Consider the following 72,089-nt stretch of genomic DNA (forward strand, 5'->3'; position numbering starts at 1 on the left):
TCCCCAGTGCAGTGTTTCCCCAGTACAGTGTTTCCCCAGCACTGTGTTTCCCCAGCACTGTGTTTCCCTCGTACTGTGTTTCCCATGTACTGTGTTTCCCTGTACAGTGTTTCCCCAGCACTGTATTTCCCCAGTACAGTGTTTCCGCAGTACTGTGTTTCCCCAATGTGGTGTTTCACCTATACTGTGTTTCCCCAGCACTGTATTTCCCTTGTACTGTGTTTCCCCAGTACAGTGTTTCCCCAGCACTGTGTTTCCCCTGTACTGTGTTTCCCCTGTACTGTGTTTCCCTTGTACTGTGTTTCCCTTGTACTGTGTTTCCCCAGTACAGTGTTTCCCCAGTACAGTGTTTCCCCAGCACTGTGTTTCCCTTGTACTGTGTTTCCCCAGTACAGTGTTTCCCCAGTTCAGTGTTTCCCCAGTACAGTGTTTCCCCAGCACTGTGTTTCCCCAGCACTGTGTTTCCCTTGTACTGTGTTTCCCATGTACTGTGTTTCCCCTGTACAGTGTTTCCCCAGCACTGTATTTCCCCAGTACAGTGTTTCCCCAGTACTGTGTTTCCCATGTACTGTGTTTCCCCTGTACAGTGTTTCCCCAGCACTGTATTTCCCCAGTACAGTGTTTCCGCAGTACTGTGTTTCCCCAATGTGGTGTTTCACCTATACTGTGTTTCCCCAGCACTGTATTTCCCTTGTACTGTGTTTCCCCAGTACAGTGTTTCCCCAGCACTGTGTTTCCCCTGTACTGTGTTTCCACTGTACTGTGTTTCCCTTGTACTGTGTTTCTCCAGCACTGTGTTTCCCCGTACCGTGTTTCCCTTGTACTGTGTTTCCCCTGTACTGTGTTTCCCTTGTACTGTGTTCCTCCAAGCACTGTGTTTCCCCTGTACTGTGTTTCTCCAGTACAGTGTTTCCGCAGTACAGTGTTTCCCCAGCACTGTGTTTCCCCAGTACTGTGTTTCCCCAGTACTGTGTTTGCTCAGTACTGTGTTTCCCCGTACTGTGTTTCCCCAGCATTGTGTTTCCCCAGCATTGTGTTTCCCCTGTACTGTGTTTCCCCAGGACTGTGTTTCTCTTGTAATGTGGTTCCCCTGTACTGTGTTTCCCTAGTACTGTGTTTCCCCAGTACTGTGCATCCCCTGTACTGTGTTTTCCCTGTACTGTGTTTCCCCAGCACTGAGTTTCCCCTGTACTGTGTTTCCCCATACGGTATTTCCCCAGTACTGTGTTTCCCCTGTACTGTGTTTCCCCAGCACTGTATTTCCCCTGTACTGTGTTTCCCCAGTACTGTTTTCCTGTACTGTGTTTCCACTGTACTGATTCCCCAGTACTGTGTTTCCCCTGTACTGTGTTTCTCCAGTACTGTGTTCTGCAGTACTGTGTTTCCCAATACTGTGTTTCCCATGTACTGTGTTTCTCCAGTACAGTGTTTCCGCAGTACAGTGTTTCGCCAGCACTGTGTTTCCCCAGTACTGTGTTTCCCATGTACTGTGTTTCCCCTGTACAGTGTTTCCCCAGCACTGTATTTCCCCAGTACAGTGTTTCCGCAGTACTGTGTTTCCCCAATGTGGTGTTTCACCTATACTGTGTTTCCCCAGCACTGTATTTCCCTTGTACTGTGTTTCCCCAGTACAGTGTTTCCCCAGCACTGTGTTTCCCCTGTACTGTGTTTCCACTGTACTGTGTTTCCCTTGTACTGTGTTTCTCCAGCACTGTGTTTCCCCAGCACTGTGTTTCCCCGTACCGTGTTTCCCTTGTACTGTGTTTCCCCTGTACTGTGTTTCCCTTGTACTGTGTTCCTCCAAGCACTGTGTTTCCCCTGTACTGTGTTTCTCCAGTACAGTGTTTCCGCAGTACAGTGTTTCCCCAGCACTGTGTTTCCCCAGTACTGTGTTTCCCCAGTACTGTGTTTCCTCAGTACTGTGTTTCCCCGTACTGTGTTTCCCCAGCATTGTGTTTCCCCAGCATTGTGTTTCCCCTGTACTGTGTTTCCCCAGGACTGTGTTTCTCTTGTAATGTGGTTCCCCTGTACTGTGTTTCCCCAGGACTGTGTTTCTCTTGTAATGTGGTTCCCCTGTACTGTGTTTCCCTAGTACTGTGTTTCCCCAGTACTGTGCATCCCTTGTACTGTGTTTTCCCTGTACTGTGTTTCCCCAGCACTGAGTTTCCCCTGTACTGTGTTTCCCCATACGGTATTTCCCCAGTACTGTGTTTCCCCTGTACTGTGTTTCCCCAGTACTGTTTTCCTGTACTGTGTTTCCACTGTACTGATTCCCCAGTACTGTGTTTCCCCTGTACTGTGTTTCTCCAGTACTGTGTTCTGCAGTACTGTGTTTCCCAATACTGTGTTTCCCCTGTACTGTGTTTCTCCAGTACTGTGTTCTGCAGTACTGTGTTTCCCAATACTGTGTTTCCCCTGTACTGTGTTTCCCCAGTACTGTGTTTCCCCTGTACTGTATTTCCCCTGTAGTGTGTTTCCCCAGTACTGTTTGTCCCCTGGACTGTGTTTCCCTCGTACTGTGTCCCCCCTGTACTGTGTTTCCCCAGTACTGTGTTTCCCCAGTACTGTCTTTCCCCTGTACTGATTCCCCAGTACTGTGTTACCCCAGTACTGTGTTTCCCCTGTACTGTGTTTCTCCAGTACTGTGTTCTGCAGTACTGTGTTTCCCAATACTGTGTTTCCCCTGTACTGTTTGTCCCCTGGACTGTGTTTCCCTGGTACTGTGTGTCCCCTATACTGTGGTTCCCCAGTACTATGTTTCCCCAGTACTGTGTTTCCCCAGTACTGTGTTTCCCCTGTACTGTATTTCCCCTGTACTGTGTTTCCCCAGCACTGTATTTCCCTTGTACTGTGTTTCCCCTGTACTGTGTTTCCCTTGTACTGTGTTTCCCCTGTACAGTGTTTCCCCAGTACAGTGTTTCCCCAGTACTGTGTTTCCCTTGTACTGTGTTTCCCCAGTACAGTGTTTCCCCAGTACAGTGTTTCCCCAGCACTGTGTTTCCCTTGTACTGTGTTTCCCCAGTACAGTGTTTCCCCAGTGCAGTGTTTCCCCAGTACAGTGTTTCCCCAGTATTGTGTTTCCCATGTACTGTGTTTCCCCTGTACAGTGTTTCCCCAGCACTGTATTTCCCCAGTACAGTGTTTCCGCAGTACTGTGTTTCCCCAATGTGGTGTTTCACCTATACTGTGTTTCCCCAGCACTGTGTTTCCCATGTACTGTGTTTCCCCAGTACAGTGTTTCCCCAGCACTGTGTTTCCCCTGTACTGTGTTTCCACTGTACTGTGTTTCCCTTGTACTGTGTTTCTCCAGCACTGTGTTTCCCCAGCACTGTGTTTCCCCGTACCGTGTTTCCCTTGTACTGTGTTTCCCCTGTACTGTGTTTCCCTTGTACTGTGTTCCTCCAAGCACTGTGTTTCCCCTGTACTGTGTTTCTCCAGTACAGTGTTTCCGCAGTACAGTGTTTCCCCAGCACTGTGTTTCCCCAGTACTGTGTTTCCCCAGTACTGTGTTTCCTCAGTACTGTGTTTCCCCGTACTGTGTTTCCCCAGCATTGTGTTTCCCCAGCATTGTGTTTCCCCTGTACTGTGTTTCCCCAGGACTGTGTTTCTCTTGTAATGTGGTTCCCCTGTACTGTGTTTCCCTAGTACTGTGTTTCCCCAGTACTGTGCATCCCCTGTACTGTGTTTTCCCTGTACTGTGTTTCCCCAGCACTGAGTTTCCCCTGTACTGTGTTTCCCCATACGGTATTTCCCCAGTACTGTGTTTCCCCTGTACTGTGTTTCCCCAGCACTGTATTTCCCCTGTACTGTGTTTCCCCAGTACTGTTTTCCTGTACTGTGTTTCCACTGTCCTGATTCCCCAGTACTGTGTTTCCCCTGTACTGTGTTTCTCCAGTACTGTGTTCTGCAGTACTGTGTTTCCCAATACTGTGTTTCCCCTGTACTGTGTTTCTCCAGTACTGTGTTCTGCAGTACTGTGTTTCCCAATACTGTGTTTCCCCTGTACTGTGTTTCCCCAGTACTGTGTTTCCCCTGTACTGTATTTCCCCTGTAGTGTGTTTCCCCAGTACTGTTTGTCCCCTGGACTGTGTTTCCCTGGTACTGTGTGTCCCCTGTACTGTGTTTCCCCGTACTATGTTTCCCCTGTACTGTGTTTCCCCAGTACTGTGTTTCCCCAGTACTGTGTTTCCCCTGTACTGATTCCCCAGTACTGTGTTTCCCCAGTACTGTGTTTCCCCTGTACTGTGTTTCTCCAGTACTGTGTTCTGCAGTACTGTGTTTCCCAATACTGTGTTTCCCCTGTACTGTTTGTCCCCTGGACTGTGTTTCCCTGGTACTGCGTGTCCCCTATACTGTGTTTCCCCAGTACTATGTTTCCCCAGTACTGTGTTTCCCCAGTACTGTGTTTCCCCTGTACTGTGTTTCTCCTGTACTGTGTTCCCCAGTCCTGTGTTTTCCCAGCACTGTGTTTCCCCTGTACCGTGTTTCCCCTGTACTGTGTTTCCCCGGTACTGTGTTTCCCTGGTACTGTGCATCCCCTGTACTGTGTTTTCCGTGTACTGTGTTTCCCCTCTACTGTGTTTCCCCTGTACAGTATTTCCCCTGTACAGTGTTTTCCCCAGTACTGTGCTTCCCCAGTACTGTGTTTCCCCAGTACTGTGTTTCCCCTGTACTGTGTTTCCCTTGTACTGTGTTTCCCCTGTACCGTGTTTCCCCTGTACTGTGTTTCCCTAGTACTGTGTTTCCCCGGTACTGTGTTTCCCTGGTACTGTGCATCCCCTGTACTGTGTTTTCCCTGTACTATGTTTCCCCTGTACTGTGTTTCCCTTGTACTGTGTTTCCCCTGTACCGTGTTTCCCCTGTACTGTGTTTCCCTAGTACTGTGTGTCCCGGTACTGTGTTTCCCTGGTACTGTGCATCCCCTGTACTGTGTTTTCCCTGTACTGTGTTTCCCCAGTACTGTATTTCCCCAGTACTGTCTTTCCCATGTACTGTGTTTCCCCAGTACTGTATTTCCCCAGTACTGTGTTTCCCATGTACTGTGTTTCCCCTGTACCGTGTTTCCCCTGTACTGTGTTTCCCCTGTACTGTGTTTCCCAATACTGTGTTTCACTGCTCATTGTGTGTATGTTTGAAGTGTTGAAGCCAGCATTGACAAGGTGCCTGGGGACAAGTTGCTTCTAACTGGGCCTGAGGCCTGGACTAAAGGGCTCTTGTTTCATTGAGTGACTCCTCCAGCAGATGGATGAGGTGAATTGTTCCTGCCCCCGCAGGGGTTTGTAACTTTGGAACCACTTCAGATGATGGTTGGGTCAGGGTCATTGACTATTTTGAAGATGGAGGTGGATTGGTTCTTGCCCAGTCGGGAAACAGGGAATTGTGGATTATTCAGCTAATTGGGGGCGTGGATTGTTGGGCTAGTTGGGAAAGTGCAGTTTGACACACAAACAGATCAGCCACAAATTCTGCTGACCAGCAGCATTTGGAGATAAGTGTTCCATTGCTCTGGTCTCCCTCAGACGAGGGAACATTGTCCAGTATCCTCCCTGGCCACTCTCTCCACCCCACTCCCTGTCCACTTCCCTCTGGATTTTATTTCTTTGAATGAGACCATCCCTCAGAGAACCAACCTTTCCTCATGAAATAAATCCTTCTCTGGTTCTATTCTTGATGGAGTTTAGAAGGATGACTGGGAATCTGACCGGGAAGCGTACAGAATACTGAATGGCCTGGACAGAGTGGACACTGGGAAGATGTTTCCATTGATAGGAGAGACGAGGACCCAAGGACATAGCCTTAGAGTAAAGGGAAGACCTTTCACAAAGGAGAGAAGGAAAAACCGTCTTCAGCCAGAGAGTGGGGAATCGATGGAATTCACTGCCACAGGAGGCTGTGGAGGCCAGGTCATTCAGAATATTTAAGACTGAGATAGAAGGGTTGTTGATTGTCAAGGGGATCAAGGGTTATGGGGACAAAATAGGAGAATGGGGTTGAGAAACTTCTCAGCCATGATTGAATAGTGGAGTAGACTCAATGGGCTGAATGGCCTCATTTCTGATCCGATGTCTTATGGTCTGTTATGGTCTACCCAAGACTGAGCGCAGTGAGGCTTCTCTGAATTGGAGCTGAATGAACTTTGAATTGTTCGAGGCTGAGGGGATGATGAGAGGGATGTAGGGAGGCAGTCACACCTAAGTTACAGGATAAAGGGAGCTGGGTGACCACCAGGAGAGGAAATGGGAAGAGGTAGACTGTGTAGGGACCCCCTGTGGCCATTCCCCTCAATAATAAGTATACCGTTTGGGATATTGTTGGGTGGGGGTGGGGGGGAGCCTACCAGGGGAAAGCCTCAGCGGCCAGGTCTCCGGCACTGAGCCTGGCTCTGTGCCTCAGAAGGGAAGGGGGGAGAATAGGCGAGCGATAGTGGTAGGGGATTCAATGGTTAGAGGAACAGACAGGAGATTCAGTGGTCACAAACAAGACTCCCAGATGGTATGTTGCCTCCAGGGTGTCAGGGTCAGGGATGTTTCTGATAGAGTCTATAGGATTCCTAAGGGGGAGAGAAGGTAGCCAGAAGTTGTGGTACACATCGGTACCAATGACATAGCTAGGGAAAGGGAGGAGGACACGAAAAGAGAATATAGGGAGTCAGGTTGGAAGCTAAAAAGAAGGACCTCAAGGACAGTAACCTCTGGGTCTCTGCCTGTGCCATGGGCTAGTGAGGGCTAGACTCGGAGGATATGGCAGCCAGATGTGTGGCTGAAGAGTTGGTACAGGGAGCAGGGTTTCAGATTTGTGGATCATTGGGTTCTCTTCTGAGGAAGGTAGGACCTGTACAAAAGGGATGGGTTAAACTCAAGGGGGACCAATGTCCTTGTGAACAGGTTTGCTGGAGCTGTTGGGGAAGCTTTAAACGAGGTGGGCCAGGGGTGGGTGGGATGGGAACCAAAGCATCAGGTCAGAAGGTGCAGCAGTTGGTGTAAAGGGAGATGCAGTGAGTAGAGAGACTGTGAGGAAGGGGAGGCTAAAATGGTGGGAGGGTGGGAGTCCAGGCAGAAAGGCAGGACGAAGCAACACAGAGACCAGAGCAAATGTTAGAAAAGAAGAAAGTAACATTGGGCAACACAATCATTTGCAGAAAAACAGGGAGATTACTCGATTCTAAATGGACAATGAGTGTAAGGGCACTTTATCTGACTGCCTGAAATATTAAAACAAATATTAACACAATCCAAAGATTTGCAGGTCAGATGAAATGTCCATGCTCAATTGTTCATAGTGTTCAGGGAATGTGTAGATTACGTGCATTAGTCAGGGGGAAATGTAGAGTACCAAGGTAAGGGAATAGGTCAGGGTGGGTTACTTTTCAGAGGGTCAGTGTGGACTTGTTGGGCCAAAGGGCCTGTTTTCACACTGTAGGGATTCTATGATTCTTCTATGAGAACTCATCCATGATAACTTTCTTGAACAACATGTCACTGAATCAACAAGGGAATGTGCAATTTTAGACCTGGCCCCGTGTAATGAGACCGGTAAAATTAATGACCTCGTCGTTAAGGATCCTTTCGGAAAGAGTGATCTCAGTGTGATCGAATTTCGGATACAGATGGAGAGTGGAATACTGTCATCTAAACCAGGGTGTTACACTTAGACAAGGGAGACGATAATGGGGATGAGGGAGGAGTTGGCTAAATTAAACTGGGAACACAAGTTATATGGTGGAACGGTCGAGGAACAGTGGAGGACTTTCAAAGAGATTTTTCACAGTGCTCAAAGGAACTGTATTCCAGTCAAAAACAAGGATAGCGAGGGTGGGAAGGGTCAGCCACGGATAACCGAGGAAATAAAGGAAAACATCCAGTTAAAAGCTCAGGCTGACAAAGTAGCCGAGAGTTGTGGGAAACAAGAAGATTGGGAAAAGTTTAAAAAGCAACAACGAACCACAAAGCAAACAATAAAGAAGGGAAAGATAGATTATGAATGTAAACGAGTGCAGAATATAAAAACGGGCAGGAAAGGGTTTTATACATTTATAAAATGGAAAAGGGTGGCTAAAGTAGATGTAGGGTGTCCTGCAGGATGAGAAAGGGGAATTAATTTTGGGAAATGACGAACTGGCCGAGACCTTGAGTAACTATTTGGTGTCAGTCTTCACAGTGGAAGGTGTGTCTAACACACCAACGAATGATGTTAGGGATGCAATGGGAGATGGAGACCTCAGTACAATTGTTATCACTAAAGGGACAGTGCTGAACAAACTTGAGGGTCTAGAGGTAGATAAGTCCCCTGGTCCTGATGGAATGCATCCCACGGTGCTGAAAGAAATGGCAGAAGTTACAGTAGATGTGTTAGTGGTAATTTACCAAAATTCACTGGAGTCCAGCAGGTCCCAGCGGACTAGAGGACAGCAAATGTTATATTGCTGTTTAAAAAAGGATGTAGACAAAAGGTAGGTAACTCTAGGCCAGTTCGCTTAATGTCTGACATCGGGAAAATGCTGGAGGCTATTGTTAAAGAAGAAATAATGAGCCATCTGGATGGAAATGGTTCCATCAGGCAGATGGAGCATGGAGTCAGGAAGGGAGGGTCATGTTTGACAAACTTCCTGCAGTTCTTTGAGGATGTGACAAGCGCGGTGGGTGGAGGGGAACAGGTGGATCTTGTGTACTGGGAGTTCCAGAAGGCATTCAATAAGGTTCCGCATACAAGACTCATCCGTAAGATAAGAAAGTGTGGAGTTGTGGGGAAGGTACTAGCATGGACAGAGGACTGGTTAACCAATAGAAAGCAGAGAGTTGGGGTAAATGGGTGTTTCTCTGGTCGGAGATCAGTGGTGAGTGGGGTGCTGCAGGGCTCGATGGTGGGCCAACAACTGTTTGTGATATATATAAATGATTTGGAAGAGGAGACCGAGTATAACGTATCCAAGTTTGCTGCTGACACTAAACTGAAGGGCAAGGTAAACTGTGCAGAGGATGTGGAGGGTCTGCAGAGAGATTCAGATCGGTTAGTGACTGGGCAAGGGTCTGGCAGATGGAAGACAATGTTGGTAAGTGTGAAGTTATCCTCTTTGGAAGTAAAAATACTAGGTCAGGATATTATATAAATGGTGAAAGATTGCAGCTGTTGTGCAGAGGGACTTAGGAATGCTCGTATATGAATCACTAAAAGTCGATTTGCAGACGCAAGAGGTAATCAGAAAGGCAAACAGAATATTGGCTTTAATTGCGAGTGGGATTGCATTTAGGAGCAGGGAGGTTCTGCTGTAATTGTAGAAGGTACTGGTGAGGCCGCACCTGGAGTATTGGGTACAAGCTCCTTATGGAGGTCATCTTGTGGCTGTACAGGATATTGGTTAGGCCACTGTTGGAATATTTCGTGCAATTCTGGTCTCCTTCCTATTGGAAAGATGTTGTGAAACTTGAAAGGGTTCAGAAAAGATTTACAAGGATGTTGCTACAGGGAGAGGCTGAACAGGCTGGGGCTGTTTTCCCTGGAGCGTCGGAGGCTGAGGGGTGACCTTATAGATGTTTACAAAATTATGAGGGGCATGAATAGAATAAATAGACAAAATCTTTTCCCTGGGGTCGAGCAGTCCAGAACTAGAGGGTATAGGTTTAGGGTGAGAGGGGAAAGATATAAAAGAGACCGAAGGGGCAACTTTTTCACCCAGAGGGTGGTACGTGTATGGAATGAGCTGCCAGAGGAAGTGGTGGAGGCTGGTACAATTGCAATATTTAAGAGGCATTTGGATGGGTATATGAATAGGAAGGGTTTGGAGGGATATGGGCCGGGTGCTGGCAGGTGGGACTAGATTGGGTTGGGATATCTGGTCGGCATGGACGGGTTGGACCGAAGGGTCTGTTTCCATGCTGTACATCTCTATGATTCTATGACTTGAGGAAGGATATATTGGCTTTGGAGGTGGTGCAGAGGAGGTTCACCAGGTTGATGAGGGGATGACCCTGTGAGGAGACGTTGAGCCGCCTGGGATTTTATTCACTAGAATTTAGAAGAATGAGAGGGGATCTTATAGAAACCTATAAAATTATGAAAGGGATCAATAAAATAGAGGCAGGCAAGTTGTTTCTGCTGGTGGGTGAGACTAGGGGACGTGGCTGTAAGATTAGGGGGAGCAGATTTAGGACAGGATGAGGAGGAACAGCTTTTCCCAGAGAGTAGTGATCCTTTGGAATTCTCTGCCCAAGGAAGCAGTAGAGGCAGCTTCATTAAATATATTGAAGACCCAGTTGGCTGGGTTTTTGCCTGGTCGGGGAATGAAGGGTCATGGGGATAATTCAGGTAGGAGGAGCTGAGATGATGGATGGATCAACCATGATCCTAATGAATGGGGTGGTAGGCTCGATGGACCAAATGGCCTACTCCTGCTTCTATTACTATGAAACAATGAAATAAGGAGAACACAGTGTTCCTGATGTGGATTCCCTGGATCCTGCTGTCAAATATTCCAACTTTCCTATTCCCCATTTCCCTTATAACAAACGACAGCATTCCTTTTGACTTTGTAATCACTTGCTGCAGACTACCGTTCTGTGATTCATGTCCCGGGACCCCCAGATCCCTCTGTATCTCAGACAGCTACAATCTCTCTCCATGGAAGCAATGTACTGCTTTTCCATTCTGCCGACCAATGTCAACAATTCACATTCTCCCACATTATACACCATTATTTTGTCCACTCACTTAACCTGCTCAAATCTCTTTACAGACTCTCTACCTCCTCTTGACATTTTACCTACCTACCTGAAGCAAAAACAAAATTGCTGGAAAAGCTCAGCAAGTCTGGCGGTGCCTATGGAGAGAAATCAAAGTTAACATTTTGGGTCGAGTGACCCTTTTTCAGAACAGAAAACCTTTCTTAGATCACGGCTCCATCACCTGAAAATGACTCGTGTCCATGGGATATGGGCCAGATGCAGGCAAGAGGGAGTATTCAGCTCAGGAAACTTGGTTGGCAGGGATGGGTTGGACTGAAGGATCTGTTTCTGTGCAATGTGGACCCAATGACTGTATGGTGCTGGAAGTTTAATGGATTTCTAAGCACCTTTTCCCTGAAAATGGTTTAAAACTCCACCTTTTGGTTCATCTCCCTTTGAAGTATCTTTGGGAAATTTTCTAAGTCTAAATCAAAAACAAAATATTGACTAACACCTCTGTCATTTCCTTGTTTTCCAGTCCCCCAGATGTACCCACCATGGGACTAACACCAGTTACACTTTTCCATTTAAATCCTTGACCAATGCTCGGACCTCTCACTGATCTCCTTGAACAGGACATCCTGAGACTCAATCTCACAGAAACATCTTACTGCTCTGTGCCACAGTGTTCAATTGTTTAAGATTCTGATTCTCCCAGATGTTCTGGATCAAAAAATAATTTTTTTATTTTAATTTTTCCTGCCTTTCCAAAACTCAGGAAAGTCCTCCTACCACAGCACTGTCTGTTGTGAGATCAGGATGTTGCCGTGACGATAGGAACACTGTGACCAGACTCTGGCCTTGGCAGCATGAAAGCAGGGACCTGAAAGCTCGGGATGATCCCACTCGAGGTCACCGATAATCAGGGAAAAGGACCACTGTCAGAGTCAGCTGGGAAGGATAGCCCTGAGGATGGACTGCACAATGGCACAGCGGTTAGCACTGCTACCTCACAGCACCAGGCTCCCAGGTTCAATTCCAGCCTCGGGCAACTGTCTGCAGGGAGTATACACATTCTCCCCGTGTCTGTGTGGGTTAGGGTGAATTGGCCATGCTAAATCACACATTGTGTTAAGTGTGTTATTCAAGGGTAAATGTAGGGGATGGGTTGTTCGTTGTTGTTGGGCCGAAGGGTCTGTTTCTACACTGTAGGGAATCTAATCATCTTTGAAATGCAGATGGAGCAAATATAAAATAGCTTTTCTTGAGTAAGTTTGTAAATTAAATGTTTTTAATTGATATTTAAATTTAAGCATCTGGTGAACAGCATTCCTAAAGAATTCTCATAAAGTGATGTTAAGACTGGAAACAGTTCCAGAGTTGCATATTGTTATGAACTAGGACCAAACTCCTCAAAATATATTCAGAACATCGTCTAGACCCTAATTTTTCCATATTTTAAAGGTCAGTGTAGGCTGTTGCGTTCCAGATGCAATTCAACTCATTAAGCAAAACACACTTTCTATTTACACTAAAGTTAAATTACAGGCAAAATAAAAAGAAAAGAATAGACTTAACTGTGACTCGATCAAAATGCTTAACAACATAATATATATATTATCTACTCATTAACTGTTCCAATATAGTAACATCCCATGAATACACCCTCGGCAAAGGCAAATTCAGTGAAAAAGACCATAAGACATAGGAGTGGAAGTAAGGCCATTTGGCCCATCGATTCCACTCCGTCATTCAATCATGGCTGATGGGCATTTCAATTCCACTTACCCGCATTCTCCCTGTAGCCCTTAATTCCTTGCGACATCAAGAATTTATCAATCTCGGCCTTGAAGACATTTAGCGTCCCGGCCTCCACTGCACTCTGCGGCAATGAATTCCACAGGCTCACCACTCTCTGGCTGAAGAAATGTCTCTGCATTTCTGTTCTGAATTGACCCCCTCTAATTCTAAGGCTGTGTCCACGGGTCCTAGTCTCCTCGCCTAACGGAAACAATTTCCTAGCTTCCACCCTTTCCAAGCCATGTATTATCTTGTAAGTTTCTATTAGATCTCCCCCTTAATCTTCTAAACGCCAATGAATACAATCCAAGGATCCTCAGCCGTTCCTCGTATGTTAGACCAACCATTCCAGGGATCATCCGTGTGAATCTCCGCTGGACACGTTCCAGTGCCAGTATGTCCTTCCTGAGGTGTGGGGACCAAAACTGGACACAGTACTCCAAATGGGGCCTAACCAGAGCATTTTTAAAGTCTCAGTAGCACAACGGTGCTTTTATATTCCAACCCTCTTGAGATAAATGACAACATTGCATTCGCTTTCTTAGTCACGGCACTCAACCTGCATGTTTACCTTTAGAGAATCCTCAACCAGCACCCCCAGATCCCTTTGTACTTTGGCTTTACTAATTTTCTCACCATTTAGAAAGTAGTCCATGCTTGTATTCTTTTTTCCAAAATAGATTGTCTCACCTATAATTCTAGCAGCAGGAGGGAAACCCAGCTTTTAGCTGTAACAGAGAGAGGAATAAGAGCTTCCACATCCAGCTTCAAGACCCCAGCAACTGCAGAAAGCTAAATCTAAACATCCTGCTCTGTGGGAGTGAGACCCCACCCATTCAGGCTGCTTCTACTGTTCTAACTAAAAGTTCCAAGGCCTCACAAGCTGTTTTTTTTGATTTTGAGCAGACTATCCGATACCTCTGTCTCAATCTTCCTTCACAAAAAAAAGGACCAAATGCACCTCTTAAAGCCACAGGTTCATCACAATGTTAGGCCAGATCACATTAAGCATAATATTCCCATGTCACTGATATAGCCAGTTTCAGATATAAAAACAAACTGCCACTAACCATCAACTGGTTAGTAAATGATCAACTAGTTAATAACAATCTATTGTCAAGTAAGAATTAATTTCTTAATCAGTGATCGACTCGTTAACTAATGATTAACATAATACTCTTTGTGAGATGTGGGTGTCACTGTCTGGGTCAGCATTTATTGACCGTCCCTAGTTGCCCCTTGAGAAGGTGGGGGTGAGCTGCCTTCCTGAATCATTGCAGTCCGTGCGCTGAGGGAGGGAATTCCAGGATTTTGACCCAGTGACACTGATGGAACGGTTATATAATTCCAAGTCAGGATGCTGAGCGGATTGGAGGGGAACTTGCAGGGGGTGGTGTTCTCATGTATCTGCTGCCCCTGATATTCTAGATGGAAGTGGTTATAGGTTTGGAAGGTGCTGCCTGAGGGTCTTTGCTGAGTTTCTGCAGAGTATCTTGTAGATGGTACACACTGCTGTTACTGAGTGTGGGTGGGGGAGGGAGGGGATGTTTGTGGATGTGGTGCCAATCAAGCGGCTGCTTTGTCCTGGATGGTGTCAAGCTCCTTGATATTGTTGGAGCTGTCCCCATCCAGGGCAAGTGGGGAATATTCCATCACACTCCTGACTTATGTCTTAGAGATAGTGGACAGGCTTTGGGGAGAGAGTGAAAAAATAGAACATTTCAGCCCAGTACAGGCCCTTCGGCCCTCGATGTTGCACCGACCTGTGGAACCAATCAACTGTCTGTCCTACACTATTCCATTTTCATCCATATGTTTATCCAATGATCATTTAAATTCCCTTAAAGTTGGCGAGTCTACTACTGTTGCAGGCAGGGCGTTCCATACCCCTACTACTCTCTGAGTAAAGAAATTACCTCTGACATCTGTCCTATATCTATGACCCCTCAATTTAAAGCTATGCCCCCTCGTGCTCGCCGTCCCCATACTTGGAAAAAGGCTCTCCCTGTCCACCCTATCAAACCCTCTGATTATCTTGTATGTCTCTATTAAGTCACTTCTCAACCTTCTTCTCTCTAACGAGAACAGCCTCAAGTCCCTCAGTCTTTCCTCGTAAGACCTTCCCTCCAGACCAGACAACATCCTTATAAATCCCCTCTGCACCCTTTCCAAAGCTTCCACATCCTTGCTATAATGCGGTGACCAGAACTGAACACAATACTCCAAGTGCGGCCGCACCAGAGTTTTGTACAGCTGCAACATGACCTCATGGCTCCGAAACTCAGTCTCTATACCAATAAAAGCTAACATACCATATGCCTTCTTAACAACCCTATCAACCTGGGTGGCAACTTTCAGGGATCTATGCACATGGACACCGGGATCTCTCTGCTCATCTCCACGACCTAGAATCTTACCATTAGCCAGTACTCTTTATTCCTGTTTCTCCTTCCAAAGTGAATCACCTCACACTTTTCCACATTAAACTCCATTTGCCACCTCTCAGCCCAGCTCTGCAGCTTATCTATGTCCCTCTGTAACCTACAACATCCTTCGTCACTATCCACAACTCCACCGACCTTCGTGTCATTTGCAAATTTACTAACCCACCCTTCTACACCCTCATCCAGGTCATTTATAAAAATGACAAACAGCAGTGGCCCCAAAACAGATCCTTGCGGCACACCACTAGTAACTGAACTTCAGGATGAACATTTCCCATCAACCACCACCCTGAGTCTTCTTTCAACTCGCCAATTTCTAACTGAAACTGCTAAATCACCCTCAATCCCACACCTCCATATCTTGTGCAGTGGCCTACCGTGGGGAACCTTATCAAATACCTTTTACTGAAATAAGATGGCAGATGCTGGTGAGTCAGAGTCAAAAAGGGTGTTGCTGGAAATAGCACAGCAGCTCAGGCAACATCTGAGGGGCAGGAGAGTCGATGTTTCGGTCATAAGCTCTCTGGGGTGTCAGGAGGTGAGTTACTCGCTGCAATCCTCCTGGCTTCTGCCCTCCTCTTGTAACCACTGTGTTTATATGGTGAGTCCAGTTGAGTTTCTGGTCAATGATAACCCCAGGATGTTGATAGTGGGGGATTCAGTGATGGGAACAATATTGAATGTCAAGGGGCAGTGGTTAGATTCTCAATGTGAGGCCAGGATTTCATCTCTACAAGGGCTGTGCAGGGGCCACTCTTACCAGTATTGACATTGAGGGATGCACCTACAGCTGACAGATTGGTAAGGATCAGGTCAAGTGTATTTTTCCATCATCATCTTGGTTCGCTCCCCACCTGCCACAGGCCCAGTCTAACATCTATGTCCTTTAGGACCCAACCAGCTCGATCAGTGATGCTGCTGCCGAGCCCCTCTTGGTGATGGACAGTAAAATGCCCCAACCAGAAATCGCTCTAGGCCCCTGCCATCCTCAGTGCTTCCTTCAAGAGCTATTCAACATGGAGGACTGACGATTCATCAGCTGAGGGAGGATGGTATGTGGTAATCAGCAGGGGGCTGCCTGCCCATGTTTAACTGGACACTGGAGACTCACAGCAAGGCAGGCAGCATCAGGAGGGACAGGCAGGAGGCTGGGGGCATACAGCAAGGCAGGCAGCCTGCCCCTCCTGATGCTGCCTGCCTTGCTGTGTTCCCCCAGCCTCCTGCCTGCCCCTCCTGATGCTGCCTGACTTGCTGTGTTCCTCCAGCCTCCTGCCTGTCCCTTCTGATGCTGCCTGGCTTGCTGTGTTCCCTCAGCCTCCTGCCTGTCCCTCCTGATGCTGCCTGCCTTGCTGTGTTCCCCCAGCCTCCTGCCTGTCCCTCCTGATGCTGCCTGCCTTGCTGTGTTCCCCCAGCCTCCTGCCTGTCCCTCCTGATGCTGCCTGCCTTGCTGTGTTCCCCCAGCTTCCTGCCTGTCCCTCCTGATGCTGCCTGCCTTGCTGTGTTCCAGCAGCCTCCTGCCTGTCCCTCCTGATGCTGCCTGCCTTGCTGTGTTCCAGCAGCCTCCTTCCTGTCCCTCCTGATGCTGCCTGCCTTGCTGTGTTCCTCCAGCCTCCTGCCTGCCCCTCCTGATGCTGCCTGCCTTGCTGTGTTCCTCCAGCCTCCTGCCTGTCCCTCCTGATGCTGCCTGCCTTGCTGTGTTCCCCCAGCCTCCTGCCTGTCCCTCCTGATGCTGCCTGCCTTGCTGTGTTCCAGCAGCCTCCTTCCTGTCCCTCCTGATGCAGCCTGCCTTGCTGTGTTCCTCCAGCTTCCTGCCTGCCCCTCCTGATGCTGCCTGCCTTGCTGTGTTCTCTCAGCCTCCTGCCTGTCCCTCCTGATGCTGCCTGCGTTGCTGTGTTCCCCCAGCCTCCTGCCTGTCCCTCCTGATGCTGCCTGCCTTGCTGTGTTCCCCCAGCCTCCTGCCTGTCCCTCCTGATGCTGCCTGCCTTGCTGTGTTCCAGCAGCCTCCTTCCTGTCCCTCCTGATGCAGCCTGCCTTGCTGTGTTCCCCCAGCCTCCTGCCTGTCCCTCCTGATGCTGCCTGCCTTGCTGTGTTCCCCCAGCCTCCTGCCAGTCCCTCCTGATGCTGCCTGCCTTGCTGTGTTCCCCCAGCCTCCTGCCTGTCTACCTTGGATTCCAGCATCTGCAGTTTTTTTGTCTTTAACTATGTTTAATCTGAAGCCATGAGACTTCATGGGGTCTAGAGTAACTGTTGAGGCCTCCCAGGGCAACTCCCTCCCAACTGTATCCCATTGTGCCGCCACTCTGCTGCGTCTGTCCTGTCGGTGAGACAGGTCATACCTGGGGATAGTGATGGTGGTGTCTAGGACATTGCCTGTGGAGTATGGGTATGAGTGTGTCAGGCTGCTGCTTCACTCGTCTGTGGGACAGCCCTCCCAATATTGACACTAGCCCCCAGATGTTTGCAGTGTTGACAGGGTTGTTTCTGGCACCATCCCTCAGATGTTATGAGGTGTATGACAGGAGTCTTTCATCCTGATTGGACAATGTTCTTAAATTGAGGGGCTCTCGCTTTAACCTGTGAGCTTTTGAATCATTGTTAGAGGAATACTGGGTCATGTAAATGATACCAAATGTGAGTTAAGGACTTTGTTTTCCAGAACACTGAGGATTTATTGGATTTTTTCTGTAAAAATATGAAGGAAAACTTAGCTCATCGACAGAGAAGCCAAGAAACCTAATGTAGTTACACTTTATTTGGAATTACAATTGACCTCAAATATTGGAGGCAATTCAGAAAATCTCTTGCTGTGTTTGGTGTAAAATACACAAGCTGTAAAATATGTTTAATTTCCTTTTTGAGTTGTTTGGAAACAGACTTGGATCACACTGGGCTCTGAACAATGATGCAATGAGACTGAAATTCATTCTCATTCTCAGCTCAGAGCAGAGAGTGACAACATCTCCTTCCATCGTCACTCAGCTCACGGTAATCCATCTCACTTCACCATCAGTTTCCAACCCTCAACAGAACAAAGGAAAACTCGTGTGTTACCCTGAGTCACATGACCCTGAACCACCTCAGGACAATAACTAAAAGCTCAGTCACACTGACAGATTTTAGTGAAGACAGAGAGGGAGGAAATGCCAGAGCTCAGGAATCAGACAGTGAAAGGCATGGCCACCAATGGTGGAGATATTGTGCTTGTACAGGAAAGCTAGAGGGATGCAGTCTGGTTGGGGAGTTCCCATAACTTCAGTCTCATCATGTCACCTCCTCATGAGAGAGAGTGAAATCTTGTGTACTAACTGCTTGTATGATGTAGACTGGGATGTTTGGTGCTCTCAATGGAACTACATAAACATCAGTTGTTGTTGTACTATTATTTCGACAGCTATCCCTCTTCTGTCGCACCACTAGCAGGTCACTGTCTCTCACTCATCATTGCCTTCGTTAGGTTCCCCATCACCAATTCTCTGCTGGAAATATTCACTTTCTGAAACAAGATTGTTACATCTGCCAATTCCCAATCTGCTGGGACCCTCCCTGACTCCAGTGAATCCTGAAACATCACCATCGATGTACCTACAACCTTCTTCAGAATTCTGGGGTGGAGTCCATCTGGCTCAGGTGACTTATCCACCGTCAGATCTTTCAGCACTTACTCCTCAATGAGGGACACTCACCTCTGTCCCCTGAGGGACACTACACTCACCTCTGCCTCCTGAGGGACACTACACTCACCTCTGCCCCCTGACTCGCTTGATGTTCTGGTCTCCCACTGATGAACAGTGCCGATTCAGTTCCTCTGCCATTTCTTTGTTCCCCATTACTATGTCTCCAACCTCAGTTGCCAGTAGCCCCATGTCCACTCTTGACTCTTACCTTTTTAGGTATGTAAATGACTCTTGCAATCTTTGATATGATGTTAAAAATCAAACAACACCAGGTTATAGTCCAACAGGTTTAATTGGAAGCACACTAGCTTTCAGAGTGACGCTCCTTCATCAGGTGATAGTGGAGGGCTCGATCGTAACACAGAATTTATAGCAAACATTTACAGTGTGATGTAACTGAAATTATACATTGAAAATTAGCTTGATTGTCTGCTGAGTCTTTCATCTGTTCATGTAAAACTCTGTTATCTCACTTTTTAGATTAGAATCAATCTAAACATCAGGTCATAGACAGAGAACACAGGGGGCTAACACCTTCAACATATTGTCCAGCTATCACCATTGTTAGCAGCTAACCTGAGAATGCAACTTTTAATTAAGAAAAGGTTTTGTGATTTACACATGAAAGAAGTGAAACTATCACTGTATTCTAACAGATGAAAGACTCAACAGACCATCGAGGTAATTTTCAATGTATAATTTCAGTTACATCACACTGCTATAAATTCTTTGCTCTAAATTCTGTGCCTTAGAATTGTGTCCCCCACTATCACCTGGTGAAGGAATGATGCTCCGAAAGCTAATGTGCTTCCAATTAAACCTGTTGGACTATAACCTGGTGTTGTGTGACTTTTAACTTTGTACACCCCAGTCCAACACCGGCATCTCCAAATTGTAATATGATGAGCTAACTTACTCTCATATTTCATCTCCTCTCGCCTCCCCCTCCCCACCCCCCCCCCCCCCCCCCCATTCCTGCCTTATTGCTTCTTTAGTTATCCTCTGCTGGTTTTTAAAGATTTCCCAATCCTCTAGCTTCCCACTGATCTACACCAGTGTATGATTTTCCTTTTTACTTCCATGCTGGCCCTGCATTCCCTTGTCAGCCTGGTCCACCTCTCCGTATGTTTCTGCTCCTGGTGCTGATGTCCAGCACAATGCTCTTGTCTGAATACAGAGTTGGACTATACTCACACAGCCCCAACTGTGTCTGCCCCAATCACACCTCCCCTCCTCTGTCACTTGTCAAACAATGATAAAAAGTTTAAAGAAGTTACAAGTTCATAATTAAAACAGGAGAAAGCTACAAGAGATTCCTGTATCAAGGTCAGTGACAATGACAGCAGGAATTTCCGTTAGAGTCTCTGACAATCAGCTATGATGTTAATGACTCTTTGTGTTACAAAACGAAATGGAAAGCTCTGAATGAACGGTTAATCTTTCAGAATAGTGAAGCGGTCTATCTTCCCCACCCCTCCCTGCTGTTCTCGCTGCTCACAATGTGCTCTGCTCTACACTGGAAAACAACACACACTGGGTGACCACTTTGCAGAACATCTACGTTCTCTCCACAAAAGTGAACTTGAGCTTCCTGTTGCTCACCACCTGAAAACACAACCATGTTCCCTGGCCAACATGGCTGTCACTGAGGTGGCACGGTGGCTCAGTGGTTAGCACTGCTGTCTCACAGCACCAAGGACACAGGTTCAATCCCAGCCTTGGGTGACTGAGTGGAGTTTGCACATTCTCCCCGTGTCTGTGTGGGTTTGGTGTGGTGCTCTGGTTTCCTCCCTCGGTCCAAAGACATGCAGGTTAGGCGGATTAGCCACAGGAAACACAGGGCTACACAGATAGAGTATGTGGGTGCTATGTTGGTTGAAGGGCTAGTGTGAAATTGATGGGCTGAATGGCATGCTTCCACACTGTTGGGATTCTGTATATCGCAGGCTTACTGCAGAGCTCCAATAGCACAAGCTGGAAGAACAACCCCTCATTCCCCCTTTGACACCCTGCTACCTCAGGACTCTATATTGAGGTCAGTAATTTTCGGGCCTGACCACCTTCGCCCCTGTCCTTTACCCAGGCCCTGTCATACCATATGCTGCTTTCAGCACAGCCAGCCCACTCTCACCTACTCACTGTCCCCATTAGCAGCTCATCTCCATCCCTGGCTCACCATCAGCCATCCCTTGGTCTAATTCTTGTTTTCTCTCTCTGCCTGTCCTTTTTCCAATTCACCCGATATATACCACCTTTTCTGAGGAAGGGTCACTACACCTGAAATGTTAACTCTTTCTCATTTTACAGATGCGATGAAACCTGTTTAGTTTCTCCAGCAGTTTCTGTTCCTATCCCACCTATAACTGTGTTTGTTTACTCTTTTTGCAATAATCCCAGCTGTCTATATTTACTCTCTTAAGCCACGGGAGGTTGGCAGGGAATTACAATGAAATTCCTGGCAGTTATAGTCATGTATCCCTTTTAGTGAATGCCTCTTGGATCAGTGACCAGCAGCAGGAATGTGAACTGCAGTCTGATCCAAGCCTCTGCCTTTCCTACTGAAATACCTAAAATGGTAAAGTGTGTGGAATGGGATTAGAGAGGCTGGGATGGGTTTGTCCAGTTCCTGTATTAATAGCTGCTTTGGCAAGTGGGAGACAATGAGGTAATTCAATGAGTGCCGAGAGTACTCTCATCTCGTCTCGGAGGCAAGAGGGAAGGCTTTGCTGAGAGAATGACTTTCCACAGAAGCCCAGGTAGTCTCCTGTTCAATTCGATACAGCGACTGTTCCAGTGGATTTTGTAACAGCTGGATGTAAATGTGTGGAATTGAGTGTGAAGAATGCTTGTCTGTGGGTTTATTTTGTTGATGTGGAGGTATTGGACTGGGGTGTACAAAGTTAAAACTCACACAACACCAGGTTATAGTCCAACAGGTTTATTTGGAAGCACTAGCTTTCGGAGCGACGCTCCTTCATCAGGTGGTTGTTAATGAAACTACCTGAAACCTAGTGCTTCCAAATAAACCTGTCGGACTATAACCTGGTGTTGTGTGATTTTTAAGTCTTTTTGTATTGGGTTCACTCGGTATTATGGGATATTCAGATCATTCCAAACACTCTGCACATTTGAACAGTCATTTGCATTGTTTCTGTGAGGGACCGTTTTTTCTGATGAAGTGGGTTGTGGGGTTTCAAGTCCGTTGTCTGACAATGTGGGAGAGATAAATTTAACTGAGACTTTCATGAGGGGAACTGGATCAATCTCTGAGGAGAAAATATTGACAGGTAAAGATGAGGTAGTGGGAGTGTTTGAATTGCAGGGAGTTACTGTGGGTACAGTGTGCATTGAATTACCTGTATCAATTCTGGAACCATTCTCTACATTAATAACTCCGTGTCATGAACTGACCAAGTTAGTGGTGCCAACAAGCATTTGACTCCTTCACCCAACATTCCTAAGAATCTAGTTTGACAGTGTTAACCTGTCAGTGTCAGCCAGGCTCGTGTCAGAGCAGCTGAGGGATCTTGCTGGTTTGTTTAATCCAGCAGTCTGTGCCTGAACACACTGTAGCTCCATTAAACATTGCTATAGTTTGGGTAAAGCAGCAAAATTCTAAATGAAAGAAACTCTCTGCATAACACCCAGGATCGAAGTTATACTGTCGGCTACACCTTCTCCAGTGAGCAGAGAGAGTCCCACAGTAACCAGCTAGTTTCTCAGAGTGCCAACAGAGCTCTGTATTTTGTATGAATATCAAAGTAATTCCCGGGGAAAACTGAGACAGGAATGTAATGTTTCACCCAGCTCTTAAACTTGAATTACTATGAAAAGCAGACAGTAAATTTCTTTTTAAAACAGTCAAAGCTTCTGTCAGCAGTGAATGCTTGGTCCATTTGCAGCTTCCTGCTGCAAGACCCTCCTACATTCTCCTGCACTCAAACACACATGGGGGGGATAGTGGAGCTGTAAACTGCGAATATTTATCATGTGAGTATTTTAGACTAACAGTGAAACCTTACCACACCCCCATCTGTCCCAGTGAGAGTGTGTCTGTTTGTACATCTATCTGCGTGTGCCTGAATGTTAGTCTATACCTGGTGTCTGTGTGTGCGCTGTGTGTTCATGTCTGTTTGTCTATATCTGTGTGTGTCTGTGTGCGTGAGTGTATGAGGCTGCATGAGTGTGTGTACGTGCATCTGTGTTTGTATCTGGGTAAAAACAATGACTGCAGATGCTGGAAACCAGATTCTGGATCAGTGGTGCTGGAAGAGCACAGCAGTTCAGGCAGCATCCAACGAGCAGCGAAATCGACGTTTCGGGCAAAAGCCCTTCATCAGGAATGAACTGCTGTGCTCTTCCAGCACCACTGATCCAGAATGTATATGTGTCTGTGTGTGTGCATGTGCCTGTGTCTGTGTACAGAAGGCTGTGCCTGTGTCTGCCTGCATGTGTGTATTTCTGTGTGGCTGTCTGTTATATGTCTTAGTGTGCCTGTTAGGATGTGCATATGAGAGAGAGTGTGTCCGTATGTGTGTGAGTATGTTTGAGTGCATGCATGTAAGTGAGTGTGTCTATGAGAGAGTGTGAGACAGTGTGAGAGTGAGTGTGTATGAGACAGTGTGTGTATGAGACAGTGTGTGTGTGAGAGACAGTGTGTCTATGAGACTGTGTGTGTGAGAGACAGTGTGTGTATGAGACTGTGTGAGTGAGACTGTGTGCGGGTGTGTGTGAGAGAGTGTGAGATGGTGTGTGTGAGACAGTATGTGTATGTGCGTATGAGACAGTGAGAGTGTGGGATGGTGTGTGTGAGTGTGAGAGGGTGTGTGTGCATGTGTGAGTGTGTGACGGTGTATGTGAGTGTAAGATGGTGTGTGTGAGACTGTGTGTGAGAGTGGGTGTGTGTGAGACTGTGCATGTGTGAGAGACTGTGTGAGTGTGAGATGGTGTGTGTACGTGTGTGAGATTGTGTGTGTGAGTGTGTGAGTGTGAGACTGCGTGTGTGCATGTGAGACTGTGAGAGTGAGTGAATCTGTATGTGTGTGTGAGACTGTGTGTGTGTGAGAGACTCTGTGTGTGAGTGTGAGTGTGAGCCTTCGTGTGAGAGACTGTGTGTGTGAGACTGTGCGTGTGTATGTATGTGGGTGTGTGAATGGGTGAGAATGTGTGTGTGTGTGTGTGAGAGTGTGTGTGTATGTGTGTGTGAACGTGTGTGTATGTGTGTGTGTGTGTGTGCATGTGAACATGTGGTTAGTGTTATGGAGCTGAATAAACCCAGAGGCCAAGTTTAATCTGAGAAGTCTTGAGGATAAACACTTTGGGTGGCTCAGTGTTTGTTTAATCTCCAAATAAACTCCGATTTTAATCCAGACTAAACAGGAAATGCTTCTTGTTAAGATTCCGGCAAATGATAGTGGTTTGGGACCTGAGAACTGAATAAAAAAGTAACTTCTTTAATGTCAAACTCTAGAAATCACCTCGTGTTGCCCCAATCCCGTTTCTGGGAGTGCTAGGAGTCACATCAAGGAAGAAGCTGGGAATGTGTTGGATCGCCCAGGGACTGGATTATTAAAGTTGTTATCTTCTGTTGTCACGTTGCATCACAAAATATTTTACATTTAGATGTTTTCGCTTCAGTCTGCGTCTTTTATTGTCACATTCAAACCACCAGCTTCAACTTTAGAAAGAGCAGAGAGCCGTCTGCCTGGCCAGGAGCAGCATCGGGACCTCCCTCGCCCTACCCCCTCCCTCCCCTCCCCTCTCCCTCCGCCCTACCTCTCCCTTGCCCTACTCCCTCCCTCTGCCCTTACCCCTCCTCTGTCCTACACCCTACCCCTCCCTCTGGCAGCTCATTCCATACACGTACCACCCTCTGTGTGAAATAGTTGCCCCTTAGGTCTCTTTTATATCTTTCCCCTCTCACCCTAAACCTATGCCCTCTAGTTCTGGACTCCCCCACCCCAGGGAAGAGACCTGGTCTATTTACCCGACCCATGCCCCTCACTGTCCATTTCAGAAATAATTGCCCTTCTCTCCAGCATCACTTCAAAAATGTCCATTTCTTCAGTCCCTTGTTCATCCAAGTGATGTCAGAGTATTGTCAGTGTCTGCCCGTGTGTCAGTCTGCGCGTGTGTCAGTCTATGCGTGTGTCAGTCTCTGCCCGTGTGACAGTCTCTGTGTGTCAGTCTCTGCATGTGTCAGTCTCTGTGTGTGTCAGTCTCTGTGTGTGACAGTCTCTGTGTGTGACAGTCTCTGTGTGTGTCAGTCTCTGCGTGTCTCAGTCTCTGTGTGTGTCAGTCTCTGTGTGTGACAGTCTCTGTGTGTGTCAGTCTCTGTGTGTGACAGTCTCTGCGTGTCTCAGTCTCTGTGTGTCAGTCTCTGCGTGTCTCAGTCTCTGTGTGTGTCAGTCTCTGTGTGTGACAGTCTCTGTGTGTGTCAGTCTCTGTGTGTGACAGTCTCTGCGTGTCTCAGTCTCTGTGTGTCAGTCTCTGCGTGTCTCAGTCTCTGTGTGTCAGTCTCTGCGTGTCTCAGTCTCTGTGTGTGTCAGTCTCTGTGTGTGACAGTCTCTGTGTGTGTCAGTCTCTGCCCGTGTGACAGTCTGTGTGTCAGTCTCTGCATGTGTCAGTCTCTGTGTGTGTCAGTCTCTGTGTGTGACAGTCTCTGTGTGTCAGTCTCTGCGTGTCTCAGTCTCTGTGTGTGTCAGTCTCTGTGTGTGACAGTCTCTGTGTGTTAGTCTCTGCGTGTCTCAGTCTCTGCGTGTCTCAGTCTCTGTGTGTCAGTCTCTGCGTGTCTCAGTCTCTGTGTGTGTCAGTCTCTGTGTGTGACAGTCTCTGTGTGTGTCAGTCTCTGCCCGTGTGACAGTCTGTGTGTCAGTCTCTGCATGTGTCAGTCTCTGTGTGTGTCACTCTCTGTGTGTGACAGTCTGTGTGTGACAGTCTGTGTGTGTGTCAGTCTCTGTGTGTATGTCAGTCTCTGTGTGACAGTCTCTGTGTGTATCAGTCTCTGTGTGTATCAGTCTCTGTGTGACAGTCTCTGGTAATACTGTACTCCAATAGGGAGGTTAATTTTGTCTTTTTCAGAAACCCTTCAGGATGTAAAAGAACTAACTGCTAAAAATCAAACTGGAGTGAACACTTCCTTCATTTATAAAGTCTCAACTTTATCAAAGAAACAAAAGTTGTCCAGTATGGAAACGGACCCTTCGGCCCAACCAGTCCCATGTCGAACATAGTCCCAAACTAATCTCGTCCCCCCTGCCTGCTCCAGGCCCATATCCCTCCAAACCCTTTCCTCTTCATGTATCCACCCAAATGTTGTGTCAATGTTATAGCTGCACCCACAGCCACCACTCCCTCAGAAAGTTCATTCCACACGTGAGCCACCCTCTGGGTAAGAAAAGTAGCTCCTCATGTCTTTTCAAAATATCTCTCCTTAAAAATGTGCCCCCAGTCTTAAAATCCCCCAGCCCAGGGAAAAGACACCTCCCACAACTGACGGAGCCATCGACAGGGACAACAACACGACCCCCAGCTCTAAAGGACATTTCTCTTTGTTTTAAATCAATGAGCAGATAGTTTCCAAACTCAGAAAAACCAAAAACCTCCAGGTTCCAACATATTCATTGTTCCCAGAAGTTGGAACATTTTGGGGGATTTGCTGTTTCAGGATTAGCCTTCCCCGAGGATGACTCATCTCCAAATTCCACCAAATGCAACTTTTTATAGTTCGGTGGATCGTGATCAACTCGAGAGAAATCCAAACCACACTCGCTGCCACCACCCCCCACACACCCACCCCACACACCCCCCCACCCCCACACACCCACACACCCCCTCACCCCCCACACACCCCCACACCCACCCCACCTCCCACACACCCACACACACCCACCCACCACACCCCCCCCCCCACCCACCCACCACACCCACACACCCCCCCACCCCCCACACACCCACCCCCCCCCACCACCCCCCCACACCCCCGCACGCACCCCCCCACCCACACACCCACACACACCCACCCACACCCACCCACCACACACCCACCCACACACCCACCCACACCCACACACCCCCCACACACCCCCACACCCACCCCACACCCCCACACACCCCCACACCCCCCACACACACCCCACCCCCCACACACCCACCCCACACACCCACCCCCCCCCCCCCTCCCTCACACACCCACCCACACCCACCCCACCCCCCACACCCCCCCACACCCACCCCACCTCCCACACACCCTCACACACCCACCCACACCCACCCCACGCCCCACACACCCACCCACACACCCACCCACACCCACTCCACACACTCACACCCCCCACACACCCCCACACCCACCCCACCCCCCACACACCCACACACCACCCCCCCACACACCCACCCCACCCCCCACACACCCACCCACACCCACCCCACTCCCCACACACCCACACACCCACACCCCCACCCACCCCCCCCCCCCCCCACAGTCCCTCCCTCCTTGTCTGGTCAGAAAGCCTCTCACTGCCAGGGATGTGCCCACCCTCTCAGTCTGTTTCCCTACACACTCCCCCTCCCCCACAACCCCTACCCTCAAACACAACCCCCTCTGCCATTACGCCCCAAGCGGTCTCTCTCTCTCTCTCTCTCTCTCTTTCTCTCTGTGTCTGTCCCAGTGCTAACTGCTCCTGGCCCATGTTTCTGACAGATGCCTATTACCGCTTCCCCGAGCGTACGATGAATGAGCGGTTGGACTGTCATTATTGTAAGGAGTCACTGCATGGCAGCAAATACATTGAGAAGGACAAACTGCACTGCTGTATCAAATGTTACGACAAGTTCATCGCCAACACGTGCTTTGTCTGCAGGAAACCAATAAGCTTTGATTCCAAGGTATGGACCAATCAGGGCCTGGGGATCTGCTGAGGTGGGTGATCGAGTGAACTCCCTATCTCGTCTTCCGCTAATTCCGAGAATCCACTCAAAAATCTTTCATTCAATCTCACTCGCCCAAAACTGCAAACTTCAATTACCTCTCTCCCGTGTGGATCCCAAGATCCCATGGGATTACTGGGAGATGTTCAAGGTTGTGGTTCTCACTTGACCAACATCACCAGGTGGACGATCTGGTGATTACCCTATTACTCGGGGTTAGATCTTCCACATTGGCTGGGACACCCTTTGGGGTTTTCAGTCTCTTGTTGTGAAATTCCCAAACCCCACTTTCTCTGTCCTCCCTCCAGCAGGACCATCAGGAATGGGTTTGGGAAATAGACCCCAATAATTAACATCAGCTTTTAATCTGAATTGTGTTTCCCGTGACCGGGATGGTGTTAATTTCCTCACTCTCCTTTTTACCTCTTGCTTGTCTATTGTCCAAAAGCTCAGTCACTCGGTCACTTCCCCAAAAACCTGATGTTAAATTTAGGATTTGGGAGTTTTCCTCTTTTAGGTTTTTGTTAAATAATCAAGAGTCCCTGGTGATTTTCTGATCGAGGTGGAGTGGGCGGCACTTCCTGGGTGGAGATAGTTTAGCGTTAGAGTGGGGGTTAGAGGTTAAGGGTTAGGGTCAGGGTAAGGGTGAGGGTGAGGGCTAAGGTGAGGGTTTATGCTTAGGGTTAGTATTTAGGGTTAGGGTTTAGGGGTCAGTTTTATCGTTCAGGTTTAGATTTAGGGTTAGGGTTATGGCTCAGGTTTAGATTTAGGATGACAGTTTAGGTTTAGGGGTTCGGGTTTAGGGTTCAAGTGAAGATTTAGGATTCAGGTTAGGGTTTAGGTTTAGGGTGAGGGTTTAGGCTGAGGGTTGAAGGTGAGCATTCAGATTTAGGGTGAGGGTTAGGATTAGGGTTTATGGGTCGGGTTTAGGGTTCTGGGTTAAGGTGTGGGTTTAAAGTTAAGTTGAGGGTTCAGGTTTCGGGTTCAGTTTATGGTTAGGATTATGATTTAGGGTTTAGGGTTAAGGGTTTGGAATTGGGTGAGGGTTTAAATTTAGGGTTAAGGGTTAGGAATTGGGTTAGGGTTAGGGTGAAGGTTTAGTGTGAGGGTTAGGGTTTGGGTTAGGGTGAAGGTTTAGGATTAGATTAGATTACTTACAGTGTGGAAACAGGCCCTTTGGCCCAACAAGTCCAAGGGTTAGGTTGAAGATTTAGGTTTAGGGTTAAGCTGAGGGTTTTGGGTTTCGGGTTAGGGTTAGGGTGAGGGTTGAGGGTGAGGGTTCGAGTTTGGGGTTAGGGTTATTGTGAGGATTTAGGGTTAGAGTCTGGGTTTAGAGTTTGGGTGAGAGTTTAGGTTTAGGGTTGGGGTTAGGGTTAGGGTGAGGGTGAGGGTTAGGGTTAAGCAATAGGGTTAGGGTTAGCAAGAGGGTTTAGGTTTAGGGTTTGGGTCTAGGGTTCGGGTGAGGGTAAGGGTTCCAGTTCAGGTTTAGGGTAAGGGTTGGGGTGAGGGTTTAGGGTTAGGGTTTAGGGGTAGGAAGATGATTCCAGCGACAATTCCCTGTGAGGATTCTGAGAGAGGTTGGGAAGTCCCTGCCTATTACTGTGGTTTGGGGACAGTTCCTGCTGTGTTCTTTCTGTAGCTCCTGACTTGGTAACGATGGTTCCTTGCTTTAGGAACTGCACCACGACGATCGCTACTGGCACGAGTCGTGTTTCCGCTGTTTCCACTGCAGCCGCTCCCTCGCCAACGATTCCTTCTGCATCAAGAACGAGCGCATCACTTGTACCAACTGCCTGCCCCGCACTGACGCCTCGACCTGTCACAGCTGCCGGAGAGCCATCAAACCAGGTCACTGCCACATCCTCCACTCACTTCACAACGTTACTCACTGACTCACCCTCGTTACTAACACTCCCTTGTTACTCACTGACTCACCCTCGTTACTTACTAACTCTCCCCCGTTACTAACTAACTTGCCCCTGGTTACTAACTCTCTACTCATTACTCACCATTAATCTCCCCTGGTTACTCAGTAACTCACTGTTTTTACTCAGTGTATGGGTGGGTATGGGATTTGGGGTAGGGTGAGGGAGTTGATGTGTGTGTGGGGGGTTTGGGGTGGGGTGGGTGTATGTTTGGGTGGGTGTGGGGTTCGGGGTGGGATGGGGCGTGGGGGAGTTGGTTGTGTGTGTGTGTGTGGAGGGGGTTTGGGGAGGGGTGGGGTGTGTGTGCGTGGGTGTGGGGTGAGGGGTGGGATGGGGGAGTTGGTGTGTGGGGGGGGTTTGGGTGGGATGGGGTGTGTGGGGGGGGGGTTGGGGAGGGGTGGAGGTGTGAGGTTGTTGAGGATGTGCTCAGGAATTGGAGGCCATTCAGGGAGTGCCACAGTCCATCGGGGAGCAGGAGACTCAGTCTGGACAGGGACGGTGTCCACACTCTGAGGCTGCACTGACTCTGCTGCCCAGCCCCTTCACCCCCATGCCCCAAGACCCACTGATGTTTGTAGGAAATGTGTGGATCAATCTACATCATAATCAAAGGCTCATGCTCCCAGAATCTTACCACAAGGCCATTCAGCCTCCAAAACTGTTGCTGGCCCTTTTGAATGATTTATCCAAATAACCGCCCTCCCCTCCTCCAGCTGTGCAGCCTTCCCAGTTTGAGAATTTCCTCGTTTGAAAGTTATTGTTGAATGTGTTCCTTCTCAGGCAGCACCACTTACTGCTCAGCTCCACTCCTGCGGATTATCACTGGGGCCATTCCCAGATAGGCTCCCAATCCAGGATGGGAATTCCCTGGGGATCACTTGGACTCTCTGTGGGACACTTGGTGGGAGTTGTGCTGCCAACTCGGTTACAGATGTACCTGGACCTTTTGATGACAATCTGACTGTGACAGCTGACCATGTGATCCGCTGCCCACATTGGGATCTGCCATCCTCACCCTCACCCTGTCTGGCCTACATGTGACTCCAGACCTACAGCAATGGGGCTGACTCTCCCTGAATACCTTCTGAAATGGTGGAGGGAATTTCTCAGGGATAGCGGAGGGAAACTACTAACAGAAAATAAATGTTGCTGCAATTAGTCACACCCTCCGCGCCCCCCAAGTGATGAGATAAAATAAAAGCCTGGCATGTGTGGGGGATGTGTGGCGGATGTGTTGAGGGAGATGTGGGGGATTTGTGGGTGCATGTGTTGAGGGAGATGTGGGCGATTGCAGGCTGAGGGGCAGTGGACAGTTATAATCTCTCCCCCCCCCCCCTCTCTCTGTGTAGGGACAAAGAGTTTTGAGTATGGGGGCTCACACTGGCACGAGCGCTGCTTCACCTGCAGCCGCTGCCTGAAGGAGATTGGCACCGCCAGATTTGTCCCAAAGGGAGACGAGATTTACTGCATCTCCTGCAACGAGAAGAAGTTTTCCAAGCACTGCGTCCACTGCCGAAAGGTGAGAGAAAGAGAGGGGTCTGGTCTGAGTGAATCACAGGCCATGTGCAGACTGTGACCAGGCAGCGTTCCCATTGTTATAGCATGACAGACACTGGGTACTGTGTTCACATTTCATGTTTTCACAACGCCTGGTGAGTTATTGAGTAACAATGTATGGTGTTACTGAGCTTTGTCAGGTACAGCACTAAATGCCAACAGGGAGAAAGTGACATTGACTGTTGGTGTAAATTGGAAGAGATGCAAACCCAACAAATCTCAAAATACCACATTTATACAACTGTTCCTTCCTGAGTTACACAATGGTCACTGGACCGGATAAAGAATCTGACAATAACAGAGAGATGGCACTGGCTGTTGTCAACTCCTACGTACACACTGAGCCTGCAAGGCTGACATGAGCTGAAAATGTGTTGCTGGAAAAGCACAGCAGGTCAGGCAGCAACCAAGGAGCAGGAGATTCGACGTTTCGGGCATGAGCCCTTCTTCAGGAATCAAGCTCTGATTCATTTTCAGCTCTGATCTCCAGCATCTGCAGTCCTCACTTTCCCCTCAAGGCTGACATGGCCTGGGATAGATTTCAGAAGCCACTGGGCAGGACCAGGAGGAGAGAATGGTTCATGTTGTACAGGTCTGGAAGGGGTTCATGTTGCATTGCATTTGTGGGCAGAGACAGAGTTTAACATTAGACTTTGGAAGGAGTAGGTCTGTGCTATGCAGCTTCTAAGAGTTAAAAATTGTGAAAAGGACGCTAAATGTTAGAGCGGTTCTTTCTTGTTGTCATCAGCAACAGGACACAAGGAACAGAGGAACAAAGGGACATTATTCCTTACAGCATGATAAGATGGTGCTGATGCAGCAAGAACAGTTCATTGTCAACTTTTAATTGCAGACACAGCAGTTAGATTCTGATTGGTCAGGGCATTGCCTTTCTGAAAAGTGTGTGATGTGTGCCACACAAAACCAGATTCTTGGTTTTATGTTTGTAGCTTCTATCACACACAAATACATCATATTACAGGGGGATGGTATTAAATTGGTTTCCAGTATAACTCATCACAGTCTGGATTATTTAGTAAATGTTGTCTAATAAGCAGTATCTATCGAATGATGGACGTACTTTTCTGAGGTTTGCAAATATGATCTGTCAGTCAGTCGTTGGACGAGATGGCCCATGTATTTGGCATCACACAGGCACTGAAACTCACAGATCACACTTCTATTTGTGCGAAAGGCAAAACATCTCTATGACTAGACAGCAGCAGTGGGAGTTAAAGTACAGAGAGACTGAGTTGATCTCTGTTGTCAGGGTGAGGGAGTGAATTGGTCACGAGAGATCAGAGCTGGAGCCAGTTGGCTGCTCCCTTACACATTTCAGAAACCTCTACAATGTTTGAGAGAAATGATGTCCATCCTACAGGCCGCAACAATCCATGACCACTAATGGCCCCTTTGGACAGAAGCTAGAATTCTGCTTCCCCCTGGTGGGCACCTGTGGAAGTGTTTGAATCTATTAGCTCTTCAACAACATACTGAAAGCTAGTGCTTCCAAATAAACCTGTTGGATTATAACCTGGTGTTGTGTGATTTTTAACTTTGTCCACCCCAGTCCAACACCAGCACCTCCTCATCTTACTGAAAACCAGAAGCCATATGTTAATCTGAAGCAAACCGTAACACATTTAATTTCATAATTTCAATGGTATGTAATGTCTCATCTCCTTTGCCTGACTAGGTGAGAGATGCATTTGCTGATTTCTGTTTCCCCTCCAAACATCCAAAGGTGTGAATCGACTTTCTTGTCTCTGCCAGGAATTTGTGATTACCCCGTGTAGTGTCTGTTTGGAGATACACAAACACCTTGTGTTTGCACCATCATCATCTTTACCCAGGTTCCTTCACAGGAGCATCAGTAAAATCTGACACTGAAGCAGAGCAGGATGTTCACACTGATTTACCCAAGAAAGAAAGGAGGCAGAAAAGTTTAGAACAGAATTAGGCCATTCGGCCCCTCAAGCCTGCTCCACACGATCCTGGCTGATCTTTAACCTCAATGCCTTCTTCCCACATCTTCTGTCCAATCACAGATTTCATTAGTGTTCAGAAATATACTGCATCTGCCTCGAATCCACCCAGTTTCTGGGATAGAGGATTCCAAAGATTCATCACCAAGGGAAGATGTCACTCCTGGGGATTCTGAAGTGGTGACACTCCTTTCCAGACTCTGAAACCATCAGACCAGCACCCACCCTCACAATTAACAATGTTGCTTTTGAAACAGATCACACCACTTTGATTGTAATAAATTTAAAAAGCATTACACACACAGCATCAACGTTTTCCGTTGGAGTGTCAATGTATTTTCACAATGGGAGGGGTTGATGTTTACAGTTTGAAGCAGGCTGTTGGAGGTACAAACACTAATAGAAGGTGACGTTAGGCCCATCGAGACAATGATGGGATGATGGAATGATTGAAACAGAGATGTTGAAGAGGTTAGGAGCAGCAGTGATCCTGGGTAAAGGGGGTGGGGGGGAGATTTGGAGTTAGGGATGAGCAAGGCCATAACAGACTGAACCTACCTGTGAATCTGTTCCGATCGGATTTACCTATGGGCTGTTGTGGGGCTCCTTTGACTGATGCTGTGACCTGTCTGATGTGTTTCAGGCAATCACCAGTGGAGGACTGACCTATCGGGATGAGCCTTGGCATTCGGAATGCTTTGTGTGCAAGACATGTCGCAAACAGCTGGGTGGACAGCGTTTCACCGCCCATGAGAACTTTCTCTACTGTGTTGACTGCTACAGTAACTTCATTGCCAAGAAGTGTGGTGTTTGTCACAAGCCTGTGACTGGTGAGTTACTGCATCTTGCCACTACTTTTCAAGCCACATTATAAAATAAGAGATGGATTTGTCGAATGGTGCCAAGACTCACCTTAATGACTCCATCCCTGACCTGGCCAGCCTTCATACCTTGTGCATCCTCACAATCCACTGCTAGCCCCCAGCCTTTCCTGTGATTGGGTCATCGATATTATTCATCCCCCATTGCACCGAAAACAAACATCCTCCAACACTGGAAACACTCAGCGGGTCAGGCAATGGAACACTGAAGAGTAATACTGGACTTGAAGCATTAACTCTCAAGTTCTTACAAGTAGTAACAAAATCATAGGCAGAGGTCTTCAGCACTGAAACAGGTCCTTCATCTGTGCCACCCAATTTCCACAACTAATCTAGTCCCATTTCCCTGTGCTTGGTCCATATCCTTCCATATTTATCCCATCCATGTACCTGTCCAGCTGTTTCTTAAATTACAAAATTGTACTTGCCTCTACCACTAGCCTCATCTAAACTCTCACCACCCTCTGTGTGAAAAAACTGCCCCTCTGGACCGTTTTGTATCTCTCCTTAAACCTATGCCTAGTTTTAGACCTCCTTACCAGAGGGAAAAGCTGTCAGCTATCTACCTTGTCCATGTCTCTCATAATTTATAAACCTTTATAAAGTCACCCTTTAGTCTCCTACGCTCCAAGGAAAAAAGTTCCAATCTATCCAACCTCTCACTATAACTCAAAACTTCCAATCCAGCTAGCATCCTAGTAAATCTTTTCTGCATTCTTTCCAGTTTAATAACATCCTTTCTATAGTAGGGGAGTACTCCAATCGCGGCTTCACCAACATCTAGTTCAGCTGCAGCAAGGTGTTCCAACTCCGATACTCAACGCTCTGACTGATGAAAACAAACACGTTGAAAGCCTTCTTCACCGCTCTATTTACCTGTGACCCCACTTTCAAGGATCTATGAACCAGTGCCCCTAGATCTCTTTGTTCTGTAACACTCCCCAAGACCCTACACCATTGACTGTGTAGGTCCTGCCTTGGTTCGCTTTCCCAAAATGCAACACCTTGCACGCATCAAAATTAAACTCCACCTGCCATCCCTCAGCCCACTGAGTCAGTTGATCAAATCTCGCTGTATTCCCAGGTAACCTTCTTCACGGTCGACTCTACCACCAACCTTGGTGTCATCTGCATACTTACTAACCACACATCCAAGTTCTCATCCAAATCATTTATATAAATGACAAATAACAGCGGACCCAGCACCAATTCCTGTGACTCACTGCTGGTCACAGGCCTCCCAATCTGAAATAAAACCCTCCATCACTACTCCCTTATCTTCTACCATCAAGCCAATTTTGTATCCAGTCGGCTTGGTCTCCCCGAATCCTTACTCAACAACTCGGCACCTTGTCAAAGGCCTTGCAAAAGTCCATGGCGACAACATCCACTGCACTGTCCTCAATTACTTTTCTCGGTCACAAGGTACCTTGGATGCTACCTGACCTGCTGCGCTTTTCCAGCAACACATTTTCAGCTCTGATCTCCAGCATCTGCAGACCTCACTTTCTCCTCCTATATATCTGAATGCCCTATTTATGTCCTTCGAATACATTATAACAAAAGCTACTGGTTTTGGACTCCTTCCCTTTTTAAACAAAGGTGTTTCATTGGCTGTTTTCCAATCCTCTTGGACTTTTTCAGAATCTAAGGCGACCTGGAAGATTCCTGCCAGTGTATTCACCATCTCTGTAGCTACCTTTTCATGCTACAACTAAACAAAATGCTGGTGCGGTCACACTTGGAATATTGTGTACAGTTTCCGGTCGCCCCATTACAGGAAGGATATGGAAGCATTGGAAAAGGTGCAGAGGAGATTTACCAGGATGTTGCCTGGTCTGGAGGGAAGGTCTTATGAGGAAAGGTTGAGAGACTTGGGACTGTTCTCATTGGAAAGGCGGCGGCAAAGAGGGGATTTGATCGGGACATACAAGATGATCAGAGGATTAGATAGGGTAGACATTGAAAGACTTTTTCCTAGGATGATGCAGTCAGCTTATACGAGGGGGCATAACTACAAATTGAGGGGTGATAGATTTAAGACAGATGTCAGAGGCAAGTTTTTTTTTTACACAGAGTGGTAAGGGCGTGGAATGCCCTACCTACTAATGTAGTCAACTCAGCCACATTAGCAAGATTTAAAGAATCCTTAGATAAGCCCATGGATGTTGATTCTATGTTCTAAGTCAGAGTAAGGAGAAGTGGATCTTTGTTCAGGCTGACATGAGTGGTGTGCCTTAGCTGTTTACAATGTATCTGAACAATTCAGAGGAAGGAATAATAGGAGCTAAATCTGATAAGACAAGGACAGGTAGAAGAGTGAGTGCGAAGAGGACATGAGGAACCTACAAAGGGACAGAGATAGGGAGTGGGTAAAGATCTGACAAATGGAAGACAAGGTAGTAAAGTATGAAATGGTCCATTTTGGAGTAAAGAATAAAAAATAAGCAAATTATCAAAATGTGAAGATTTGAAGAGCTCTCTGATGCAGAGGGATCTGGGTGTCCTTGAGCATGAATCACAGAGTGGTAGTAAGCGTTGCAAGAGTAGAAAGATCATGCTTCAGGTATATAGGGAATTGGTGAGACCACATCTGGACAGTAGTGGTCACTGTCCTTACAGAAGGATGTTTACATGCTGGAAACAGTTCAGAGGTGGTTTATTGGTCTATGACCTGGAATGAGCAGATTGCCATCTGAGCAAAGGCTGGACAGGCTAGACCTGCACCCTCGAGAGTTTCGAAGATCAGAGGTGACTTAATGGTAACAAAAATCCTCAGGGGACTTGACCAGGTGGATGTTTAAAAGATGCTTCCCCTCTTCTTGGAGAATCTAGAATCAGGAATCATAGCTGAAAACCAGGAGGTGGCCATTTAAAACAGAAACGAGGAAACACCTTTCTCTTAAAGTTTGAGTGTTCTTGAAATTCCCTTTCTCAAAAGGCAGTGCATGCAGAATACGAATATTTTTAAGGCAGAGGGAGAGGAGTCTCAATGACTAAGAGGGATGAAAGATGATCGGGGATAGCAGGGTTTGCAGGAATGTAGAGTTGATGTTAAAATCAGAGCAGTCAAGATCGTATCACATTCCAGGCTTAAAGGAGTGATCGGCCAACCTTGCCGTGTGTGTATATTGTTTCAATGCTCCAACTATACAGACGTGTGTGATATTGTTTTCACATGATGTTGCCCTGCTCCTAGGGTTTGGAGGGGCTGAGGTTGTAACCTACGAAGATCGTCAATGGCACAGCAACTGCTTCAAGTGCAAGAAGTGTTACAGTTCCCTGATCAACAAGCGTTTTGTTACCCACAACAGGGATGTGTACTGCCCTGACTGCGCAAAGTCCCTGTAAACCCTGGATCATACCGCACAGCGATGGGAAACACTCGAATGGTACTCGCTGATCAAATCCATTAGCCGGTTTTCCCAGAGCTTGAAAAAGTAACCGAATGCTTTGAAGGCAGTACAACAGCATTTACTTGCAATTATTTCAGAAGTTTGATAATATGACAGCAGTACTTCCTGCAATGCTAAATATTAACCTATGGCATGGAAAATAGCTAAAGGTTTAAAAAACAATTCTTCAGTTAAAGTTTAATTCAAATGTCTGCAATAATAGTGACTTTAGAGATGAGCTTCTTAAAAGAGTAAAAATAAATAAATGCTGGAATGATATTTAAACTCATCATTTATAATGCTATTTACTCAGTATTACTGTTGTATTTGACTGCATGCATTGCTCACCCAGGTGTCTTGTCACTTCAGAGATTGGTTCTTTAATGCAGTGAAATGTACTCTCTTAAAATTTAAATCCATTTTCATCCCATAGAATATAAGCAGGAGGCTGTTCTGTGGAAGTATGATTGCTCTGAGACACATTTTTTGGGATATGATTTGGATCATACACAAGTTGAGCTGTAGGAGGCTTCTATGCGGATACTGAAATCGTTTCCAACAGTGATACCAAACAATTTAGACAGCAGATTGCTTTTGTCACCAGCCTTACAACAACTGATGTTTTAAACAACTGTGCAGGTGTGAATTTTCTTATTTCTATTCCAGTCAATAGACCTTTGTTCAGTATGTTCAGGTTTTGTTTGCACACTAATGATAGTTAGACTCCAATTTACTGTTGCTTTTGCAATGACTAATTGTATGTGCCATGTTGAAAATGTGTAATGGAATAATGTATGACCTCATAGCATGCGAGGTCATCATCCCATTCAGTATCTGGATGATCAATGGTTTACTTGCAGCATGATGACACTGTACCATAATAAAATACTTTCAAACCTCCAGACAGCTATGTGCTTTTTGGAATCGGGTAACTAGTTTCCCCGTTCAGAATGAGCAGAAATGGGCACATCTGCTTTTCTCACTAAAGTTACATGAAGAAAACACGCATCAAACGGACTCCCACGTTTCTGAGGACATGGATTATCAGGGGATCCAATGAAGGGCAAGTGGGTTAGCAACCAGAGGTCACAGATGTAAAATAATTGGCAGAATAAAGTCGGGGGGGGGGGGGGGGGAATGAGGGGAAAAAAATTTAGTCAGGCTTTAGCTCTGGCCTGGCATGGAATGAATGGGGCAAGACACAATTTCACTGGAATTCTGAAAATGTAACTGGAAAAACACCAGAGACTGGTCGGGCTTCAGAGAAAAAGCTAGGATCTTTAACTAAATCAGGAAGATCTATCAAAGGGCTAGCATGGACAAAATAGGCCAAACAGTCACTTTCTGCGCTGCATGATTTCACAAATACTCAGTGCACAGATTATATTAAACTTACAGAGAGCCATTACATCAAACCAGTCGGTATCACTGTTTTTCCTCCACACAAACCTCTTTTATATACTTCATCTCACCCAATCAGCATGTCCTATTCTTTTTTTCCCTCATTTAACAGGTATTGGTCCATTTGAGGAAAAGTTAAGACAATATAAGGAATAGTATCAAAAGACAGGCCAGAGTATTGCTGGAAAAGCGCAGGAGGTCAGGCAGCATCCAAGGAACAGGAAATTCGACGTTTCGGGCATAAGCCCTTCTTCAGGATTCCTGAAGAAGGGCTTATGCCCGAAACGTCGAATTTCCTGTTCCTTGGATGCTGCCTGACCTGCTGCGCTTTTCCAGCAACACATTTTCAGCTCTGATCTGCAGACCTCACTTTCTCCATTCAGAGTATTGCACTATTAAGTTTCACATTCTCACCACTCTCTGGGGAAAGAGGGTTTCCCATAGGAATTATGGCACACATTGCTGACAGCTGACATCTCTTTCAAAGATGAGCTTCTTTCTCACATATACTCATCAGTCCCACTGCTAGTGTTAATCTCTATCATTCAGGCCCTGCTCACCCCTCACTATCTTACACAGAAGGAGACTCTCTGTCAACATCTACAAGGGGGAAGAAAAACCTGAATACTGATCAAAGGAAAGCTGTGAAGAGTAAAATTAAACAGGAAGCCATTTCCATTTTTTATTTTGTAAAATTGATTGAAGTGATACACAGATTCTGCTATTTACATACAACTGTCAACAGAGCATCGAACAAGGGTAATGTGCACAGCCAGAGGGAACTTTAGTTGGCGATTGTCATTTTCTTGCAAAGATTTCAAAGTAACTATCTTACAAAAATACAGTCAGTGGTTAACCTAAGGCACTGCTCTAGTCTAACTCAATGCTGCATGTAGTAAGCTTGACCTTTTTCAGCATTTGATACAGACTAGAAGATTCTGATATCTAAAACTTGTACAGAGGGAAAGATTGACAATGCTCGGCTAGGAAACTAACTAATGCAATTGTAATGATTAGTTTAAACAAAGAAAAAAACCCAGCCATTTAAGTAAAAGCTTCCCTTTAAGAGGAGTGGACATGGCTTAGCAAGTATTCATTGTTGGCCCCGTGGATGAGGTTAACAGGGAACAGTAACATAACTTAGATCAAGAGGCAATACTTAATAAATGTAACAGATGAGGAAAGTGCAGCTAAAAGAATGCAGCTTCCTATGTAGGGTAGCAGCTATTTAAATTCATAAGCTAAGGAAACGTACAGTTTCACTTCAGGTTTATACATGCAGAGTATGGACGGGATATGAATTAGCAAGTTCAGGGCCACAGTGAAAAGGTGGTTTAAATTTGATGGATGGTGTTGGGATAATCCTTAATGATACAACCCCTAATACAGAAAGAACAATTAACAAAAGCTGTTCATTAAGAAATGGTTTTGTGGCCCAATACTGCCTGTATGTACAATAATACTTAGATTTAGATGGAAAACTTAAATATATTAAGCAAAGAAAACATATCTTTAAACGAGTCAAATACATGTAAATATTAAGTTGCTACCTACAAATACTTGAGTTTATCAACTGAAGCCATTTCATTTTTAATGTACGTTAGTAGTGCAGGCTTATTTGAAAATACAGTATCCTAGAAAGTTTGACACAGAACAGGAATATGTTTAAATAACATTAGCTCACAATTTGGTTTCCTATTGCAGTACATGTAATTCAAATTTTGTAAAGAAACACCAACCAATATTTTCATATTAGAAAGCCGAAGCATCTCTCACCCACCTAGCATACTTCTTACAAACTAGCCTCTCCTACACCATTAACTCTTTGTTCTATTACAACGTTCATGGAGTTAAATCTAAAAGATCCAGACAGAGCAAAGTGTGGCTGGAGAGAACGTGAGTGACAGACAGAAGAATGGTCACAGGTTGAGAGATGGGAATGAGCTGACAGCTTACATTAGGTAGAATAATCTCCCAAAGGGCAGACTCAGCCACTAAAAGATCACAAAATCAAACGCATGTCACAAACAAATTTAATTCTGCAATTCTAACAAACGTGTCTTTCAGCTCTGAGTCAGAATTGAGAATTTCCTGTCTATAGTTCCATCATTTCTGTGAACAGTAGCTTTATTTTAACACTTCCTTTAAAAAAGTTAAGTTTTAACAAATAGAACTGGGACAATTCAACTGTCAACAGTGAGGTAAAGACACCTATTACCCTGCAATTGGAGAGATGGAACATCCATTCAGGACATGGCAAGAGACCAGAATGGCAAAGGCCACCTCATATGAAAACAAAGCTGGTCTGTATACCTGGTCAGACAAAACACAGAGCAAAGGAAAGGAATGAAACATCACCCGAATACACTCACTGCCAAAATCAAAGTTAAAACTCACACAACACCATGTTATAGTCTGACAGGTTTGTCTGGAAGCACTAACTTTCAGAGCACTGCTCCTTCATCAGGTGGTTGTGGAGTATAAGACAGTAAGACAGAGTTTATACCAAAACTTTAGTGTGACGTAAGTGAAATGATATATTGAAAAAGACCTGGTTTGTTTGTTAAGTCTCTCATCTTTTAGAATGAACATGTTGGTTTCAGTTCTTTCATATGTAAATCACAGAACATTGAAAAGTTATATTCTCAAGTGAACTTTAACAGTTGGTGTCATACCCAGCACAGATAATGTATTGAAGGTGTGAGCTTTCCGGTGTGAGGCTGTCTGTTCCACAACGGTCAGACTGATTCTCATCTAAAAAATGGATTCACAGAATCTTACATGGGTTCATGCAGTTTTTGAGCAAAATAAAATATAATTCCTACAAGTTCACCCCACAAACGTATGTGTGTATGTAGGTAGTGCAATGGTGATCACCTGTAATGTGACAAGAACCCAAGGTCCCAGTTGAGGCCTTCCCCTATTGGTATGGAACTTAGCTATCAGCCTCTGCACGGCTACTTTTCGCTGCTGTCTGTCCCGAAGTCCGCCTTGGAGAATGGTCACCCGACGGTCCGAGGTTGAATGTCCCGGACCACTGAAGTGATCTCCGACTGGGAGGGAACCGTCCCGTTTGGTGATTCTTGTGTGGTGTTAATTAATCCATTGTCGTAGGCTCTGCTCAGTCTCGTCAATGTACCATGCCTCAGGGCAACCTTGCCTGCAGCATATCAGATAGACAACGTCCGCTAAGTCACATGAGTACCTGCGGTGTCCATGGTGGGAGGTGTCCCCATGCATAATGGTGGTATCCGTGTCGATACTTTGACATGTCTTGCAGTGGCCACCGTGACACCATACAACCGTGTCATGGTGAATGCTGCAAGACGTGTCTGAATGTTGATACGGATACCCCATTACACATGGGGACACCTCCCACCATGGACACCGCAGATACTCATGTGACTTAGCCGACGTTGTCTATCTGATATGCTGCAGGCAAGGATGCCCTGAGGCATGGTACACTGGGGAGACCGAGCAGAGGCTACGGCAATGGATGAATTAACACCACACAAGAATCACCAAACGGGACGGTTCCCTCCCAGTCAGAGATCACTTCAGCGGTCCGGGACATTCAACCTCGGGCCGTCGGGTGACCATCCTTCAAGGTGGACTTCGGGACAGGCAGCAGCGAAAAGTAGCCGTGCAGAGGCTGATAGCCAAGTTTGGTATCCATAGGGAGGGCCTCAACCGGGACCTTGGGTTCATGTCACATTACAGGTGATCACCATTGCACTGTACGCACACACACACACACACACATATCAACCCCTCCAACCATATACACATACACACACACACACACACATACATACAAGTTTGTGGGGTGAACTTGTACTTGTAGGAATTATATTTTATTTTGCTCAAAAACTGCATGAACCCATGTAAGATTCTGTAAATCCATTTTTCAGATGAGAATCAGTCTGACCGTTGTGGAACAGACAGTCTCACTTGAGAATGCAACTTCTAAATGTTCTGTGATTTACATATGATAGAACTGAAACCAACATGTTCATTCTGAAGGATGAGACACTTAAACAATCCAGGTCTTTTTCAATATATCATTTCACTTACGTCACATCAACTTTTGCTATAAATTCCATGTCACACGATCTCATACTCCACAACCTCCTGATGAAGGGGCAGTATTCCGAAAGCTAGTGCTTCCGAATGAACCTGTTAGACTATAACCTGGTGCTGCATGATTTTTAACTTTGTACACCCCAGTCCAACAAAATCAAAAGAACATCAGTCACTGAGAAAAATAAAACAATGCAGTCAAGGAACATGCCCCTGAAATGTTGAACGGTGCAAATGAGCATCTCTGTGACATTGCACATGCCACCTTTGTTACGATCTTGTTAATTCTTCTGGGAAAGAGGAGCAAACTCCAGAGAAGCAGCTTCATGTAACAAGGCTTTCAGCACGGAGTAAAAACACTGATTATACACGTGCAATCACAAGTGATGTTCAGGATCAAGCGGTTTAGAGTCCTGGGAACACAACAAATTGAGAGGGTTATATACAATAGGAATTGACAGAACAGGGCAAAAAACCCTCAATGTTGATGTTGCTGCTGCACAGAAACCTTTCTTTACCCATTTGATCTTATTCTTTATCAGCATATTCTCCTCTCCCTCACGGGTTTACTGCATTCCTCTTAAACAAACTTGAACCATTTTGCTCAGTGCGTCTTTGTGGTGCACATTCTCCACACTCAGGATGAAGAAACTTCTTTCTGACCTCCTGGTTTAATTCCCCATCTTATCTGGCTGACCTCGAATTTTGATCTTTTCAAACTGTGATTATTTCCTCTGTGCCTAACACATTTGACATTAAGCCAAAGATTGGTTTGCTCTTTTTGAAATGGCCTTATAACCTGCATCACTCCTTTTACTGCTGTGCACATCTGCATCCTCTTTGCTTATTCTTTCCTTTCAAAGTGAACCACCTCCCACTGACCGTGATTGAAAGTGATTTGCTGATTACCACATTCTACTGTCAGGAGGTTAAAACATCAAAACATATCTTTTCAGGATAAGGAAAAGGGTGGCAAAATGAATTTCACTTTAAATCTTAGGATGAAGAAGAGTTTGCTAGAAGGTGACTGATTTTGTTTGTTGTGAATGGCACCAGACTTGTTCCTGTGATGTGGATATGGCTGCCTGGACCAGCATTTATTTGAGAAGGTGGGGGTGAGCTGCCTTCTTGAACTGTTGCAGTCCATGTGCTGTGACTTGACCCACAATATCTCAGGGAGGGGATTCCAGGATTGTGACCCAGTGATACTAAAGGAATAGTGATATATTTCCAAACCAGGATGGTGAGTGGCTTGCAGGCAGTGGTGTTCCCATGTATATGCTGCCCTTGTTCTTCTAGATGGTAGTGGTCATGGGTTTGGAAGGTGCTATCTAAGAAGCCTTGGTGAATTTCTGCAGTGCATCTTGCAGATGGTACACACTGCTGATACAGATAGAGGGAACAGATACCTGAGGATGTGGTACCAATCAAGTGGCTGCTGTGTCCTGGATGGTGTCAAGCTTCTTGAGTGTTGTTGGAGCTGCCTCCATCCAGACAAGTGTGGAAGCAGTTTGAGGAGGTGAGTTACTTACTGCAGTATTTCTAACTTCTGTTGAAAATAAAATTATTACTTTGGATATGTTGCTACATTATATCTTCCATTCAGTCTCAAGCTGATTGATCGAGGTCTGATCCAGTTGAGGGATGGGCTAGGCTATGCTGAGGGCAGCAGTGAGTATACCATGGTTCTGCAGGCACATACTGGCACAGAGTTGGTACAATGCCATGTTTCCTTCCCTGAAGCGTATGACTGAAAAGCAACTTTAGGACAACACTCCAACAGCTCTATGGCACTTTTTCCTGAGACCAGATTTCTTGAAACTGTTCAAATTCTGAAACTGCTACAGTGGGATTGGAGTTACATAGAACATAGAACATAGAAGGATACAGCGCAGTACAGGCCCTTCGGCCCTCGATGTTGCGCCGACCGAGTCCTACCTAACCTATACTAGCCCAATAACTTCCAAATGCCTATCCAATGCCCGCTTAAATGAACATAAAGAAGGAGAGTTCACCACTGATACGGGCAGGGCATTCCATGAACTCACAACCCGCTGTGTGAAGAATCTACCCCTAACATCTGTCCTATACCTACCACCCCTTAATTTAAAGCTATGTCCCCTAGTAACACCTGACTCCATTAGCGGTAAAAGGTTCTTAGTATCTACCCTATCTAAACCCCTAATCATCTTATACACTTCTATCAGATCTCCCCTAAACCTTCTCTTCTCCAATGAGAACAGCCCCAAGTGCCTCAGCCTTTCCTCATAAGATTTTCCTACCATTCCAGGCAACATCCTGGTAAACCTCCTCTGCACTCGTTCTAAAGCTTCCACATCCTTCCTATAGTATGGCGACCAAAACTGCACACAATACTCCAGATGAGGCCTCACCAGAGTCTTATACAACTGCAACATGACCTCAGGACTCCGGAACTCAATTCCTCTGCCAATAAAGCCCAGTACACCATATGCCTTCCTCACAGCACTATTTACCTGGGTGGCAACTTTCAGAGATCTGTGTACATAGACACCAAGATCCCTCTGCTCATCCACACTACCAAGTAGCCTACCATTAGCCCAGTAATCCATCATCTTGTTATTCCTACCAAAGTGAACGACTTCGCACTTAGCTACATTGAATTCCATTTGCCACATTTCCGCCCAGCTCTGCAACTTATCTATATCCCGCTGTAACCTACCACTTCCTTCCTCACTATCCACAACTCCACCGACTTTCGTGTCATCCGCAAACTTGCTTACCCAGCTTTCAAGTCCTTCCTCTAGATCATTTATAAAGATAACAAAAAGCAATGGTCCCAAAACAGATCCTTGTGGTACACCGCTAGTAACTGCGCTCCAAGATGAACATAATCCATCAACTACTACCCTCTGTCTCCTTCCAGCCAGCCAATTCCTAATCCAAACCTCTAATGTATCCTCAATGCCATACCTCCGAAGTTTTAGCATTAGCCTACCATGGGGAACCTTATCGAACGCCTTACTAAAATCCATATACACAACATCTACTGTTTTACCCTCATCCACTTCCTTAGTCACCTTCTCAAAGAACTCAATAAGGTTTGTGAGGCACGACCTGCCCTTCACAAAACCATGCTGGCTATCCCTGATCACGTTATTCCTACCCAGATGTTCATAAATCTTATCCCTTACCATTCTCTCTAAGACTTTGCCCACCACTGAAGTCAGACTCACTGGCCTATAGTTACTAGGGCTATCCCTACTCCCTTTCTTGAACAATGGGACCACATTCGCTATCCTCCAGTCCTCTGGTACTATTCCCGTTGACAATGACGACATAAAAATCCAGGCCAATGGCTCTGCTATCTCCTCCCTAGCTTCCCATAGGATCCTGGGGTAAATGCCATCAGGCCCAGGAGACTTGTCTATATTCATCCTTTCCAATATTCCCAAAACCTCTTCCCTGCATATTTCCAGGGCATCCATTCTAATTATTTGTGATTCCATATTCACATCAGCAACAGTGTCCTGTTCCTGAGTGAATACTGATGAAAAGTACTGATTTAATGTCTCTCCAATCTCCTCCGCCTCCACACACAACTTCCCACTACTATCCTTGACTGGACCGATACCTACCCTAGTCATCCTTTTATTCTTGACATACCTATAGAAAGCCTTTGGGTTTTCCCTAATCCTGCCAGCTAAAGACTTTTCATGTCCCCTTCTCGCTTCTCTTAGCTCCCTCTTTAGCTCCTTCCTGGCTACCTTATAACTCTCAATCGCCCCTACTGAACCTTCACGCCTCATCTTTACATATGCCGCCTTCTTCCCTTTCACAAGGGACTCCAATTCCTTACTAAACCACGGCTGCCTCACAAGGCCCTTTACACCATGCCTGACTGGTACATACCTATCGAGGACACGCAGTAGCTGCTCCTTGAACAATCCCCACATCTCATTAGTGTTCTTCTCTTGAAGCCTGTTTTTCCAATCCACACAACCTAAGTCATGCCTCACTGCATCATAATTTCCCTGCCCCCAGCTATAGCTCTTGCCCTGCGGCGCACGATTATCCCTCTCCATCACTAAAGTAAAAGTCACCGAGTTGTGGTCACTGTCCCCGAAGTGCTCACCTACCTCCAAGTCTAACACCTGGCCTGGTTCATTACCTAGAACCAAATCCAATATAGCCTCCCCTCTTGTTGGCCTGTCGACATATTGTGTCAGGAAACCCTCCTGCACACATTGTACAAACACCGACCCATCTAATGAACTCGAGCTATAGCTCTCCCAGTCAATATCTGGGAAGTTAAAGTCCCCCATAACAACCACCCTGCTACCTTCACTCTTTTCCTGAATCATCCTCGCAATATTATCCTCTACTTCTCTAGGACTATTAGGAGGCCTGTAGAAAACACCTAACAGGGTGACCTCACCTTTCCTATTTCTAACCTCAGCCCAAACTACCTCAGATGGCAAGTCCTCTTCCATCGTCCATTCCACTGCTGTGATACTGTCTTTGACAAGTAATGCCACGCCTCCCCCTTTTTTACCCCCATGTCTGATCCTACTAAAACATTTGAACCCTGGAACGTGCAACAGCCATTCTTGTCCCTGTTCTACCCACGTCTCTGTAATGGCCACAACATCGAAGTCCCAGGTACCAACCCACGCTGCAAGTTCACCTACCTTATTCCTTATACTTCTGGCATTGAAGTATACACACTTCAATCCACCTTTCTGGTTACAGGCACCCTCCTTAGAGATCGCTGCATTATTCCTAACCTCCCTACACTCAAGGTCCTGTACCCTAAAGCTACAGTCCAGGTTCCCATGACCCCGCGGAGTTAGTTTAAACCCTCCCAAAGAGCACTAGCAAACCTCCCCCCAAGGACACTGGTGCCCCTCAGGTTCAGGTGTAGCCCATCCTTTTTATAGAGGTCCCACCTTCCCCAGAAACCGGAATCCCTCCCTCCTGCACCATCCCTGTAGCCACGCATTTAACTGCTCTCTCTCCCTATTCCTCGACTCTCTATCACGTGGCACAGGTAACAAACCAGAGACTACAACTCTGTTTGTTCTAACTCTGAGCTTCCAACCTAGCTCCCTGAAAGCCTGTCTGACATCCTCACCCTTCTTCCTACCTATATCGTTGGTGCCAACGTGGACCACGATCTGGGGCTGCTCCCCCTCCCCCTTAAGGACCCGGAAAACACGATCAGCGACATCACGTACCCTTGCACCTGGGAGGCAACATACCAAACGTGAGTCCCTGTCGCCCCCACAAAACCGTCTGTCTGTACCCCTCACTATCGAGTCCCCAAGAACTATTGCTCTACCTTTCTCCACCCTACCCTTCTGAGCAACGGGGCCAGGCTCCGTGCCAGAGGCCTGAACCTCGTTGCTTGCCCCTGGTAAGTCATCCCCCCCACAAGTATCCAAAACGGTATACTTGTTCTTGAGGGTAATGACCGCAGGGGGTCCCTGCACTGGCTTCCTCCTCCCACTCCCCCTCACTGTCACCCATCTATCTTGAACTTTCGGAGTAACTACTTGCCTAAAGCTCCGATCTATGACCTCCTCTGCCTCCCGAATGATCCGCAGTTCATCCAACTCCAGCTCCAGTTCCCTAACACGGGTTTGGAGGAGCTGGAGATGGGTGCACTTCTTGCAAGTGTACTCAGCAGGGACGCTAATGGCTTCCCTCACCTCATACATGTTGCAAGAGGAACATTGCCCTCTCTGCACTGCCATCCCTCTAAAAGTAAGCTTTCCTTAAAAAAAAACAACAAAAACCAACTAAATCTAAAGAAACAAACAAGGAAAATGCAGCACTTACCCGCTAGTCACAATTGGTCTTATTATTAGGTTAGAGGAGGTGGAAGGGTGGGAGGCTCTACTCGTGTAGTGCCTCGGGTGACTCGCCTACGCGTTTAAATAAGGGGAGAGGGAAAAAAACCTTACCCAGGTAACCTAGCGCGCCTTCCGGGTCTGCTACCGCTTTTTAAAAGGAAAACTTTAAATTTACAACTATTAAATAAACGACCAAACTTACCCACCAGCCGTCGCGAAGTCTTCCGAGAGACTGAGGCCTAAAACTCGGAGCCCGCGTTTAAATAAGAGTTGTTTTCGGAATAACCGGTCCAACACACAGCATTACTGTAAGCAATTTCTATCAACTTCAACTGCACTGGTTACAGGGCCACCTTTAAATGATGCCCCAAGAATCAGGACAAACTATCACCGAAGACACTGTCAGAATGTCTTGAATCAAACTTTACCTGATGTTTCCTCAATAGGTGCGGCCAAGGATGTCATTCTGCCTCCATTTCCTTCAAGTGCACTGATATGGCTCTCCGAGATGCCAGCAATATCAATCAAGTGTTGGTTACAGGCATCAGCACTGCAGGGAGTGACTGCTAATTTGGTGGCCTTTGAACAAACATCAAGTCCAATATAATCCTTGAGGATCCATGTACTTGCTTTGCCATTGTGATGCCCAACACTTCGATCCACTTCATTTACATGCAAGAGTTCAGATACAACACAGTCTTCCTTTGGTATGGGGCTGAAGCAGGAGAGAGAGCAGAACGAGATTGACGTGAATAAAGAGAGGATTATGCGCCTTATGTTTGCTCCAATCATTTACCTCGAATAAATTACACCATTTCTGACTTCTTATTTACCTGGCTATCATTACTATTTGGCAAGTTACAGATCACTGGTGCCAGTTTAAACAGGGCAACTATTAATTCTGAAATAATTGCCGAAAGTGCTGGAGAAACTCAGTAGATCCAGCAGCACCTGTGCAAAGGGAAACAGAATTAACGTTTCCAGTCCAATATGACTCGTGTTTTTATGTAACTCATAATTCTGTTCAGTTTCTCTATATTTAGGTTTTGTTTCAGCTTAATGAGCTGTACAATGTGATAACTTTGGGTCAGTAAACACAATCTCAGCTGTCTCCACAGCAAGATCCCAAGTAGAAAGGTCATGAATGACCCAACACCTGAACCACCAAATGAGTCTTAACAAACCAGGTCACCTTGTAACCACGGCAGCGTGCAACTCCCCAGATACTTAACTGGAACATCAGTAAGGGTTGTACACGGAGGCCAGGAGGGGTTGGAATATGAACACAACCTTCTCACTCACCATGAGAATGCAATTGCTAAATTAAGCAGACACTTGTTTCAGATTTGAAATGTATCTTGTCATTTATTAACATGTAGATAATTCTCATACTCCTTAAAGAGTAAAATCCGTGGTTAGACACAATACCCAGGGGCCAAGTATTTAACACTCAGACTTACAAGTAACCATCAACATAATTGGTCTGGGAGGGCTGTGATACGAGTTACAGCTCTATTCCTTTCAAGCCATCTCTGGCACACTACTCTTGTCAGGCAGCTCAATGACAAGGCACTGGTGTAGGACAGGTTCATTGAAATCATCCCACACAATTGTAGAAGGTGTAACAGTAGCCAATTCACCCCCTCCCGCTTCACAATTCATTACTTCTCTCAGCCCCCACACACACCTTCCAGGCAAAGCAGTGATTATGCGTACTTCCTTCAAACACAATGCAGACTCCTTTACAGAGATGAGACCACTTTGCAGATCACTTCCACTCTGCCTGCTTGCCAGCTGTTAGCCGGTTCTAAACCCATCTTGTTCCCATGTTAACACGTCCACCCTGGGCCTGCTACAGTGTTCCAAAAAAGCACAGTGCAAGCTGGAGGAGCACCACCTCATTTTCCACTTTGGCACTTTACAGCCTCTAGGACTCAACATTGAACTCCACCACTTCAGAATATCACCTATGCCTTCTATTTTTCTAAAACCACCACCTGTGTCCTGTTGACTTTGCGCTTAGTAGAGTGGACTAATTTGCTCCTTCCATAACTAATATTTACAACTATTATACACCTCTCCCATTCCTTTACCACCATTAGCACTGCCCCTTGCCTTTGCCTCTGGGTACACTCACATCGGTTCCACCCTCTCTTTCTCCCCATCTGTGTCAGGCTTAAAAACTACTTTACAACAACTTTCAGTTCTGAAGAAGTCAAAATGAACATGGAACTTTAATTCACTCGCTCTCCACAGATGCTGCAAGGCGAGTGCCTCCAGTACCATCTGTTTTTATTTCACTTTTCCAGCAGGTGCAGGGTTTTGCTTTTATTAGTTTAGGTTCACATTCTTTCCTGCTGCCACAGTTCTGGTCAAAGCTCCCACTAGACCACAGGTTTCCATTTTGTTCGGAGCACCGATTTAAACTATTGCATTCATTTGGTCTCTAAACTCATTCTTCCCATTACCACGTCCACTGAGATATTGTGAACTATACCTACATGGAAAAGCATGCGCACCCACCCCCACACACACTCCCTCGCTCCCACACACACACACACACACACCCTCGCTCTCCCACACACACACACACACACACCCTCGCTCTCCCACACACACACACACACACACCCTCGCTCTCCCACACACACACACACACACACCCTCGCTCTCCCACACACACACACACACACACCCTCGCTCTCCCACACACACACACACACACACCCTCGCTCTCCCACACACACACACACACACACACCCTCGCTCTCCCACACACACACACACACACACCCTCGCTCTCCCACACACACACACACACACACCCTCGCTCTCCCACACACACACACACACACACCCTCGCTCTCCCACACACACACACACACACACACACACACCCTCGCTCTCCCACACACACCCTCGCTCTCCCACACACACCCTCGCTCTCCCACACACCCTCGCTCTCCCACACACCCTCGCTCTCCCACACACCCTCGCTCTCCCACACACCCTCGCTCTCCCACACACCCTCGCTCTCCCACACACCCTCGCTCTCCCACACACCCTCGCTCTCCCACACACCCTCGCTCTCCCACACACCCTCGCTCTCCCACACACCCTCGCTCTCCCACACACCCTCGCTCTCCCACACACACACTCGCTCTCCCACACACACACTCGCTCTCCCACACACACACTCGCTCTCCCACACACACACTCGCTCTCCCACACACACACTCGCTCTCCCACACACACACTCGCTCTCCCACACACACACTCGCTCTCCCACACACACACTCGCTCTCACACACACACACTCGCTCTCCCACACACACACTCGCTCTCCCACACACACACTCGCTCTCCCACACACACACTCGCTCTCCCACACACACACTCGCTCTCCCACACACACCCTCGCTCTCCCACACACACACTCGCTCTCCCACACACACACTCGCTCTCCCACACACACACTCGCTCTCCCACACACACACTCGCTCTCCCACACACACACTCGCTCTCCCACACACACACTCGCTCTCCCACACACACCCTCGCTCTCCCACACACACACTCGCTCTCCCACACACACACTCGCTCTCCCACACACACACTCGCTCTCCCACACACACACTCGCTCTCCCACACACACACTCGCTCTCCCACACACACACTCGCTCTCCCACACACACACTCGCTCTCCCACACACACACTCGCTCTCCCACACACACTCGCTCTCCCACACACACTCGCTCTCCCACACACACTCGCTCTCCCACACACACACTCGCTCTCCCACACACACACTCGCTCTCCCACACACACACTCGCTCTCCCACACACACTCGCTCTCCCACACACACTCGCTCTCCCACACACACTCGCTCTCCCACACACACTCGCTCTCCCACACACACTCGCTCTCCCACACACACTCGCTCTCCCACACACACTCGCTCTCCCACACACACTCGCTCTCCCACACACACTCGCTCTCCCACACACACTCGCTCTCCCACACACACTCGCTCTCCCACACACACTCGCTCTCCCACACACACTCGCTCTCCCACACACACTCGCTCTCCCACACACACTCGCTCTCCCACACACACTCGCTCTCCCACACACACTCGCTCTCACACACACACTCGCTCTCCCACACACACTCGCTCTCCCACACACACTCGCTCTCCCACACACACTCGCTCTCCCACACACACTCGCTCTCCCACACACACTCGCTCTCCCACACACACTCGCTCTCCCACACACACTCGCTCTCCCACACACACTCGCTCTCCCACACACACACACACGCTCTCCCACACACACACCCACCCTTGCTCACCCCCCTCCCTCACCCACCCCCCTCTCTCTCACACACACACACCCTCGCTCACCCACCCCCCTCACACACACACACTCCCTCGCTCACCCACCCCCCTCACAAACACACACACACTCTCCCTCGCTCACCCACCCCCCTCACAAACACACACACACTCTCCCTCGCTCACCCACCCCCCTCTCTCACACACACACACACTCTCCCTCGCTCACCCACCCCCCTCTCTCACACACACACACACACACACACTCCCTCGCTCACCCACCCCCCCTCTCACACACACACACACTCCCTCGCACACACACCCACACACACACCCACCCACACACCCACCCTCTCCCTCGCTCACACACACACACATAAATCCATGGGGTGAATTTATAATTGCAGATACATTCTATTTTGTTCAAAAAGCGCACAATCTGTAGGCAGTCAACGTGACAATTTTTAAATTCTTGTTTTTGAAATTACAGCTGAAAATGTGTTGCTGGTTTAAGTGCAGCAGGTCAGGCAGCATCCAAGGAAGGAAATTCGACGTTTCAGGCACAAGCCCTCCTGATGAAGGGCTCTGGCCCGAAACGTCGAATTTCCTGTTCCTTGGATGCTGCCTGACCTGCTGCGCTTTAACCAGCAACACATTTTCAGCTCTGATCTCCAGCAGCTGCAGACCTCACTTTTTACTTTTGAAATTACAGGCCTACTCCAGATTGGGTCTAGACAGACTCTAACCTCATACCTTTTAATGCATTGTCTGAGCTGAGATGTCTTTTTTTTAATATATTGAAAAGTTATCTTGGGGCAATAAATTCTGGGATTTACATATTAATCTATTGAAACCTTCATCACCATTCTAGGCGATTACAGACTCTAGAGCCATCTCGCTTTTGTATAATACCTTGCATCAGTTGTATGACACTTTGATCATTCTCTTATACGTTTGCTCGCTGAGCTGTAAGGTTCGCTTTCATGAAAGTGAACCTTCCTGGTCAGTGAGCAAACCTACATCCAGAACCTCAATCTCAATCGTCTCAAAACTCATCATTCTCTTATAAATTCTGTGCCCTCTGTATCCGGCCCATTAGTTACCTGACCAAGGAGCAGAGCTCCGAAAGCTTGTATTTCAAGTACAAAGATGTGCAGGTGAGGTGAATTGGCCATGCTAAATTGTCCGTAGTGTTAAGGGCAGGGGTCTGGGAGGGTTGCGCTTTGGCGGGTCAGTGTGGACTTGTTGGGCTGAAGGGCCTGTTCCCACACTGTAAATAATCTAATCTAATTTAAAAAAAAACCTGTTGGACTATAACCTGGTGTTGTGTGGCTTCTGACATTGGAAAATTAAACTCAGCTCTCAAACATTCCCAAAGCATCTGTTCAATGTTTCCACAAAATCGTAACTAGGTTCCAGAAATTCCAGTTTATTCTGTAAAATGACACAGAAGACGAAAGACAAACCCACCTCATATCCACTGTCTGGTCTTTGTTCAAATGATCGCTGGTGATATTCATCGCATCAACACCATTCAGCTCCGCTATCTCATCGGAGACGGCTCCATCCGACAACTCGGCATTTTCTTGGCCAATCTCTTGAAGCTCATCAATTCCGTCGGTGCTATCTAATTATCAAATTACAAATAACATATACAGCTTTTACTTCAAATTGAATATCATAAAGACCACATCTGATAACAGTGCATCCTGCAGTATATTCAATATATACATAAGACATAATAAGATAGAAAAGTAAACAAACAAATGTGGCTGTGTAAAGTGGAAACATTTTCCTATTTGTTTCAGGATTTTGAGGGAACCTAATGTCAATTCAAAGGAGCACAGATTTGGAGGGCGAATGGAAGAGGAGTTGGGTTCTAGTCAGGACCATAATTGGGACCAGCGACGATAATTCTATTCATTTTAAAATAGTGATGGAAGAGGATAGACCAGATCTAACAGTTGAAGGTCTAAACTGGAGGAAGGCCAATGTTGACGATATGAGGCCAGAACTTGCAAAGGTTGACTGGGGGGCAGGTGTTCACAGGTAAAGGGACTGCTGGAAAATTGGAAGCCTTCAGAAATGAGATAACAGAGTCTAGAGATTGTATATTCATTCCCATTAGGGTGAACGGCAAGGCTGATGGGTGTACGGAATGCTGGATGAGTACAGAAATTGTGCTTTTGGTTAAGAAAATGAAGGAGCATATGTCAGGGATAGACAGCAGAGATCGAGTAAATCCTTAGAAAAATATAAAGGCAGTAGGAGTATACTTGAAAGGGAAATCAGGAGGGCAAAAAGGGGACATGAGATAGCTTTGGCAAATAGGGTTAAGGAGAATCCAAAGGGATTCTACAAATACATTAAGGACAAATGGTAACTAGGGAGAGAATAGGGTCCCTGAAAAGGTCAGCATGGCAGTCTGTGTGAGAGTTACTAAACGAGTATTTTTGCGACAGTATTTATTGTGGAGAAGATATAGAATGTGGGGAAATAGATGGTGACATCTTGAAAAATGTCCAGATTACAGAGGAGAAAGTGCTGGATGTCTTAAAATGCATAAAAGTGGATAAATCCTCAGGACGCGAGGTGTTATGTTCAACTGTGGGAAGCTAGGAAAGTGATTGCTGGGCCCTTTGCTGAGATATTTGTGTCACTGATAGTCACAGGTGAGGTGCCGGAAGACTTGAGGTTGGCTAACGTGGTACCACTATTTAAGAAAGGGGTAAGAAAAATCCAGGGAATTTAGACCGGTGAGCCTGACCTCAACAGCGAAGTTGTGGGAGGGAATCCTGAGGGACAGGATTCACATGTATTTGGAAAGGCAAGGACTGATTAGAGATAGTCAACATGGCTTTGTGCATGGGAAATCATGTCTCACAAACTGGATTGAGTTTTTAAAATAAGTAAAAAGGAGGCAGAGCAGTGGAATGTGATCTATATAGACTTCAGTAAGGTGTTCGACAAGGTTCCCCATGGTAGACTGGTTAGCAAGGTTAGATCTCATGGAATACAGGTAGAACTAACCACTTGGATACAGAACTGGCTCAAAAGGTAGAAGACCGAGTGATGGTGGAGAGTTGATTTTCAGACTGGAGGCCGGTGACCAGTGGTGTGTCACAAGATCGGTGCTGAGTCGACTGTTTTTTGTCATTTACATAAATGATTTGGATATGAGCAGAACAGGTATACTTAGTAGGTTTGCAGACAATACCAAAATTGGAGGTGTAGTGGACAGCAAATAAGGTTACCTCAGATTACAATGGGATCTTGATCAGATGGGCCAATGGGGTGAGAAGTGGCAGATGAGTTTAATTTAGATACATGTAAGGTGTGGCATTTAGGAAAGATAAATCAAAGCAAGACTTATACACTTAATGGTAAGGTCCTAGGGAGTGTTGCTGAACAAAGAGACCTTGGAGTGCAGGCTCATAGCTCCTTGAAAGTAGAGTCTCAGATAGATAGGATAGTGAAGGTGGTGTTTGGTATGCTTTCCTTTATTGGTCAGTGCATGGAGTACAGGAGTTGGGAGGTCATGTTGTAGCTGTACAGGACATTGGTTAGGCCACTGTTGGAATATTGTGTGCAATTCAGGTCTTCCTCCTATGGAAAGGATGTTGTGAAACTTGGAAGGGTTCAGAAAACATTATGAAATCATGAGGGGCATGGATAGGATAAATAGACAAAGTCTTTTCCCTAGGGTGGGGGCTGTTCAGAACTAGAGGATACAGGTTTAGGGTGAAGGGAAAGATTGACAAGGTACCTAAAAGGCAACTTTTTCACACAGAGGGTGGTACGTGTATGGAATAAGCTGCCAGAGAAGTGGTGGAGGCTGGTACAATTACAACACTTAAGAGGCACCTGGAAGAGTATATGAATAGGAAGGGTTTGGACAGATATGGGCCGGGTGCTGTCAATTCATTAGATTTTCTTTTGTACTGAGACTAGGTTTTCTCTGAAATGGGAAGCCCTCCTTCTGAAGTTAGAGAGAGGTGACTATTCAGGAGTCAGCATTTGCAGACATGTTCAATACAGAGCCAGCATTTTAACAGTACTAACCCAATGGTAAAAGATGTGCTGAATCACTCACCTATTTCATCTGCATCCTCGTACTTGTGTTCATCCTCACTGCTCTCCTCAGCGGCAGCATTATCGGATCTTCCTTCCATCTGTGTCAACGGAGAAGGATCACCATTTGAGCATTCTTGAACAATATTTACAAATCCACATTTCACAAGACCATTCACTCCTCAAGCCCAATCCACAATTTAATTCTATCCTAGATGATCTGCATCTTATCTCTATTCTTAAACCTTCAATAGCCTGTAACGGTCTCACTTTTAAATTTTCAATTACTCATGCCCCTCACCACAATTGCAACTTAGGGAGGAAGAATCCTAAATTTCCAATGGAAATAACCTCCAAAATAAAGGTTACAAATATACCCATCGTTAGGTGACTACGTGGATTTTGTGCGACATTTCAGACAGGTTTTGGACTCAGACCTGGGCTTTCCAATAACAGCTGATCCACTGGGGTCTATTACAACCACAAGGGCAACGTGAGATTTAAAAATCCTCACTCATGGCACACTGGCCTCGCTGACTGCGCCCAGCATTTATTGCCCGTCCCTAGCTGCCTTCTTGAATTGTTGCAGTCCATGTGCTATAGGTAAAGCCACAATGTCGTTACAGATGGAATTTTAGGAATCTGACCCAGTGATAGTGAAGGAATGGCAATGTATTTCCAAGTTGGGATGGTAAATGACTTGGAGGGGAACCTGAGATTGTTCCGATCTTATCCTAGCTTGCTGATTTGATCAGCAGTAAGATTCTGTCACACCTGTGTGCCTCCCAGGAGCATTCACATTCGGAGTGGTGATAACCTTTTGTTGTGCATAGGTTTTTCTTTTACGTTTTTCTGTTTAGTGTGAACATACTTGTATCATCGAGCACAGAGCTCCTGAATGCAAGCCATTGGCTAAGGACTCCGCCACAGGGCAGAAAAAACTCAACAAGCAGCAGTTGGACACTTGAATTTCAGACGACCATTTAGAGCACAGTAGTTAATGTGAAAAATAAACCACCTTTGTGAAAAATGAAGCAAGACAGACAAAACAGCTGGGAAGTGTATTACCTTCGAGTCGTCTTGGCCTGGCCCCCTTACTCTCTTCATAACCTCTGCAATTCTCTGTTGATCACAGGAAAGTACTCACTAGTGAGAACATCAGGCATTTTACAAAACATTCAAACTCATTGTTATGGATCATAGATAGAAGAATCCAATGGCTTTCAGACAGTAACACTGATATGTCAACTGGACATGATCCTGCTGATGGAAACCAATTATTTCTTTCTCATACCTAATTCAGAGATCCTAAAGAAACAGTCACCTAAGATTTAAAAGGCATATCTCAGACACATGAGCAGGGAAGCCCAGAGTTAGCAAGTAAAAGGAAGTTATTTAATTGTTCGCATTGAACTCATCACTATACTTAAATGTCTTCAAACCAACAAGTCAGGATTCACCATAGAATTATGGAGCATAACGTCAGGCCATTCAGCCCATCATACTGTTACAGCTATCCTATGTTTTGATAGAGCTAAGCTGTCGGTCCACTGAGTGCATGATAGCCCAAATGTGGATTCAAAACTTCAATAGATCAGCTCTGATCTTACTGAAGGGTGGAGCAAGTTAGAGGTGTTGAATGGCCTACCCCTCTTTACTCATATTATAACAGCTCTATTCCAGGATGTATTAAAAGATAAAACTTAGAATTTTGGCTTCAATTTAAAGGTAGAGATTGATAATTTTCAGTCTGAGATTTCCTGGCTATATACACTTCCACACAAATCTTGAACTTGCGATCCAGCTGAGAAGCTTCTGGAAGCAAGAGTGCCCTGATGTTGCTATGGCAATAATTGCTGAGGATGGAGCTAGGCTCAAAAAAAAAACTGGTTGGTTTTGGTTTTTAAAAAAGATTAACAAGACAAAGAATGTGCAGACTTCCAAAACCTGGCCCACTGTATTTCACCAAATAACTTAGTTTAGTAAGCTTACAAAAAAAATTCTAGAGAACTGGATAGGGCCAGTTAACTCTGTACAGAAGGGTCTAACTACAGAACAGATGCTGAGGGAATGTCTACATGAGTCTCAGTGTACCATAGTCAGCAATGCTTATATTGTGACCAGAAGATCATGTGGTAGGGTCATACCTGAGACCTATGCTATGATCCTTACAGCCAGACTCAGAATAAAAACTAAATCTCTCGAGTATGAGCATGTTTAAAAAAACTTGTCAGAGTCAAACTCTCAGTTTGAAAAAAGGATTAAGCTTGGAAGGTTGAGTTTAAAGGTACATATTGACATTGTTATTCGATTTACATGCTCCTCACTATCGCTTGCAATTTTTTGTGTTGGGGTTTGCATCATACAGATGCTTCTACTGCTCGGTTTTGATGCTGGAGTTCTGCCACTTATTTTCTTCCCCAGTTCTTTCAGGGATTTTATTGCTGAAATTATTATGGAGTACCAAGTCAGATCTGCCCAAATTTCTCATACCTGGGATCTGGGATCGCAACACTAGCCTGCACCCAAAACATCTCAAGGATCAGCCACTGCAGTTAATCTCCTGCCTGCCTTTGGTTCTGCTCCAAGCCCAATGAAATGAACCCTTTTCCAATTGCTAGCTTCTACTGTACATTGTTCCTAATGCTGCTCCATTACAAATCTAAACCATCAAAACAATGATCACTTTTAGTAAAAAGGTGTGGTGCTGGAAAAGCACAGCTGGTCAGGCAGCACCCGAGGAGCAGAGGCAGCCACTTCAAGCATACGCACCTCATCAGGAATGGGGGGAAAAGGGGCTGAGAGATAAATGGGAGGGGGATATGGAGCTGCGGGGGACGTAGCTAGGAATGCAATAGGCAGACAAAGTTGGGGGGCTAATGGTGATACATCAGAGTGGAGTGGAGGGTGGTGCAGATATGTGGGAGGGAAGATAGACAAGTAGGACAGGACAAGAGGGTGGTGCAGAGTTGGAGGGTTGGATCTGGGATGGGGGGGGGCGGGGGTGACGAAACTGATGAAATCCACATGGGATGCTCCAACGACATGGAACCAAAGGCGGAAGATGAGGCGTTCTTCCTCCAGGTTTCGGGTAGGTGGAGGCAGCCCAGGACTTGCACGCCCTTGGCAGCGTGGCAGTGGGGTTACTTAGTGTATGCCCAGAGATTTTCTCTGAAATATTCTGCAGGTTGGCATCCTCTCGCACCACTGTAGAGGAGACCACATCGAGAGCAACAGACACCATAGATGATGTATGGAGGTGCAAAAAAATCCCTCAGATGTGGAAGGATGCTTTGGGGCCTTGGATGGAGGGGGGGGGGGGGGGGGGGAAAGAGGTGTGGGCTCTAGTTTTACACCTTTTGTGGTGGCAGGGGAAGGTGCCAGAAGTGAAGTGTGGGTTGGTGGGGAGTATGAACCTAACAAGGGAGTCGCAGAAGAAATGGCCTCTGCACAGCGCAGATAGGGGTGGGGAGGGAAATATATCTCTGGCGGTGGGGTCTGTTTCCTCATCTACCCATCCCCAACCTCATCCCAGATCCAACCTCCAACTAGGCACTGCCCTTGGAACAGTCCCATCTGTCCATCTTCCTTCCCATCTATCCACCCCACTCTCCTCTCCGAGCAATAACCTTCATCCCCACCTTTATCTATCTATCACATTCTCAGCAACCTTCCCTGAAACCCCAACCCGCTCCCATTTATCTCTAAGCCCCACCTTGGTGTCCCCTCCACATTCTTGAAGAAGAGCTTATGCTTGAAACATTAATTCTCCTGCTCTTCAGATGCTGCCTGACCCACTGTGCTTTTCCAGCACCACACTTTTTGACTCTGATCTCCAGCATCTGCCGTCCTCACTTTTTCCTAAATGAAAATTTTTAGCCAAGTGTTGCCCACAAACACAGGGAGACACAACAGGAGCTGCTTCAGAGACTCTACCAAGGTAATTTAGTTAAGAATCTGACTGGGATAATGATCAACCTAGGGCAAAACACGACAGATAGAAACATTGCATGCCTTCCCAACACCCAGAGTGTGACTTTGCCTGGTCTTTCCTGATGCTTTACAATAACCTACATTTCAAAACTCAAGCTACATCCTTTCCAACTGTCCTAGCATTATTCTACTCCTATTTCTTAGGCTGCTGGATTTCTTGTACAATGGCTCATGGTTCTTCAATTACCCACGTCAATTAAAAACACACCTGCTTCCTCTTACGCCGTTCCTGCTCATTCTGCTGGGTGATCCGTTCTCGCTCCAGCCTCTGCCGATTAGCTTCTTCCAAAGCTTTTGCTTCTGCCTTTTCTCTCTGAAAGACAGACTCCTTGTTGACAGAATACAGATCACCTCTCAGCACAGCATCACACCGCTGCAATCGCTCAGCCATCTTCTCACCAACACAGATTTTTGTACCACTTAAATTTATGGGATCATCAAACGATTTTAAAAAGAGGTCTTTAAACAAAACACTTGACAGGATAAAATGACACTTGGTAAATTACACCTGTTCTGTGGATAAGAATTCTCCATTGTAGATCCTTTGATTTACAATAGACCGCAAGTTGCAAACAACTCATTCCATAGCAGTTATTCCAGGCAGGACTGTTCTGACAAGCAGGGAATGTAGTGTAGCAAGCAGTAATGATAATTTCAGGTTAATTAAAATCATTAAAACATACTGCTCAGTCATGGTTTGACATCAAAACAAACCATGAAGTACAGATTGCCCTAATTTCAATGTTTTAACCCAGGAAACATTCTCAACTAGTTAACAGGAGAGGACAAAGCACCATGTGCCAGGCCATTGTTGGCTTTCCATCACCACCACCTTCACAGGGAATAGGTGAGACTTTCCTGAAATATATTGATCTCTTAATCTGTAAGATTGTGATTACGCCCAAGTGAACCAATGCTGAGAAATTCTGCCTTAATCTCAAGCTACAGACTGATGCTTATTCTATTCACAGTCCAGGGTACTGCAAGGAAAATCCTTCATGTTGTGTACTTGATACTGGTGATGGCTTTTGTTCATTCATAGGACATAAGTGTTGCTGGCTAGGCCAGCATTTATTCCCCTTCCCTAGTTGGCCTCGAGAAGGTGATGGTGAGCTGCTTTCTTAAACCGCTGCAGTCCATATGTGGTATGTTGACCCATAATCCCTTTAGGAGGGAATTCCAGGACTTTGATCCAGCAACAGTGAAGGAACGGCTATATATTTCCAAGTAAGGATGAGGAGTGGCTTGGAGATGAACTGGTAGATAGTGGCATCTCCATATATCTGCTACCTTTATCCTTCTAAATGGAAGCGGTTATGTGTTTGGAAGGTGTTGCTGAAGGAACTTTGGTGAATTTCTACAGTATCTCCTGAGCATTGGTGGTGGAGGAGTGGTTATTAGCGGATGTGGTGCCAATCAAGTGGGCTTCTTTGTCCTGGATGGTGTCAAACTTCTAGAGTGTTGTTGGAGCTACACCCATCCAAGCAAGTGGGGAGTATTCCATCACACTCCTGACTTGTGTCTTGTAGGTGGTGGACAGGCTTTGGGGAGTCAGTTGTTGCAGTATTCCTAGCCTCTGACCTGCTCTTGTAGCAACTGTGTTTATGCAGCAATCCCAGTTGAGTTTCTGATCAATGGTAACACCCTAGTGCGTTTATAGTTGGAATTCAGAGATGGTAACATCATTGAATGTCATGGACAATTGTTAGATTATCTTTTACTGGTGGTCAGAACCTGGCATTTGCAGGACGTAAATGTTACTTGCCACTTGTCAGCCCAAGCCTGAATCGTGTTGCATTCAACATCTCTTTCAAAGAGCTGGTGCAAGACAATGGGCTGAATGGTCACTTTCTGAACTGTAAGGTTCCAGGAAACCCTTAAATGTTTACAACCTTTCCGATACCCATATTGTAAACTGCATCTGAAAAATATAAACCTTGCATCTGGTGAACATCTGCCATATATACTGATGTAAAATAATCTTTCAATTTAAAAAGACAAATAAAAGGCAAGCATTTCCCCTTTCTCCAGGCAAGCAAAGGATCAAAGGAATTACAATCAGCTGTCAGGCCATCGAACAAATGTCCTCAGAGTGGGCCTATTTACAAACATATCATGTTGCCTCTCGGAAGTAGCAGCAGCAGCATGATGCGCTGTGTATTGTGGTATACAACGTGCACTGTTTAAAACAACAGTGATAAAAACAATGAGAATCTGTTCATTATTCAATAAACTGATCTGAAAACATACCTATGAGTCTGGGTAAAAATTATAATGTCACAGCAGGGTGTCAACCTACTGAAGTATTATTATTCTTAAATCAAAAAGGACAAGCAGACCCACTTTCAAAAGAGCCCCTTTACATAGACAGTACTGTTGCAACAGAAAACCAGCACTGTCTTTATAATTAGGTACAAAGGAAAGAGTTTTGATGTACAGTGGTGCTTTACCAGTTCTCCAAGCTTTAATGAGACAATTGAGAACATACCCACAAAAAGCTAAACTTCACAGCTGATACAGTGTGAACTCTGACCTGGAGCTGCAGATCCAAGAGACGCTCTCTCTCTTCTTCCTCTCTACAAATCCTTTCCTCTTCAGCTTTTCTCCGAGTTTGCTCTTCTATCAGTTTTCTCTGCTCTTGTAGCAGATAGGCTTCTGCTTCCCTGTGAGCCCTCTCTTCAGCTTCTCTCTTCTTTTGCTCTTCTTTTCTGACCCTTCCAAAAAAAAAGCACAATATCCTCTGTAGTGAGTTTTAATTCCAGCAGAATTCCACCTTTGCCCAAATACAGATTGGAACTCAAAAATCATTCCTCATAATTCAAAGAAAATACAGCACAGGCGACTGCCATTCAGCCCATCGTCTTGTGATAATGTTAGCTTTTCAACCATAATCACACACCTCCGACTACCCTGTTAAATACCCTTTAAAGTTACTTCTGAAAGGAATCATAATAGCCATTTTAGCTAAATGAGGTAGATTTAATAAAGGATATCAGAGTAAAAGATCCCCTAGGAAACAGTGACCATAACATGGTCAAATTTAGCTTGAAGGGGAGAAACTTGAGTCAGAAACAAAAGCATTTAACTAACAGTAATTACAAAGCAATGAGAGTAGAATTGAATTGGACTCAGAAAGGGGTTTAGCACAAAGAAACGGCAGATGTTTAAGCAAACAGTTCATGGATTACAGTAAAGATATATTCCAGTGAGGGAAAAGAAAATATTATGGTTAATCAGGCAAGTTAGGGATAGAATCAAAGTAAACAAAAGAAGTGGCGAAGCCTGCTGGTAAACCAGGGGATTGGGCAAGTTGTACAAATCAAGAGAAGTGACCCAAGTAATAGAGGAATAAAAGCAAATTACTGCAGATGCTGGAATCTGAAACCAAAAGAGAAAATGCTGGACAATCTCAGCAGGTCTGGCAGCATCTGTAAGGAGAGAAAAGAGCGGACCCTTTGACAAAGGGTCAGTTAGACTCGAAATGTCAGCTCTTTTCTCTCCTTACAGATGCTGCCAGACCTGCTGAGATTGTCCAGCATTTTCTCTTTTAGTTAATAATAGAGGAAGATGCAAACTTTGACAGCAAACTTGCAAGTAGAGTCATATAGCATGGAAACAATCTCTTCGGTCCAACTTGTCTATGCTGACCAAATGTCAAGATGAATAGCTGAAGATTTAAATATATAAAAAGTCAGAAGCCAAAATGAACACAGACCCTTAGAGAATGAGGCTGGGGAAATAATAATGGAGCATCACAAAACAGCAGGGGAATTGAATAACACATTGTATTAGTCTTCACAGTAGAAGAAATTAATAGCATTCCACATTACGAAATAATCAAAGGGTAAAAGGAGAGGAAATAAATGTAATAAATACAATAGAGAACACAAGTTTTAGGGAACGCAATGGGTTTAAAGCTTGATCCAGTCCCTGGACTGGAGGGGACGCATCCCAGAGAATGAAAAGGAACTAAGTAATGACAGAGATAGTGGATGAACTGGTAGTTATTTTCCAAGAATCCTTAGATGCTGGAAAAGTCCGAGAGGATTGGTAACTGCTTACGTAACATTTTTATTTGAAAAGGGAAGGAAACAATAAGCCAATGAGTTTAACATCTGTTATTGGGAACATGCGAGGGTACATTATAAAGGATGCAATAGCAGAGTGTTTAGAAATACATTACATGATCAAACAGAGTCAGCAATACTTCATGAAGGGGATATCATGCTTGGCAAATTTATTAGAATACTTTGAGGTAGCAGCAAGCTGGACAGATAAAGGGGAAGCAGTGGATGTAATATATTTTGATTTTCAGAAGGCATCTGAAAGGGTACCATAAATATGGCAACTCAATAAGAGCACATGGTTTTGGATATACGAGTTGGGATAGGGGATTGGCTAACTGATAGACAAAAAGTTGGGATAAAGGAGGCATTTTCAGGGTGGACAGTGATAGGGATCAGAGCTAGGGACACAATGATTTACAATATATATGACTTAGATGAGGAAAGTGAATGCCAATTTTGAGAATGACGCAAAAATAGGTGGGAAGCAAATGATGAGGAAGATACAGAGTCATGGCAGATAGAATATATTGTGGGAATATGAGAGATTATGCACTTTAGCAGGAAGAATAAAGAAGCTTAATATCATTTAAATAGAGACAGAATTCAGAAAGCCTTGCCCATGAATCTCAAAAAGCTAGCATCCAAGTTAAGCAGGTAATTAGGGAGGTAAAACTATGTTGGCTTTTATTTTAATGAGAATAGAGTATAAAAGTCTGACGGTTTTGCTAGAACTGTAACTATGCATTATTCAGACCACACCTGGGATACTGTGAATAGCTTTGGGCTCCTTACTTAGAGGAAGATATACCAGTAATTCACACTGTTTTGACAGCGTGATTTGGTTATAACGTTGCTGAAGAATTAGGGAACAATATTTGAGAGAACACTCTGGTTGCAAGAGCACAATCCCAGCAGTGATTGGTTTGCATGCTTTGTTCTCTGTGCATGCGCCGATGTCAGCTGCTGTCAGCACGTGAGGGGTACAGGATTACAGACTGAGCAGCATCATCACAAAAACTAAACTCAGGAATGCTCAGGCTCTCTGTCGGAGACAAGAATATTCTTGGATAATTCCTGCAGGACTCCATTACTCTTATACATATCACTGCCATCCGAATTTGTTCTTGTACCTGCATATCTCACAATCTACTCCTAGGTTACCCCCCCTTTTTTTTGGAAAAATGGAAGGACATAGTAACAAGAATATTAGCAATAAGTGCCCAAGTGATAAAACTGCGGGTAGTGTACACAAAAGAAAGGCTACAATACTCGAAGAGAAGCTAGATTTAATAAAACTTTGAGCATAAAGAGAGAGAATGTGATAGAGCTCACTTAATAGGAGTCTACCATACACACTATTACAGGCATTACACACCATACACACCATTACAGGCAACACGGAAAAGATTTAAAGCAAACTATATTGCTGGAACAAGTCTGAGTGCCAGCAAATCAGAGAGGTCACGGCCAAAGGAACTTGAGGAAATGGAGAGGCTTCTAAGAGTTTGAATAAATATCAAACAAAAAAAGTGATCTGGGATAATCTTTCTCACCATAAAAGTGAAAGCCTTTACAATTGTGAAGATTTAAAAAATAAAGCTCAAAATCCTGCAGATGCAGCTGCATTAGGGGTAGCAGTGGGTGGTTTGCTGGTTTTAAGAACTGCTATGCATTCCATAATGTAAAGTTAATTGGTAGCTACACCCTATATCAAATATTCAATCTGGAAGAGACACGTTTATACTGGAAGCAAATGCCAGTAAAAACCTACATTTGTAAGAATGAAGCACACACTCCAGGTGGCAAAGGATCAGCTGACTGTGCTGCTGGACACCAATGTCACTGGAGACTAAACGCTTCAGGCTGTGGCGCTGGACCACTCTGCCAATCCACAAGTCTTGAAGAGTTATCTTAAGTCCACTCTAGCGGTCTACTTCAGCTCAAGCAAAAAAGAGATTGGGTGATTGGGCAAATGTTTTGGAAGATTTTTTTAGTGAGTATTGCAGGCAAAAAGGAATTTGGATTTCAAAGTGCTCCTCACCCTGGATAATGCACCAAGCCATTCTGGCACCACTGGTGAACTTTCTGAAAACATCAAAGTGCTAGTTCTACCACCAAACAGAACCTCTCTCATTCAACCCATAGATCCGGGTGCAATATCAGCTTTTAAAGCTGATCATTTAAGACACACATGCAAGAGTCTGACTGCAGCTCCTGACAGGGATAATAAAGGACTGCGTTCTTCAATTGTGGATGAGCTTGAACATCGAGAATGCTGTTGACATTACTGTGGAGTCTTGGGGGAGGTCAGTGAGGATTGCCTGTACGCAGTTTGGCAGCAGCTTCTCCTGGATTTTTAAAAAAGATTTTAAAGGATGTGAACGGTCAGAACAGCTCCCAAAAACCAGAAGCATTGTGCTGGCCTCGCAAAGCAGGCTGGCTTTGAAGTTGTGGAAAGTGAGGATATTCAAGGACAGCTTGAGTGCCACTGTGAAGACTTCTCTACAGCTGATCGAGAATAGCTTTTTGTTGAGGGGGAAGTGGAAGCTGGAGATGAAAAAGTAGTCGTCCAGGAGGCAGCACCATGAGGGCTTTCCACCTCACTTTTGTCTTCTATCATCAGGGAAACCGAGAGACAGTTGCAGTTCTTAGAGGACAATGATTACAACGCAGGACACAGCAGGGTAGCAGTTCATTTATTAAGATATCATCTGGCAACTTATGAACAGCTTCTTCAAGACAGAGGAAAATGGGCAAAACAGCAAAGACTGGATGCCTTTTATAAAACAACCCTCAAGAAACAATCAGAAGACAATCAACCATAGCCATCCACTTCTGCACCTGAAGGTGGTGACGATGATGACCCTCTGTCCCTGCATTAACAGTATATTTTCAAAGTAATGTGTTAAATTCAGTTTGTTTCGTTAATAAATATGATTTAAACCTTCATTCAGGCCGTGATTTACTTTGTGTTAGGCTTTTGGGTGATTTTTGAGTGTTCGTGAGTGATATTTTGTGCTGGTCTTGCCCTTAACTCACTTTCCCCATAGGCCTCATTATTTATAATCAAGCAAGGTTTCACTGGAATGTAGCTGTAGGAAGACTGCCTGTACTGGCACTGGGAGCAGTTCAAAGAAGGTTCATTATGTTGTTATAAGGAACAGAGGGTCTGTCTCTGTGATGACAGGTTGAGTAGGTGGGGCCTGTACTCATGGGAATATAGAAGAACGAGGGGCAACATTATTATGGGCGGCACAATGGTTAGCACTGCTGCCTCACAGCACCAGAGACCTGGGTTCGATTCCCGCCTCAGGCAACTGACTGTGTGGAGTTTGCACATTCTCCCCGTGTCTGCGTGGGTTTCCTCCGGGTGCTCTGGTTTCCTCCCACAGTCCAAAAATGTGCAGGTCAGGTGAATTGGCCATGCTAAATTGCCCGTAGTGTTAGGTGCAGGAGTAAATATAGGGAAATGGGTCTGGGTAGCTGCGCTTTGGCGGGTTGGTATGGACTTGTTGGGTCGAAGGGCCTGTTTCCACACTGTAAGTAATCTAGTAAAAATTATTGAAAGATAGCAGCTTTTCACAAAACTTCACAGTAGATGAGAAAAGGTTATTTCCCCTGATGGGACAACCTAGGATCAGACAGCATCAACTCAGAATAAGGGGTCACCCATTGAAGACAGAGGAGGAATTTCTTCTCTCAGAAGGTAGTGAATCTGTGGAATTGTTGGTCATTAAGTATTTTGAGTTAAATTGAATTTACTGTCCCGTGTACCGAGGCACAGTGAGCGATACAGGCAGATCACAGAGTTAGGTCGCATCCATAAGCAAACAACAGGTAACCAGCAGCAAAAACAAAAACACTGCTACAGCTGAATGTGAAGAGTTTGAGAGTCCATTCAATATTCTAAACAACAGTAGGGTAGAAACTGTTACAAAACCGTTCAGGCTTCTGTACCTACTCCCTGATGGTAGAGGTTGTAGAAAAACATTGCCAGGGTGGGATGGATCTTTGAGATTTTCAAGGCAGAGACAGATTTTTCATCAGTAAGATCCAGGGTTATGGGGAAAGGCAGGAAAGTGAAGTTGAGGATGAACAGATCAACCGTACTCGTCATGAATGATGTGGACTCCACAGGCTGAGTGCAGTCCTTATTGAGCATTCAACATTCTAAACAAAAGGCTTATGATCAAAGGTGCGCATTAGATATATTTTGGGAATTGGATTTCAACATAACAGCAGATAGATATGGGTCAGTTCTGTGAAGGTGACTTTCTAAAAATGGTCACAATGTCATTTGGAACAGTGACCTAAGTGCATCAATCCTAACAAATCAGGTGACTGCGGTCAAGTAACTCACGGGAACATATACTGTTGTGGTTATGAAAGAGAATGTAAACACACCAAGACCATCGGTTTAATTTCAGAGTTAGATGATTGAGGGTCTGAGCTCAGGAGCTTGGTTCAGAAAGAAGTTCGAGTTTTCTTCTAGCAAGATAATTCATGTTTAATTCAGGGTAGTTTGTGATTCATCCCAGCCTGGACATTTAGATTAAAATTCACGTTGTTAGAACTGAAAACAGTTTGGGCTATCTGAACAGTATGAGGCAGTGGATTTGGAAAAGAATCATACAATTGCTTTTGTAGTCCAAGGAAATGAAACTGGGAATATTCAGTTAGTTTAAAAACTCAGTTGATGTAGGAGTGATGTTTCTCTGGAATTGAGTATGTGTAAAACGATAGCGTTGGCAAACAAACAATCTCAATTTGTTTTGTTATCTCTGTTCTGGTCTTTTTAACTATGGCGTATATGCAGCTTTATTATTCATCTTCTCGATAATGAACTCATGCTCTATGAAAGAATGCCTGCAGCCTCACGGGAACATGCTTCACTGACTGACCACCACAGCAACCAACTGCAAACTTAAACTTACGGTCTGTCACGACAAATTTCATGCTAGGATCTGACGTCCAGTATTTCAATCAGCTGGAATCAGAACTCATTCATAATGAATCACCAGCTTTCCGGGGAATTCGATATGACAGAAAAGATACTGATCTCTCTAGGTATACAAATCTAAATGAAAATTATGGGAACAGTTCTAGTTGATTGAATGCATGGCTTGAATCTGAAACAGTGTGCAACTACAGGACAGACAGAAATGTTTGTGGTATTGAATCATACACCCTACTCACCTCTCAGCTTCTTGTAACTGAAGTCTCTCCTGCTCCTCACGCTCCTTCTGTTCACGAGCTAGACGCCGGTTCTCAGCTAAGATTCTCGCAGCTTCCTCAGCAGATGTGGTCCCTGCGGCAGCATCAATAGCAAGTTAAAGCATTAACAGCAAGTGAACAATTGATAGCAAGTGAAGTCTAAGTGGTCAGCAATTTCGGTTCTATGTTGAACACTTGCAAAGCCATACAGCATTTGTGAAGGCTGCTCACAAATGGTTCCTTTAAATGAACCTACATATACAAGGCCTGCTCCGACCTCCAGCCCCACCATGAATTGAAATAAAGAAATAAACAAGCTGCGACAAAGAAAATTTAGAAGGATCACTAACTGCAGCAAACACGGAGGATGCTTCATGCATTTTACACAATGAACAATAAAAAATTCTTCACTTCAAGCTAAAGCCTCCTTCATTATGCTTCTGCTTTAAAGCTTAGCCATTCTACAAATTAGAAAACGTGACTTTGCTACAGTAAAATTCAGTGGTGAGAGATGTAAAAACCATGTTTTTGTTCTTTTCCTGTAGTTCCAACTATAGAACATAGAAAGGTACAGCAGTGAACAGGCCCTTCGGCCCACAATGTTGTGCCGTGGATTAACCCTAATGTAAAATAAAATAATCTAACCTACACACCCCTCAACTCACTGCTATCCATGTGCATGTCCAGCAGTCGCTTAAGTGTCCCTAATGACTCTACTTCCACCATCACAGCTGGCAACACATTCCATGCATTCACAAGAACCTACCTCTGACGTCTCCTCTATACCTTCTTCCTAATATCTTCAAACTATGACCCCTCGTGCCTGTCAATCCTGTCTATCAACTCCACCCATGCCTCTCATGACCTCGTATACCTCAATCAGGTCACCTTCCTTCCTCCTCCTCTCCAGAGAGAAAAGTCCAAGCTTAGTCAACCTCTCTTCATAAAACAAGCCCTCCAGTCCAGGCAGCATCCTGGTAAAACTCCTTTACACCCTCTACAAAGCCTCTGTATCTTTCCTATAATAAGGTGACCAGAACTGGACACAATATTCAAGTGTGGTCTCATCAGACTCTTGTAGAGCTGCAGCAAAACCTTGCGGCTCTTAAACTCGATCCCCCATTAATAAAAGCCAAAACACCATACACTTTCTTAACAATGCTATCTACTTGGGCTGCAACTTTGAATGATCTATGCACTTGAACACCCAGATCCCTCTGTTCCTCCACACTGCCTAGAATCCTGTCTTTAATCCTATATTCAGCATTCATGTTCGACCTTCCAAAATGCATCACTTCGCATTTATTCAGGTTGAACACCATTTCCATTTCTCAGCCCAGCTCTGCATCCTGTCTATGTCGCACTGCAGCCTGCAATAGCTCTCTAAACTAATCGACAACACCTCCAACCTTTGTGTCATAGGCAAATTTACTAAACCACCCCTCAACCTCCTCATCCAAGTCATTTATAAAAACTACAAAGGGCAGAGGCCCAAGAACAGAGCCCTGTGGGACCCCACTCAACACTGACCTCCAGGCAGAATACTTTCCATCTACAACCACACTCTGCCTTCTGTCACCCAACCAATTCTGAATCCAGATAGCCAACTCTGCCTGAATCCCATAACTTCTGACTTTACGAATGAGCCTACCATGGGGAACCCTATCAAATGCCTTGCTGAAGTCCACATACACCACATCCACTGCTCAATCTTTGACCTATCTCGTCACCTCCTCAAAAGAACTCAATAAGATTTGTGAGGCATGACTTGCCCCTCACAAGGCCATGCTGACTGACTTTAATCACACTAAACTTTTCCAAATAGTCATAAATCCTAAGTCTCA

General features: G+C 45.8%; 2 protein-coding genes across 4 annotated transcripts in view; one reads left to right on the top strand and one right to left on the bottom strand.

The window, feature by feature from the left end:
• The first annotated feature begins 21,187 nt into the window (after window positions 1–21,187).
• On the top strand, window positions 21,188–38,149 carry fhl1a (four and a half LIM domains 1a). The gene is made up of 6 exons (XM_060832380.1): window positions 21,188–21,332; window positions 27,278–27,462; window positions 29,178–29,352; window positions 30,779–30,948; window positions 33,615–33,801; window positions 37,052–38,149. The coding sequence occupies exons 1-6, from the start codon at window positions 21,311–21,313 to the stop codon at window positions 37,201–37,203; spliced, it is 891 nt and encodes a 296-aa protein (XP_060688363.1). The 5' UTR covers window positions 21,188–21,310; the 3' UTR covers window positions 37,204–38,149.
• Window positions 38,150–42,804: 4,655 nt separating this feature from the next.
• Window positions 42,805–72,089, bottom strand: part of map7d3 (MAP7 domain containing 3) — a 111,391-nt gene continuing 82,106 nt past the window's right edge. For all 3 annotated transcript variants that reach the window (XM_060832379.1, XM_060832376.1, XM_060832375.1), the window contains 8 exons: window positions 70,228–70,339; window positions 63,498–63,678; window positions 61,173–61,277; window positions 58,040–58,093; window positions 56,994–57,072; window positions 54,371–54,527; window positions 48,991–49,277; window positions 42,805–43,141 (listed from right to left, as the gene is read on the bottom strand). In XM_060832379.1, coding sequence (XP_060688362.1) covers window positions 43,134–43,141; window positions 48,991–49,277; window positions 54,371–54,527; window positions 56,994–57,072; window positions 58,040–58,093; window positions 61,173–61,277; window positions 63,498–63,678; window positions 70,228–70,339 — 983 coding nt within the window. In that variant the 3' untranslated portion in view covers window positions 42,805–43,133. The remainder of the gene's footprint in view (window positions 43,142–48,990; window positions 49,278–54,370; window positions 54,528–56,993; window positions 57,073–58,039; window positions 58,094–61,172; window positions 61,278–63,497; window positions 63,679–70,227; window positions 70,340–72,089) is intronic.

Source organism: Hemiscyllium ocellatum, chromosome 11, assembly GCF_020745735.1.
Source record: "Hemiscyllium ocellatum isolate sHemOce1 chromosome 11, sHemOce1.pat.X.cur, whole genome shotgun sequence".
Lineage (NCBI taxonomy): Eukaryota > Metazoa > Chordata > Chondrichthyes > Orectolobiformes > Hemiscylliidae > Hemiscyllium > Hemiscyllium ocellatum.

Coding starts and splice junctions, on each gene's coding strand:
- fhl1a (XM_060832380.1), top strand. CDS start 21,311: ATGACTTTCCACAGAAGCCCAG. Junction 29,353..30,778: donor CCGGAGAGCCATCAAACCAG/GTCACTGCCACA, acceptor CTCTCTGTGTAG/GGACAAAGAGTTTTGAGTAT. Junction 30,949..33,614: donor ACTGCGTCCACTGCCGAAAG/GTGAGAGAAAGA, acceptor GATGTGTTTCAG/GCAATCACCAGTGGAGGACT.